The sequence below is a fragment of the Arachis hypogaea genome, chromosome 20, assembly GCF_003086295.3.
Source record: "Arachis hypogaea cultivar Tifrunner chromosome 20, arahy.Tifrunner.gnm2.J5K5, whole genome shotgun sequence".
Classification (NCBI taxonomy): domain Eukaryota; kingdom Viridiplantae; phylum Streptophyta; class Magnoliopsida; order Fabales; family Fabaceae; genus Arachis; species Arachis hypogaea.
Genome location: NC_092055.1, coordinates 20,661,242 through 20,733,330, shown reverse-complemented (window position 1 = coordinate 20,733,330; position 72,089 = coordinate 20,661,242). Strand labels below are relative to the sequence as shown.

The 72,089-nt window shown below is 35.5% G+C and overlaps 2 protein-coding genes and 2 long non-coding RNA genes across 8 annotated transcripts; all 4 read right to left on the bottom strand.

Annotated features, from left to right (window-relative positions):
* Positions 1 to 17,791: 17,791 nt before the first annotated feature.
* Positions 17,792 to 21,646, bottom strand: LOC112783838 (uncharacterized). The gene is made up of 5 exons (XR_003193625.3): positions 20,958 to 21,646; positions 20,794 to 20,885; positions 20,652 to 20,714; positions 20,426 to 20,539; positions 17,792 to 17,929 (listed from the first exon to the last, which is right to left on the bottom strand). It is a non-coding gene; the product is annotated as an uncharacterized lncRNA (long non-coding RNA).
* Positions 21,647 to 25,307: 3,661 nt separating this feature from the next.
* LOC112783748 (uncharacterized) lies at positions 25,308 to 28,375 on the bottom strand. The gene is made up of 3 exons (XR_003193563.2): positions 28,218 to 28,375; positions 27,992 to 28,105; positions 25,308 to 25,495 (listed from the first exon to the last, which is right to left on the bottom strand). It is a non-coding gene; the product is annotated as an uncharacterized lncRNA (long non-coding RNA).
* A 12,970-nt stretch (positions 28,376 to 41,345) lies between these two features.
* On the bottom strand, positions 41,346 to 45,702 carry LOC112784120 (uncharacterized). 3 transcript variants are annotated; one of them, XM_029296115.2, is made up of 12 exons: positions 45,544 to 45,702; positions 45,346 to 45,432; positions 44,549 to 44,653; positions 44,397 to 44,463; positions 44,140 to 44,205; positions 43,839 to 44,012; positions 43,273 to 43,678; positions 43,102 to 43,188; positions 42,823 to 42,954; positions 42,594 to 42,734; positions 42,385 to 42,491; positions 41,346 to 41,725 (listed from the first exon to the last, which is right to left on the bottom strand). In XM_029296115.2, the coding sequence occupies exons 7-12, from the start codon at positions 43,405 to 43,407 to the stop codon at positions 41,668 to 41,670; spliced, it is 660 nt and encodes a 219-aa protein (XP_029151948.1). In that variant the 5' UTR covers positions 43,408 to 43,678; positions 43,839 to 44,012; positions 44,140 to 44,205; positions 44,397 to 44,463; positions 44,549 to 44,653; positions 45,346 to 45,432; positions 45,544 to 45,702; the 3' UTR covers positions 41,346 to 41,667. The 3 variants fall into 3 exon arrangements, with proteins under 3 accessions (XP_029151948.1, XP_072086339.1, XP_072086340.1); XM_072230238.1 differs by having other exon boundaries at positions 43,276 to 43,678; XM_072230239.1 differs by lacking the exons at positions 43,839 to 44,012; positions 44,140 to 44,205; positions 44,397 to 44,463; ... (1 more) ...; positions 45,346 to 45,432; positions 45,544 to 45,702 and having other exon boundaries at positions 43,380 to 43,509.
* Positions 45,646 to 48,948, bottom strand: LOC114926044 (uncharacterized). 3 transcript variants are annotated; one of them, XR_011878948.1, is made up of 7 exons: positions 48,816 to 48,948; positions 47,254 to 47,509; positions 46,665 to 47,155; positions 46,250 to 46,400; positions 46,055 to 46,167; positions 45,780 to 45,866; positions 45,646 to 45,702 (listed from the first exon to the last, which is right to left on the bottom strand). XR_011878948.1 is itself a non-coding variant. In XM_029296118.2 (4 exons), exons 2-4 carry the CDS (start codon positions 47,453 to 47,455, stop codon positions 46,356 to 46,358), a joined length of 738 nt encoding a protein of 245 aa, XP_029151951.2. In that variant the 5' UTR covers positions 47,456 to 47,509; positions 48,816 to 48,948; the 3' UTR covers positions 46,245 to 46,355. The 3 variants fall into 3 exon arrangements, 1 of the variants encoding a protein (XP_029151951.2); XR_011878949.1 differs by lacking the exon at positions 45,780 to 45,866; XM_029296118.2 differs by lacking the exons at positions 45,646 to 45,702; positions 45,780 to 45,866; positions 46,055 to 46,167 and having other exon boundaries at positions 46,245 to 46,400.
* Between the last annotated feature and the right edge of the window lie 23,141 nt (positions 48,949 to 72,089).

Below are 72,089 nucleotides of genomic sequence, written 5' to 3'. Positions count from 1 at the left end.
CCAGTTGCTGCCATTCCTGGCGTTCAACGCCCAGTGGGTGGCCATTTCTGGCGTTGAACGCCCAATTGCTGCCATTACTGGCGTTCAGCGCCCAGTGGATGCCCATTTTGGGCGCTGAACGCCCAAAATGCCCCTTTACTGGCGTTTTCTTGCCATTGAGCTTCCAATCTCTGTTTTGTGTACAAATTTCTTCTGTAACCCTGTAAACTTATGCAATTGATCCTTTACCTTAGTGTTAGTAAACTTTATATAAACAAATAAAAAAGAAAAATAGGGCAAAATGCTTAGAGGATTAATGCCCCATGGCTGGGTTGCCTCCCAGAAAGCGCTTCTTTATTGTCTTTAGCTGGACCTTGCTGAGCTTTTAATCTAGCTTCAGCCTTGAGCATTCTTGCTCAATGTTGCCTTCAAGATAATGCTTGATTCTTTGTCCATTGACAATGAACTTCTTATCAGAATCAATATCTTGAAGCTCCACGTAACCATATGGTGACACACTTGTAATCACGTATGGTCCCCTCCACCGGGATTTCAGTTTCCCGGGGAATAGCCTGAGTCTAGAGTTAAACAACAGGACCTTCTGTCCTGGTTCAAAGATTCTAGATGACAGCTTTCTGTCATGCCATTTTTTTTATTTTTCTTTATAAAGCTTGGCATTTTCGAAAGCTGTGAATCTGAATTCCTCTAGCTCATTTAGATGGAGCAATCGTTTTTCTCCTGCTAATTTGGCATCTAAGTTTAGGAATCTGGTTTCCCAGTAGGCCTTATGTTCCAGTTCCATGGGCAAGTGGCATGCCTTACCATACACGAGTTGGTATGGAGAGGTCCCTATAGGGGTCTTGAATGCTGTTCTGTAAGCCCACAGAGCATCATCCAAGCTCCTTGCCCAATCCTTTCTACGGGTATTTACTGTCCGTTCCAGGATTCTCTTTAATTCTCTGTTAGAGACTTCAGCTTGCCCGTTGGTTTGTGGATGATATGGAGTGGCCACTTTGTGGCGAATTCCATACCGAACCATGGCAGAGTAAAGCTGTTTATTGAAGAAGTGAGTGCCCCCATCACTGATTAACACTCTAGGGTCACCAAACCTGCTAAAGATATGTTTCTGGAGGAACTTCAGCACTGTTTTAGTATCATTGGTGGGTATGGCAATAGCCTCAACCCATTTTGATACATAGTCAACTGCCACCAGAATATAAGTGTTTGAGTATGATGGTGGGAAAGGTCCCATGAAGTCAATTCCCCATACATCAAACAACTCTATTTCCAAGATTCCTTGTTGAGGCATGGCGTAACCATGAGGCAGATTATCAGCTCTTTGTCAACTGTCACAATTACGTACAAACTCTCGGGAATCTTTATAGAGTGTGGGCCAATAGAAGCCACATTGGAGAACCTTGGTGGCTGTTCGCTCACCTCCGAAATGGCCTCCATATTGAGATCCATGGCAATGCCATAGGATTCTCTGTGCTTCCTCTCTGGGAACACACCTACGGATAATTCCGTCTGCACATCTCTTAAAGAGATAGGGCTCATCCCACAAGTAGTACTTTGCATCAGTAATTAGTTTCTTTTTTTGTATTCTATTGTACTCCTTGGGTATGAACCTTGCAGCTTTATAGTTTGCAATATCGGCAAACCATGGTACTTCCTGAATGGCAAATAGATGCTCATCAGGGAACGTCTCAGAGATCTCAAGGAAGGGGAGGGACGTCCCTTCCACTGACTCTATCTGGGACAGATGATCAGCTACTTGGTTCTCTGTCCCTTTTCTGTCTCTTTTTTCTATATCAAACTCTTGCAGAAGCAATACCCATCTGATGAGCCTGGGTTTTGAATCCTGCTTTGTGAGTAGATACTTAAGAGCAGCATGGTCAGTGTACACAATCACCTTTGATCCTACTAAGTAGGATCTGAACTTGTCAATGGCGTAAACCACTGCAAGTAATTCCTTTTCTGTGGTTGTGTAATTTTTCTGGGCATCATTTAAAACGCGATTGGCATAATAAATGACATGCAGAAGCTTGTCATGCCTCTGTCCCAATACTGCACCAATGGCATGATCACTGGCATCACACATTAGCTCAAATGGTAATGTCCAGTCTGGTGCAGAAATGACTGGTGCTGTGACCAGCTTAGCTTTCAGCGTTTCAAACGCCTGCAGGCATGCTGTGTCAAACACAAATGGCGTGTCAGCAGCTAGCAGGTTGCTTAGAGGTTTTGCGATTTTTGAAAAATCCTTTATAAACCTCCTATAGAATCCTGCATGCCCCAGAAAGCTTCTGATTGCCTTAACATTGGCAGGTGGTGGTAATTTTTCAATTACCTCTATTTTTGCTTGATCCACCTCTATTCCCTTGTTTGAGATTTTATGCCCAAGAACAATTCCTTCAGTCACCATGAAGTGACACTTTTCCCAGTTTAAAACTAGGTTGGTTTCTTGGCATCTTTTCAGAACAAGTTTCAGGTGATCAAGACAGGAGCTGAATGAGTCTCCATATACTGAGAAGTCATCCATGAAGACTTCCAGAAATTTTTCCACCATGTCAGAGAAAATAGAGAGCATGCATCTCTGGAAGGTTGCAGGCGCATTACATAGCCCAAATGGCATCCTTCTATAAGCAAACACTCCAGATGGACATGTGAATGCTGTTTTCTCTTGATCCTGGGGATCCACTGCGATCTGGTTATAGCCTGAATAGCCATCCAAAAAGCAGTAATAATCATGACCTGCTAGTCTCTCTAGCATCTGGTCTATGAATGGTAAAGGAAAATGATCCTTTCTGGTGGCTGTATTGAGCCTTCTGTAGTCAATACACATGCGCCACCCTGTAACTGTTCTTGTAGGAACCAGTTCATTTTTTTCATTATGAATCACTGTCATGCCTCCCTTTTTTGGGACGACTTGAACAGGGCTCACCCAGGGGCTATCAGAAATGGGATAAATAATCCCAGCCTCTAGTAATTTGGTGACCTCTTTCTGCACCACTTCCTTCATGGCTGGATTTAGCCTCCTCTGTGGTTGAACCACTGGTTTGGCATTATCCTCCAGTAGGATTTTGTGCATGCATCTAGCTGGGCTTATGCCCTTAAGGTCACCTATGGACCACCCAAGAGCTGTCTTGTGTGTCCTTAGCACTTGAATAAGTGCTTCCTCTTCCTGTGAATTTAAAGCAGAGCTTATGATCACTGGAAAAGTGTCACCTTCTCCCAGAAATGCATATTTCAAGGATGGTGGTAGTGGCTTGAGCTCGGGTTTAGGAGGTTTTTCCTCTTTCAAAAGAAAGTTCAGAGGCTCTTTCATGTCCTCTGAATCCTCCAAATCAGGCTGAACATCTTTAAGGATGTCTTCCAACTCTGATTCGAGACTCTCAGCCATGTTGATCTCTTCTACCAAAGAGTCAATGAGATCAACTTTCATGCAGTCTGTTGATGTGTCTGGATGCTGCATGGCTTTGACAGCGTTCAACTTAAACTCATCATCATTGACTCTCAGGGTTATTTCCCCCTGTTGGACGTCAATGAGGGATCGTCCAGTTGCTAGGAAGGGTCTTCCTAGAATGAGAGTAGCACTCTTGTGCTCCTCCATTTCCAGCACAACAAAGTCAGTGGGAAAGGCGAATGGCCCAACTCTGATAATCATGTCCTCAATCACGCCTGATGGGTATTTAGTGGAACCATCAGCAAGTTGGAGACATATCCGGGTTGGTTTAACTTCTTCAGTTAAGCCAAGCTTCCTGATAGTGGATGCAGGTATCAGGTTGATGCTTGCCCCAAGATCGCATAAAGCTGTCTTGGTGCAATCACCTTCTAATATGCATGGTATCAGAAAACTCCCAGGGTCTTTAAGCTTTTCAGGAAAGCTTTTCAGGATGACTGCACTGCATTCTTCAGTGAGGAGAACTCTTTCTGTTTCTCTCCACTCCTTTTTATGACTCAAGATCTCTTTCATGAACTTGGCATAAGAAGGTATTTGCTCAAGTGCCTCTGCAAATGGAATCTTTATTTCAAGAGTCCTTAGATAATCTGCAAAGCGAGCAAATTGCTTATCCTGCTCCTTTTTCCGGAGTTTTTGAGGATAAGGTATCTTGGCTTTATATTCCTCAACCTTAGTGGTTAAAGAAGCCTTTTTAGAGGGGTTGTTATCAGCACTTGTGTGTGTCTGATCCCTCACTGGCAATTGAGTGCCAGAGTCAGAAGCTGGAGTGACGTTAGACGCCAGCTCACTGTCTGTTCCTGGCGCCTGAACGCCAGAAATGTACCCATTTTGGGCGTTCAACGCTGGATTCTGCCCCATTTGGGCGTTCAACGCCAGATTCTTGCCCATTTCTGGCGTTGAACGCCAATCCTGCCTTGTTTCTGGCGCTGAACGCCAGTTTTGGGCATGGTCTGGGCGTTCAGCGCCAGCCTTCCACCCATTTTCTGGCGTTTTAGTGCCAGAATTATTTTTCCCTGGGCTCTTACTGTCCTCAGGTGAATCTTTGGTGGGTCGCTCATTTCTTGAATTTTTGATGCCTTGAGGTGGGGTATTTAATGTTTTCCCACTTCTTAATTGAACTGCTTGGCATTCTTCTGCTATTTGCCTTGATAGCTGCTTCTTTGTTTGCTTAAACTGTTCGTCCATATGTATATTAGCTATCCTTGTCTCCTGTAGCCTGTCCTTGAATTCAGCTAGCTGCTTTGTTAGAAAATCCAATTGCTGATTGAATTCAGCAGCTTGTTTTACAGTACTGAATTCAGCAGTTACTGTTTTAACCTCTTCATTCATGGAAGGGTTGCTGCTTAGATACAGATGCTGATTCCTGGCAACTGTATCAATGAGCTCTTGAGCCTCTTCAATTGTCTTTCTCATATGGATAGATCCACCAGCTGAGTAATCTAGAGACATCTGAGCTCCTTCTGCAAGCCCATAGTAGAAGATGTCTAACTGAACCCACTCTGAAAACATTTCAGAGGGGCATTTTCGTAGCATCTCTCTGTATCTCTCCCAGGCATCATAAAGAGATTCATTATCTCCTTGCTTAAAGCCTTGGATGTCCAGCCTTAGTTGTGTCATCCTTTTTGGAGGGAAATACTGATTCAGGAATTTTTCTGTCAGCTGTTTCCATGTTCTTATGCTGGCCTTAGGTTGGTTATTTAACCACCTCTTAGCTTGATCTTTTACAGCAAATGGAAACAGTAATAGTCTGTAGACATCCTGATCTATTTCCTTATCATGTACTGTGTCAGCAATTTGTAAAAATTGTGCCAGAAACTCTGTAGGTTCTTCCTGTGGAAGACTGGAATACTGGCAACTTTGCTGCACCATGATAATGAGCTGAGGATTCAACTCAAAGCTACTAACTCCAATGGAGGGTAGGCATATGCTACTCCCATATGAAGCAGTAGAGGGGTTAGAATATGACCCCAGAGTCCTCCTGGACTGTTCATTTCCACTTATGTCCATGATGGATGTATGGATATAACTTGGACTGATTTATCTTTTTATTTATTTTATTTTATAAGAAGTAAACACCTAAATAAAATAAAATAACTAAAAAGAATTTGAATTTTGAAATTAAATTTTTTTTTTCGTAAAAAAAGATAAAAATAATTAGTAAAAAAAATAGAAATTTTTGAAAAAGAGGGAAGATATTTTCGAAAATTAGAGAGAGAGAGAGTTAGTTAGGTAGTTTTGAAAAAGTTAAGAAACAAACAAAAAGTTAGTTAGTTAGTTGAAACAAATTTTGAAAAGATAAGAAGTTAGGAAGTTAGAAGAGATATTTTGAAAAGATATTTTTTTTGAATTTAGTGAGGAGAGAGAAAAACAATAAGATAGTACAAGATTTAAAATTTTTAGATCTAATGCTCCTTGTTTTCGAAAAATTTGGAGGGAAAACACCAAGGAACACCAAACTTAAAAATTTTAAGATCAAGACACAAGGAAAACTCAAGAACACTTTGAAGACTCACAAGAACACAAGAACATGAAGAAAGAACACCAAACTTAAAATTTTTAGAAAACCAAGCCAAAATTTTCGAAAACCAAAGGGAAATCAACAAGAAAACACCAAACTTTAAGTTTGGCACAAAATTTAATAGAGAAAATATTATTTATGAAAAAGAAGGTTTTGAAAAGAATATAAAAGACTCTAACCCAATTACCAAGAACACAGATTAACGCTCTAGCCAAATGAGTTATGGGACTTTCAAAAATTTTAAGAAAGATTATTTTTGAAAACACCAAACTTAAAGTTTGGCACAGGATTTAATAGAAAAATTATTTTTGAAAAAGGTTTTAAAAATATGATAGCCAATTATCATGAACCTAAACACCACGTTCTAAATAACTGAGCTATAAGTTTAAAGTATTTTAACAAGGGATAAATAATAAAAGACTCTAAACCAAAAAAAGAAAGATTTTTCCTAATCTAAGCAACAAAATAATCCGTCAGTTGTTCAAACACGAACAATCCCCGGCAACGGCGCCAAAAACTTGGTGCACGAATTTTGTTACTCTCTTACAATTTCGCACACATGACTAGCAAGTGCACTGGGTCGTCCAAGTAATACCTTACGTGAGTAAGGGTCGAATCCCACGGAGATTGTTGGTTTGAAGCAATCTATGGTTATCTTGTAAATCTTAGTCAGGAAGTCAATTATGTTTATCAATTGAATTGTGAATAACCAGTAGAGCATAAATTAAAAGTTACTTGTTGTGCAGTAATGGAGAATATGTTGGAGTTTTGGAGATGCTTTGTCTTCTGAATCTCTGCTTTCCTCTGTCTTCTTGTTCACGCACGCTCGTCCCCCTATGGCAAGCTGTGTGTTGGTGGATCACCGTTGTCAATGGCTACCTTCCATCCTTCCAGTGAAAACTACGCTCACGTGCTCTGTCACAGCACGGCTAATCACCGGTTGGTTCTCGATCCGGTTGGAATAGGATTTACTATCCTTTTGCATCTGTCACTAACGCCCAGCCTTCAGGAGTTTGAAGCTCGTCACAGTCATTCAATCCTTGAATCCTACTTGGAATACCACAGACAAGGTTTAGACTTTCCGGATTCTCATGAATGCTGCCATCAGTTCTAGCTTATACCACGGAGATTCTGATTAAAGAATCTAAGAGATACTCATTCAATCGGATATAGAACGGAGGTGGTTGTCAGGCACACGTTCATGGTTTGAGGAAGGTGATGAATGTCACTGATCATCACCTTCATCACAGTTAAGCGCGAATGAACATCTTAGATAGGAACAAGCGTGTTTGAATAGAAAGACAGAAATACTTGCATTAATTCATCGAGACACAGCAGAGCTCCTCACCCCCAACAATGGGGTTTAGAGACTCATGCCGTCAGAGAATACAAAGTTTAGATCTGAAATGTCATGAGATACAAAATAAGTCTCTAAAAGTTGTTTAAATACTAAACTAGTAGCCTAGGGTTACAAAATATGAGTGGACTATGATGGATGATGCAGAGGTCCACTTCTGGGGCCCACTTGGTGTGTGTTGGGGCTGAGATTTAAGTGAGTCACGTGCAGAGGCCATTTGTGGAGTTGAACGCCAGTATTTATGCCAGTTTGGGCGTTCAACTCCAGTTTTTGATCCTTTTCTGGCGCTGGACGCCAGAATTGGGCAGAGAACTGGCGTTGAACGCCAGTTTACGTCATCTATCCTTGTGCAAAGTATGGACTATTATATATTTCTGGAAAGCCCTGGATGTCTACTTTCCAACGCAATTGGAAGCGCGCCATTTCGAGTTCTGTAGCTCCAGAAAATCCACTTTGAGTGCAGGGAGGTTAGAATCCAACAGCATCAGCAGTCCTTTTTCAACCTCTGAATCTGATTTCTGCTCAAGTCCCTCAATTTCAGCCAGAAAATACCTGAAATCACAGAAAAATATACAAACTCATAGTAAAGTCCAAAAATGTGAATTTAACATAAAAACTAATAAAAACATCCCTAAAAGTAACTAGATCCTACTAAAAACATACTAAAAACAATGCCAAAAAGCGTATAAATTATCCGCTCATCAGTCATCGGTGCATATGTGGTGTTCCATTGTAGCACTATCACGTGCACTTTACTTACGGATCTTGATGAAGTATTAATCTCTTAATTAGAAGTTTTGAGGAATTAACAAAATCTTAAAAATAAGTTCTTTTAAAATAATGAAATTGGTGAATAAAATCAATCAAGCATCAAACATTGTCACTTTGCACATTTTCTATTGTTGTTTTGAAACTTTTCTATAAGCTTAATACCAAGAACCAAATTTAAAAGTATAAGAAGTTCTAAGAAATCAATTTGATAATTAAATATTTTATCGAATTTCAAAGAATATATTATAAAGAGGATATTAACTCTTTTTATAATGCTTAATAATTTAATTTTATAAGGTTAATTGTTACATTATAACCATCATTCTACTATTAAAGGAGAATGTTACAACCTTGACTATATATAAATTTAAAAGCATCATATATATAAAGAGAGATCACATAAGAGAAGCTCATAACATCATAACCTTATAATATATACACTATTCCAAATACGTGCACTAAGATATGATCTCTAACTTAGTTTCTCTTGTGACCCATGCTAATTAGAGTGTCGGAGTCCTTGCAGGAACACCCTCCACTATCGGGACATTAAGAATTCGGAATAGGAGGATGGCATCAATATCGTTTCTCCAACCTACTCTCTACAATTTTGTTCAGGTAACTCCTAAATTCGGAAGAGCAAACATACTTTTAAATAATGGCACCATATATGGAGACACATCGCTTGTCACATTCTCTTCATTCTAAATTCTACTCCAAGATCAGTTTAACACAACACATGTTCACAAGATGAACAATATAGACAAAAGAATAGAAAATACATGGTCACAATAGACAAGTATTTAATCACGTAATATAAAAGTTTCACAAAAAAGATGAAAAGGTATACAAATTTCAATTTGTGATCATACACTATAAAGAAAACAGGAAATAGCGGCGGTTCTGGAAGTGATTTGCGGCGGTTTTAAGCCGCCGGAAAACGAAATTCCAGCGGTTTGTTAAGCGTCGCCGATTAGGGGGTAGTTATATGATTTTGCGGCGGTTCTCAGGAACTGCTGTCACAACCACCGCAAAACCGAGAAATAGCGTCGCAATGTTTAGCGGCGGTTTGAAACCGCCGCGATTTGGACAACAGTGATCCGCACAAAATGACCGGCGGTTTGAAACCGCTGCTGTTTAATGGTTACGGTTTTGTTCAAATTTAATTACCGGCAGTTTGAAAACGTTGCTGTTTAACGGCCAATGTTTTTTGAAATGTAACTGGCTTAAACCGCCGCTATCTCCTAACCTAAATTTTCAAATTTCTAACGGCTAGTTCACAACCGCCACTATTTTTCGGTTGAATGGCCGCAAAAATACTATATTGTACACTGGCAATCCACTCTGTTTTTTATTTTAATGTACATTCTTTCTTCATTTTTTTAATCCTTCTTAATATTAGTAAGTTAAATTATTTTATATCCCGAAAAATAAATTCAAGGTAAACAGCAATAGCAAAACCATTAATTTAATTAACATAATTATCTGAATATCAACAAAGTGTACTCCTTACTAAGAGTTGCATAATCAACAACATAAAAGTGCATATCTGAAAGAAGAAAAGGTTCCATAATCCTAAGATCTACTTTCTATTCTGTCCCTCCAACGTACTCATCCATGCGGCGACGTCTGATGGTAGCTTCCTACCTTGCCCTTGAAGTAGACAAATCAAAGCACTCTCCATTGCCTGTATCCTGACCTTCCCAGCTGCTACTTCATCCTCCACTGCCTGTCTTTTTGTCTTCTCGGCTGCTACTTCATCCTCCACTTCCTGTCTTTTTGTCTTCCCAGCTGCTTCTATTACTATACGCTTCAAAGACTTATAATTGCTAAACCAATTAAATAGTCGATGATTTGGAGGCTTAGTAACAACTTAAAAGTTGTGAAGAAAAAATTTTTTTTCTCAAATTTACTACAAAAAAAAAATACAACTTGACACCCAAAGATCAAAATTTACAAAGTCGGAAGACGAAAACCCGTTCTCTAGCTACTAATGAAAAAAATGTTGAAAATCCTAATTCAGTTCCTTAAAGCCAAACCACATTCATACTTACACGTAACGATGTAATTTATTTTATTGAAATTTTTAGAGCATATTATTTTAAAAAAATAATATAAAATTTGTGGTAGAAATAAAGGAATAATCCAAATTAAAAATTTTCATCATTCAATTGTTTAAACAATTGCTTTAGATTGAAAAAAAAAATTATTTAGATAGATTGCACTTAAATGAAAAAATTTATCAAGTAATTATTTTAAGAGAAATAATTTCTTTATTTTAAACTCAGCATTTTCATGCATAATAAATTTAATAATTATTGATTTTGACAACTTGAATTTATTTTGATATGTCTTTATTGGAATCTTGAAAATTCGGACACTCAATACTACAAGCTACGAGTTGGGGTATCTACCACGGAAAGTCCATGAAACCGAATAAAAAAATTCAAGAAAAAATTACTTCGACATTCAAGGAATAAAAATGTCGACTCTTGATCCTAAAATCACAATATGAAAACTTTGATTAAAAAATCTAACTCCCAAACTCATAAATCGAGGTGGTAACCTACGATTGATAGAAGTTATAGTCAAAGTTCATATTTTATAAAAAAAATAAGCAAAATTAAAAGTTCCACCGTAAAGGATGAGACACTTGAGTTGAGATCTGAAATTCAAAAAATCTTTCTCGAAAGAAAGATATACCGATTTTGGAGGTCTATTTTGGAATATTTTTATAAGCTCGATACCAAGAACCCATGTTTAAGAGTATAAGAAGTTCTAAGAAACCGATTTGATGATTAAGTATTTTCTCGGATACCAAATAATATGTTACAAAGAGGATACTAACTCCTCGTAACTCATTTTAATTTCTAATAACTCAATTTTATGAGGTTAATTATTACATTATTACCATCATTCTACTATTAAAGGAGAACGTTACAACCTTAACTATATATAGGCCTAAGAGCATCATATGAAAAGAGACCACAATAAGGCATCAAGCATCTTATGATGAGAGTAGCTCATGAAAAGAGCAACCTACATAAGAGAAGCTGATAACCTCATAACCTTATAATATATGCATGCACTATTCCAAATACGTGCACTAAGGTATGATCTCTAACTTAGTTTCTCCTGTGACTCATGCTAACTAGAGCGTCAGAGTCCTTGCACGAACACCCCTCACCATCGGGACATTAGGAACTCGGAATAGGAGGATGGTGACAACATCGTGGCTCCAACCAACTCTCCACCACAAGAAAAACGTTGAGTACTGCCGGTAATTTGTTTATTGTCAGAATGCATTTCACGGTATAAACGGCGCCAAAAAATATTTACCGGCTGATTATTTCGTCCGACGCTAATTACTGGCGGATTTTGCGTCGAATTTTGCAACTAATACGACAAAAATAACTGGTTGGTTATCATCAGATTTTTCCGACAATAATTTTGGCACCAAATTATGTTTTTTGGCACGCATTTATCGTTGGATTATTCCGCCAGTAAATCCGACGGTATGAAATTATTTTTTTGCACAATTAGAAGTCAAATTAAAAAAATTTTCTACAAAATTAGTGCACAAATTCTAAATACCAGAAATCAACTAGGGATTTTATTAAATATCAAGGGTTTGAAAAAAATAAAAAGTCAAAGAAATAAAATACAATGTAATAGGCATAAAATAAATTAAATCCCTAAACCCTACGGATCCCGTTAATCGTCGTTATCGCCGGCTCCCCCCTGTTGTGGCGGCGGACTAGGTGACGATGTCGGTGATCCACTAGCAGCACCGCCACTAGTACCAGTAGCGCTGCTGCCTCCAGCGCACATATGCTCATTGTATACCGCTATCTGGTCTCGCAAACACTCTAACCGCTCCAGCTTCTTCGTCAACTCCACCCTTATGGCAACGGTGTCTCCTACGTGTGCAAGAAGTTTATTGTACCTCTCCTCAGATTGCTGAACTTGTTGGTGAAGCTCCTATGTGAGCTTCTGCACCTCCTCCCTCAAATCGACAACTTCCTCGGGATCGGCAGGACTACTGGCAGAGGCAGAGGCAGATGAAGCAGCCAATATGGAGGTGCAGAGGCTGCTGGCGAAGAACGACCCCAACTTGAAGACACGATTCTTGTAGGGCTCAGAGGCGGTCTCACGTCAAACCCTATCAGGATCTACGACTGAGGCATCTGAGCCGGGATCGTCCCCACTAGGCTGAGATTATTGGGTCGCGGCCTCCAATCCCTGCGTGTAGTCCTCCTATGTAACACACGTTGTTATTAGGATGATAGTTAATTGACTTTAAATCGAATACATTTGAAACTTAAAATTAATTGAAACTCTTATAATGAGTTACAAACTGCTCATCATCAAATTTCTCCTTAGTGGAGGGGCATCTGGTTGAGACACATTAGAGAATCACCCACCGCGGTCTCTGTCACTGGAGTTGGAGGGAGTGTAGTAGAAGGAGCCACATAGTTGGCGTTTAGGACTATGATAAACTACTAATCCGGTGGACCCGCCTGTGACATCACAGGGGTCGATGGGGTACCGGTAGAAATCCTCCCTCAACCACGACCATGAGACTGACTCGTGACACCTCTGTTACCTGTCGTCATGTCTACAAAGAGAATACCAATTAACACTAATCAGCATATATACAACATAAATTCTTCAACATTTATATTATTTCAAAAATATTTGGCATAACTTCCCCTAAAATTGGATACATATCCACTTCTACGGTTCCCACAAATCCAACCAAACTAAATTCACAACATCAGTAAAAACTCAATTAAATTCACAATATTTCTAACAGAATATATTAACTTGTTTTTACTATTGTATAAATTTATAAGGGCATCATATATATTGATATTTAAATCTCAAAGAATGTCATTGTATGTAACGTTAATCATTATACATTTATTTAAAAATATAGGGAATTAAGTTAAATTTCACCAAGATTTAAAAAATGAGTGTTAATTGTTGCCTAAAATAAATTATTTCTTCAATAACTATACATATGAACTAGAATAATCCTAAAAATAATGCACTTACATTGACATAGTAAATGTGTACAACCTACTACTTTAAATATAACCTATCTTAACAACTTAAATCCTCTAGTTAAAACTAAAAATTAAATTTAACTCGAGCATAATACTAATTATCAACTAAAACACACATTAGACATAGAGACATATAATCAAGCACTTGGCGTTCAAAAGCATCAAACAACAAGGCAAGAAGAACTATATATAAACTAACAGCAATTCTAATTTGAGAAGTCCTAATCATAATCTAAATCATCTAACTAGCAAAAAATAATAATAACCAATTTCTCTTACTAACTAGAAATTAACATATCACTAAATCCTAAATTAACTAAAATAGAGAAAAAAAGTGATCATAGAACCTGAGCTTTGAACAGAGCAAGAAGAACTTAGAGAACGGAGATGCAGTGGCAGCTTCTGGTGGAGCTGCTGCACAAGTGGTTACCGTCAGTGTTAAGGTTGCTGACGACGAGACAAACAGAAAAGGAGAGAAGGTTTTGCGAATGACGCTGGGTTGCGAAGGGGAGAGAATGAAAAAAGGGGCTGGAGGGAGGGTTAGAGAGAGAGAGAGAGAGAGAGAGAGTAGAGAGAGAGGGATTCGAAATGAACGGGAAGAGGATTCGCGCTTTGAATTTTAAGGCTAGTTACCATCGGATTTACTCGCGGATAAATTCGACAATAACGTTTTGCGAGTGACCAAAATGCTGCGTCACACTAAATTGAGTTACTGTCGAATTTATCTGCCAATAAATCCGATAATTACTAATCCGCGCCAAGTTTTCTATTTTCCCTCTAATTATTACTAACGATATTATCGTCGGAATAGCGAATCCGACGGTAAAAATTTGACATGGCAAAATAGTTCTCATTTTTGCCTGTAAATCCGACGGTAACACGCAACACTAAATTTGTTGATAAATTTGACAATACTTAATATTTTTTTTGTAGTGTTCTACAATCTTATTCAGATAACTCTTAAATTCAAAAGGGTAAAAATACTTGTGAACACTTGTAAAACTAACTTTGCATAAAAGTTATATAAAGGTACTCTCAAATTGATAACTCTATCTTTTATCTGTTAAAATTTAAATTTTCTTCCTAAAATACTTGTAATTCATAATAACCTTCAACCAAAATAATCTTGAAAATCAAAATACTAGAAACATGAACCAAATATATTTTATACTTGTTCATCTAGAAGGCTTCGTGCAAGCATCGACCCTCACCTTCGACACCAACGAGGCCTAGTCAACAGATCAAGTCAGCCTTTCGAGGCCAGTAACACCATCACGCTTCCTATATATCAAGAGAGACACCGACAATGTTACTTTTATTAATTTCGAGTGATTATAGATATAAAAAAAATATTTATTAATTGTTATTAAAATTAAATAATATTAAATAATATAAGTTTGATTTTTCTTAACATTATCGGATTGATATATATAATTTTTTTTTAAAAAAAAATTCATAGATAATTATATCAATATGTCGGTTACAAGCTTGCAACAGCATGGGCTTTGCAAACAATGTAGATATGTCAAGAGGAGATGACGATAAGCTTGAAGCGAAGAGGAATTGAAGTAGCAAATAGATGGAAAGAAAGAATGATGGGAGAACAGAAGAACGAATAACAATAGTATAAACTGGAACGGAAGGGTAAAAGGGGCTATTTTGGAAAAAAAGATATAATAATAAAAACAAACTTTATCATTTTCATTTACGTCAATAACTTGTTTTATATACCGGTAGGGCTGGCAATGGGTAGAGTAGGGTAGGGTTTGGACTCTACCCTAACCCTACCCGCGGGTTGAAAATTTTATTAAAACTCTACCCTACTCTATTTGCGGATTGAAAATCTCTCAACCTTAACTCTACCCGCATCCTAAAGTTCTAAATCCTACCCTACCCTACCCTACCCGCAGAAATATTAAATTTTTTTAAAGTAAATATAAAATTCAATCATTTCAAATTGTATACATATTAATAACATAAAAAATAAAAAATTAATATTTTAAATTACTAAATTAACTAACTAATTTAGTAGTTGTTCACTTATTGTAAGTCATTACATAAGGGAGGTTGTGGATTTAACTCTCACTTCCTTCACTATATACCTAATTTTTAATAAAATATGTGTTATATATGAGGTGCGAGTGCAAGTAGGGTAGGATAGGGTATACCCTAAATCCATACCCTGCCCTACCCACAGGCATACCCGGACCCTACCCTACCCTATCCGCAGCAAGTCGGGTAGCCTATCCTACCCAAACGGGTTGGACCGGATTAGATACCCGCGGGTAGGATATGAATTGCCAGCCCTATATATCGGTTCCACAAATAACAGTAATTTTAGACTACTAATTACTGAACTTATCATTTAAGTAATTGGGTCTAATTAAATTATGACATATATGCACTTTTAATTTTTTCCCTTAGACTGTTTTTATTCTTTTTAATTTTTTTTCCTTCTCATTTTTTATTCTATTTTTATTTTTTTATTTTTTTTCTTTTTTCATCATCATTATTAACATCATTTCCTTCTTCTTATATATGCTTTTTATTTATTTACTTATTTATTTATGTGTATAATTTTAAAAATTTTATGAAAGATAAAAAAAATAAAAAACAAAACACAAAAAATGATGATGATAATAATAATGAAGAAAAAGAATAACATCAAAAAATTTTATATAAAGCACGAAAATTTGTTATGTAAAATACAAAAAAATTGCCACGATTAATATAGAATTTAAATTAGTCTCTATATCAAATTATAAGATAGTTTGTTATTTAAAACTTAGGAGTATACAAATTCAATTTTAAAATAAATTTGGTTAGATAAAATCTTTTATTTTAAAATAAAACATAGAAGATATAAATTTTTTTTATTAATAACAAAAGATGAAAAAGAAGAATATGTTGGGAGGAAGAAAAAAAAGATAAAATATGAAAAAAAAAAGTAAAAGAAGAAGATATGTTGAAAGAAATTTCGGTGTCAGTTAAAAAATTTTGACATTATTTTATTTTTGATAACTTCAAATTGGTTAAGAAATTTCATATGTCATGGTTAAAAAATTTTGTGTCGCGATTAAGAAATTTTAGTGCTACTTTTGTTTCTGATAACTTTTAATTGGTTAAATTTTTTTTTTATCACAATTAAGAAATTTCTGTGTTAAAATTAAAAAATCGTCTGTGTAACCGTCAAAAAGTTCCAATATCATTTTCCTGATAAATTATGCACAATTCAAAACCTTCTCCTTCTTCTTCTTCTTATTTCACCTTGTTATAATTCTTCTTATTATTTCACCCTCTTATTTAACAAGAACTTGTGTCATAGTTAAAATATTTCGGTGCTATTTTTTAGATAAATTCTGCACAATTAAAAATTTTTCTCTTTTTCTTCTTCTTCTTTATCATTATCTTCTTCTCCTTCTTGTTTTACCTTCTCATCATTCTTCTTATTTCACCTTGCTAATAATAATAAAAATAAAAGAAAAGAAAATAAAAATTACACAAAAAATAAGAAATAAAAAATGTTACAATAATATCCGAACGAGAAGAAAAAGGAGAAGAAATAAAAAAATGCAGTAAAAAAAGCAGTAAAAGATCGACAATAAAAAAAATGCGCAAAAAAAAGTGTGTGATTCACTACAAGAAACAATGTAATTATCGACGCCAAAAATCGACGGTCAAATTTTTCGTCGATATTTTTCGACGGCTTTGTCGTCGATAAAATGAAAAAGAGATGATTAGAAATAAAACATTAAAATCGACGACAATGTCGTCTATTATTTTGGTAACTTTCTAACCTTCCAACTCTATCGTCACACTATCGACAAAGGAGTGGTTGAAAATTTTTTTTCTTTAAAATCAACGGATTAGTTGTCTATTTTAATAATTAAAATATCGACAATTTTTACCGTCGATAAATTTAGATGATAGAGATCTCCTTTCTAATATGGATAAACGGTATAGATTTATTACATAAAATAGACGAATGAAATGTTGATTTTTATTTTACCTAAAATCGACGAAAGAGCCGTCGATTTTTATGAACAAAAATATCACTCCCGCGTTTGCCTTCCCACGTCCCTTATTTCACTCATTTCCCCAAAATTTAACCCTAAACTTTCATAGAATCAGAGTTCAGACTTCAGAGTGAGGCTTCTTCTTCTCCTCCAATGCTTGAGAATAGAGACCAGAGGCGAAATTACAGTCACGTAGAGAGGCAGAGTGAGGCTTCTTCTTCTCCTCGTTTGGTAACTACTTACTTCTGCTTCTTCTTCTTCTTCTTGATTTTCATGTTTCTCTTGAGTTGAATTGTCATTTTGATTTCTTTTCGCTTTTGTAATCGCGGTAGTTTTTCTGTGAGTTTTTGTGAAAATCTGTGTGTTTATGTGTTGCTGTTGTAATACCCTAACTACCAAAGTTCACACTTCCGGCTGCGCGACTCTGATAGCTCGGACATTACGACGACACTTATACTACTTAATACTAAAATATGAGCCTGTTTAAAACTTTAAACCACAATACCGCTCCCAAAAATACTTTCGTTCGATAACGTACCTCCATAAATACCATTCAACTTACAACAACCCATAAAGAGTACATCCATATATATACATAAATATATACAGATAATATTACAAACATAATCCAATACGATTCCTATCCCTCTTACAGATTATATCAAGATAAAGGCGAGGGTGCAGTAAATCATAACTAAAACAATACAGAGCATCACAACAATAATTAAATAAGCTCTTCGTAACTTCTGCGCCCAAATCCTGAAAGGGGAAAAAATGTAGGGGGGTGAGAACATCATCCTCGAAAGGGTTCTCAGTAGAGGGTTTTTGGGAATTACTGTAATAGGACACATGAAGATAACCGCACCAGTGATTCATAACCGTCTTATGCCTCTTTTCAAAAACAACGGTTTACAATAGAAGTAAAGTCGGAAATCTTTTCGGAAAGAAGAACCGTTAAATTCTCAAAGACCCAAAAGCCTTTCAAAACGGTTATCTATACTGAAACAAAATAGCCTTTCATATCTTATTCCAAACCAGCAACACAAAAACGAAATCAACCATCGGTTCATCTCATTCCAACCACGGCCCTAGGCCCAAACAATCCAACCATCAACCAATCACCACAGTCCAACAGAGTCCCAGTAGCAAACACAAATAGGAAGATGCAAGCACAAACAAACAGTTATTACAAGTGGAACGATTAGCAATTAATCACATAGGCAAACCAAGTATAATATGCACACCCAAACAATGTCACATAAATGCACATGATGCATGCCTGTCCCTAGTGGCTGATGATATCATCTGTCGGTTATAGAGCCAACCCGACAAGTCCTGGTAGCTAACCATTGGACTGTCCCTCTGTCGTGCATCCCCAACTCGAGTTATACTCATCATAAACTTGATCATAATCATGATCCATATCCATCACCCTCACTGGTGAATATTTATCCATCACCGTCACTGGTGAATATTTATGGGGGCGAGCTCATCCGGGGCTTTCACAGTGCCCGGCCACACTTACGACATAGGGTCAACAGAGTATCAAGTCTCAACCTGGAGCACGTGGTGGCTAGCCACTGCTACTACCCAGGGAAACTCGTATCTCAGATAGTGGAAGTGCAACATTCACATTTATCAATGATTCAGCATAAACATGCAATCAATCTCATCCATGGATCAACATCCATCTCAGCCATCCGGCTCACGGTTCATTCCAGAACCAACCAATATTCATATCATACACAGCCATTCCGGCTCACGGTTCAATCCAGAACCAATCAATATTGATAATCACACACAGCCATTACGGCTCACGGTTCAATCCAAAACCAGTCAATATTCATAATCATACATAGCCATTCCGGCTCATAATAAAACAGCACTTCCACCATTCAAAATCATCAGATTTATGAAATCAGCATTTAAGCCATAAATCATTTTCTCAATTCATTTCACTTTGAAATCAAGTTTCAACTCTTTTCAGCCTTGGCTTTAGAAATCTCGTTTCTCAAATCATCTCAGGCTCATAAGCCAAATTTACTCAAAGTGAGTTCCCTTTTTAAAACAAAGCCGCTCTCAGCATCCTCATTCCAAGACTTCCAAAACCATGGGAAGTTAAAGATTCAATTTGGGAACAATCAAAATCACCCATCCCACAATGGGATTTTATAACAAGGTTCCTCGGCAGAGTCCCAAGTCTTTAGGGAAGGTCAACTTATATAAATTCCTTAAAATTCATTGAAACCTTTAAAATCATAGATTCCTGGTTCAAGTAAATAAAACTGAATTTATTATGAAACCGATCATACAAAATCACAAGTTCCAACTCGGTCCAAAAATCAACTCATTTGAAACGGAACCGGTTCATTTGAATCAAACCACTTTCAGGTTTCTTTTTGGAACCCATTTTTCTAACTCTTCCAAAATGCCTCAAACTTGATTACTCAATCAAAAGTCTAAATTCCTTTAAAATCACTAAAAGCTCCTTTTTATATTGAAATCAATATTAGAGCATCATTCTTTCCTTCAGTGATTCAAACTGTACAAATAGTTCGTTTCTAAATAAGCTGAACTCAACGCATAAAGTTCATTAAATAGATTAAGCTTGAAAACATAAATATTCTCTTAATAAATCAATTAATACAATTTCTCAAATCCAACCCTTTTTAAATAACTTTACAAACAAGAGTAGGATTTTGTAGAAATTTCGGCAGCACCTCCCCTAAAACTTGGACTTTTGCCACCCGATTCGGGTCCCAACTAAACCGTTTCTCATTCCTTTTCAACAGCTCAAAACCAGAAATCAATTCAAAACAAGCTAAATCCAACAGTCGCCTCAATGGCATACCTCAAGGAAACCATTTCAAAAATCAACTCAATATCAACCGATTTAACTCATTTGTAAAGCTTTAAAGAATCGGTTCAGCAATAAATCATTTATCAAAACCAGAGCAATTAAAGCAACCCAGGCTGAATTTCAAGAGCATTCTATCTTTCACATCATCAAAATAATTGACTCAATTCAAACCAATCCTCAACGGATTAAACTCATTTCAAATATTTAAAGAATCAACTTCAAACATTACATTTCACAAGCCACACAACAATTCAGCCAGGCCAACATCCATAATCATTCGAGTCAATCAAATAATACATAAGGCAGATACAATCACTAATTACACCATATCTCACATCAGTATCCATATGTAATAATTCCAATAATAAACTGTAGTTTTCGGAAAGCGCCCCTACCTTAGAACGCAATTCCATAACCCAAACGCTTCACAGGAACCTCCTCTCTTAAACCGGGATCACCAACAACCGCAACCTCGGCTCTAAGATACTCCCGCGGTAACCATAGCAACACTAATTGCAGCATATAACAATCAGGAATGACCCCACGTTACCAAAACTCATATTCATTAACCAAACACAACCGAATACTAACGTGAGGCTTTTCGAAACATAAATTACTTACTGAGTTAGCGAAACGAAGCAGCCGCGAACACCGAGCACGACACGCAAGCATCGATATACAACCCTGTGACAAATAACGCTACAACGCCTCAGCCGAAATTATCAGAACAGCGACAAAAGGCTCCTCGAATCAAAACGCTTACCAAGACCGAGGGAGAATGGCTGAACCGAATAGCGACGGTCTCCGAACCGGTTCGGCTGCAGCCCGGCAGCCACCTCAAGCGGCAGCAGGGACCTGAACAACATGCAGCGACAATGATGTTCCCAGAAGCTCAACAGAAAGGAGAACCAGCTTAAAAATCCTTACCGACAAAGCCGTCTAGCGACAGCAATGGCGTTTCCGGCAGCTAGGCGCGGCGGCGCGGTTGACTTCTCCTCCGGGAGTGGCTGTAACGGAAACAACTTCTCCTTCCTCCTTTCACGGTCCCCATGGTGGCAGGAGCTCTGGCAGTGCTAACCTATGCTTGGCGGCAACAGGAACGGCGGCGGTCGAAGTCCAGCCGCAACGGGAACCAGGCACGGCGACGATCCCACCCGCGACGGTGACAGCGACAGCTTCACCTCTTCCGCGCGCTCCCCTTTCTTCTTCGTCTGTGGTGGTGTCTTGCACTTCCTTTCATTCGCATTTCTGTTCTGACGCGGTGCAATAACGGTCGGCGACGACGGCGAGATCTCGTGGCTCCATGGGCGCCGGCGGTGAGGTACGAGCTCCCTCTCTCTCTCTCCGACGCGAGCTCTTCCTCTCTCTTCCCTTCTCCGCGGTCCCTTCCCTTGTTTCCCCCTTTCTGCCCGATCGCTTCCTCTGGTGGCACGGCTAGCAACGACGCCAGTGATGGTATCGACGGTGACCAGCTGGCGGCGACAGTAACCCTCCTGGCCGGCGCACTCTCCTCTGTGGGTGTGTGTGTGCGTTTTGGGGGGAGAAAGGGGTTGGAGGCTTCTGCTGCAGCTCGAGTGTGTGTTGCTAGGCTGAGGGAGGATGAGGCTGCTGCCTCATTTGGGGGAATGAGCTGCGGCGGCTAGGTTTGGGGAATTAGGGTTTCATTATTTTGAAAATTTGGGTTAGGGGTAAAATGGTAATTTCAAATGAAATTGGGAATAATCTAGTAATTGAAACCCAAATTAAATCCAACACTAATTATATATAGAAAATACTATTTGCTCATCAATTTCACAAATTATTTTCCATAAAATGCCCAAATCAAAATAATTAGAAATAATATAATTAAACCCCTTTATTTTTCCAAAGTAGCAGTATTAATATTTAAAATATTACTTATCTAGTCCAAATCATATAAAATCTTTATTATTTCATAACTATCAGCCTTATACCTGAAATATAGAAAATAATCCAATAATTATAAAATTGGATAAAAATCATAACTTATCTCAAGTTCAATAAATCAAAACTTGCCTTAATTATCCTTAATAAAATAATCTCTGAAATTAAGGCTATAAATAACCATATGATTTGAGACTTGATCATAATAAGACTTTTTAAAAGTTCTGGGTCTTACATTCTACCCACCTTATAAAAATTTTCGCCCTCGAAAATTGATACAAAATGAAAGAAATTCCATAACAGTTCACCCTTGGACACATTTAAGGAAGAAGCAAAAATATCTCAAAATATAATCATATATACGATTTTTCAAATACTTTGATTGTCATAAGCATAAGGATGTAAAGGTAGGAGTATGGTTGCAAAGCAAACATTACAAGACAGGCTCAAGGCAAAAAGGTGACATGGTTCGACATGTGGTAGAAGAACGAGGCATCGAAGGCTATAAAACAGGATGGAGTTAAACGACGTGCTCAACATCCGCACACTAATCTCACATCAACCTCAAAGCTTCAACTTTCCAACTCCATCAAGCACTTTACGATCCCCATATCCGGTCATAAGCCTAACGACCTGCAAACCCGTTCGCAAGGAATAAAACACCCACAACTTATAACGTCGCACACCTACCGCTTCAACTTCCATATACACATATCACGTCTTAAAGAACTAACGCATCGCACTACTACGTCTACAAGTCGCACGTGATATCAAAATAATTCTCGAGTCTACTCAGAAGGATACCAGATTTAGAACGGAGAAGCAATTGTCAAGGGTAATACTCATAGATTTAAGGGAATGTATCCAATTCCCAGATAACAAAGACGCTCAAGCAATGAAGTTTGCTAAAAATAGATCAATTGACAACTTCAAAGATAACCCTTGGATCAAAGAAGTTCAATAGGGTCAATAGGAAGAAAACTAGCGCATCCGTTTGAAACAAACTCAAGCTGAGTCGAAGAAGTATGAGGTCTACAGAAGAGAATATCTCAGACCCAAGACAAAGCTCACAGAACTCAAGAGCACGATTACAAATACTTTCGAATACATTATCATGAAAGAGTCGAAAACTTGCAGAAAATCACTTTGCAATTTAGAAGAAAAGCTCAATAGCAAACATTCCTCAAGAGGGCAACAAAAGCAATAACGTGGCCTTGCTCTAATTCAACTTCATGTTGAAGTAGATTATGCAGAGTTTTAGAAAAACAAAATGCACACAAGTTTGACTAATAGCTAAAATATTTCCTCAAATATTTTAGAAAGATAGTTAGGTGCACAACCTGACCAAAAGCAATTCATAAAACTCGGAATAAATTAAATGCTTGTTCAAAAATTTCCAAAGTCCATATTCAAACAAGCGTGTATAACATTCATAGTAAGGACGCAAGAGAAAATTAAGCTCTTTTTAGAAAAGAAATTCCGAGATAAAAATTTGCTTACAATTTGGTAAAGAAAATAAGTGGTGCGTTACAAACAAACCGGTTTCCACTAAACAAGGAAACGTTCCAAAACCTCATTTAAAATAGCGCATGTCAACTTTAAAACAATTTTGTCAAAAATTGAACAATGGTTTCAATCTAAATCAAGCAACGGAAAATAAATTCCGTTTAAAACTTCTCACAAGAGAATTCAAAACTTCTTTAAAAAGTTCAGAACAAGATTCCCAAAAGTGTTCTTAAAATCACCATCTCAGAAGAACATTCAACAAGTTTAAGATGTACTAAAAAGGAGTCAAGCCTTGCAAGAAAGGATCTTAAATTAAAGTAGTTCAAACAAGATCCACTAAACATGAAACATCAAACAAGTTTCAAATTGATCCAAAAGAATACAAAAGTCATAGAAAAAGACAACTCAATCATTTGTAATTTCTCAATGATAAATCTTTGACTAAAAACTCTTGTAGAGATAATGAGAGAATAAACAATGCACTAATTTGAAACAAATCAAACAGACTCATACAAGAATGAGATTCACCAGAGAAGAAAAACCAAGATCAATGGAAACCTTTACAAAATGTAAAAGATTAGTTAAAAACAAAGTCAAGTATGACATTCATAGAGATGGAAGGTTTAATAGAGAATTTAATCCATTCATAAGAAAGAAAGCTATGAGTCCAACATTTTCAAAAGAAACAACAATGGAATAAACCATGTAGTGTGCTAAACCAAACTCAATTCAAAATACGTTAAGTAAAGCTTATCAAACGAAACTCAACCGGGATAAAAGCGAAAAATCCTTTCTTTCCAGAATTTCGGAAAATATCCAAATACACAATCAAATAAAGATGTCCATTGGAACTATAGTAAAATTACTAGAATGTCAAATTTACTTTTAAAGTAAGTGCAATTGCGTAAACCAGTAAAAGTACAGGCAATGTATTAGAAAGAAATAGTTGTTAAACTGTATAAAAAAATTTCAAAGTCTCATATATAGAAAAGTATATATCCAATCAATAGCAATTTTTATAAAAATCTCAAAATTAGCTGTAATTACTGTTAAATAAGAGGAAAAATGAATCAACAAGTCCTCTAAGAATGAACTCGGAACCCGGAGTTAAAAGTCACAGCACATTAAGACAAGTTCAGGGCTACATCAAGGAACACGTGAATCAAGAAGAACTCAAACAGAGGAAGATAGATGCAACAAGGATTCCAAACAAGCCTATGCAATTAAGATCAAACAAGAATGGATATGAATAGAGGAATAAAGTTGAAAAATCAAACTACTTTTCAAAAGGATTAACAACCAAGAACTTCAAGTTAGGATACGAAAGAACATATCGACTCGAACAGAATTCAAGACACACAACTGAATAGCCTCGAGAAATAGTTTTTAGCGTTCCCAAAACCCGTGATTCGCTTTACTCAAAACTCGTATAACATCTATGATAACCCATCAGTGCCTTCATATACATAATCCACTAGTATTAAGCTGGCCAAACTTAATATCAGGAATTATGCAATGCAAGACTAACAGCGTTAATCAATAGACCGTCATGTGCATAAAGCTCTAATTCTCGTTATACGACAAGACATAATACATGACAAACGCTCAGAGTATGCAATTGAAGCATAGTCGGTCCGTTCCTCAGGCTCTACAGGAAGGACTGCTCTGATACCATAATGTAATACCCTAACTACCAAAGTTCACACTTCCGGCTGCGCGACTCTGATAGCTCGGACATTACGACGACACTTATACTACTTAATACTAAAATATGAGCCTGTTTAAAACTTTAAACCACAATACCGCTCCCAAAAATACTTTCGTTCGATAACGTACCTCCATAAATACCATTCAACTTACAACAACCCATAAAGAGTACATCCATATATATACATAAATATATATAGATAATATTACAAACATAATCCAATACGATTCCTATCCCTCTTACAGATTATATCAAGATAAAGGCGAGGGTGCAGTAAATCATAACTAAAACAATACAGAGCATCACAACAATAATTAAATAAGCTCTTCGTAACTTCTGCGCCCAAATCCTGAAAGGGGAAAAAATGTAGGGGGGTGAGAACATCATCCTCGAAAGGGTTCTCAGTAGAGGGTTTTTGGGAATTACTGTAATAGGACACATGAAGATAACCGCACCAGTGATTCATAACCGTCTTATGCCTCTTTTCAAAAACAACGGTTTACAATAGAAGTAAAGTCGGAAATCTTTTCGGAAAGAAGAACCGTTAAATTCTCAAAAACCCAAAAGCCTTTCAAAACGGTTATCTATACTGAAACAAAATAGCCTTTCATATCTTATTCCAAACCAGCAACACAAAAACGAAATCAACCATCGGTTCATCTCATTCCAACCACGGCCCTAGGCCCAAACAATCCAACCATCAACCAATCACCACAGTCCAACAGAGTCCCAGTAGCAAACACAAATAGGAAGATGCAAGCACAAACAAACAGTTATTACAAGTGGAACGATTAGCAATTAATCACATAGGCAAACCAAGTATAATATGCACACCCAAACAATGTCACATAAATGCACATGATGCATGCCTGTCCCTAGTGGCTGATGATATCATCTGTCGGTTATAGAGCCAACCCGACAAGTCCTGGTAGCTAACCATTGGACTGTCCCTCTGTCGTGCATCCCCAACTCGAGTTATACTCATCATAAACTTGATCATAATCATGATCCATATCCATCACCCTCACTGGTGAATATTTATCTATCACCGTCACTGGTGAATATTTATGGGGGCGAGCTCATCCGGGGCTTTCACAGTGCCCGGCCACACTTACGACATAGGGTCAACAGAGTATCAAGTCTCAACCTGGAGCACGTGGTGGCTAGCCACTGCTACTACCCAGGGAAACTCGTATCTCAGATAGTGGAAGTGCAACATTCACATTTATCAATGATTCAGCATAAACATGCAATCAATCTCATCCATGGATCAACATCCATCTCAGCCATCCGGCTCACGGTTCATTCCAGAACCAACCAATATTCATATCATACACAGCCATTCCGGCTCACGGTTCAATCCAGAACCAATCAATATTGATAATCACACACAGCCATTACGGCTCACGGTTCAATCCAAAACCAGTCAATATTCATAATCATACATAGCCATTCCGGCTCATAATAAAACAGCACTTCCACCATTCAAAATCATCAGATTTATGAAATCAGCATTTAAGCCATAAATCATTTTCTCAATTCATTTCACTTTGAAATCAAGTTTCAACTCTTTTCAGCCTTGGCTTTAGAAATCTCGTTTCTCAAATCATCTCAGGCTCATAAGCCAAATTTACTCAAAGTGAGTTCCCTTTTTAAAACAAAGCCGCTCTCAGCATCCTCATTCCAAGACTTCCAAAACCATGGGAAGTTAAAGATTCAATTTGGGAACAATCAAAATCACCCATCCCACAATGGGATTTTATAACAAGGTTCCTCGGCAGAGTCCCAAGTCTTTAGGGAATGTCAACTTATATAAATTCCTTAAAATTCATTGAAACCTTTAAAATCATAGATTCCCGGTTCAAGTAAATAAAACTGAATTTATTATGAAACCGATCATACAAAATCACAAGTTCCAACTCGGTCCAAAAATCAACTCATTTGAAACGGAACCGGTTCATTTGAATCAAACCACTTTCAGGTTTCTTTTTGGAACCCATTTTTCTAACTCTTCCAAAATGCCTCAAACTTGATTACTCAATCAAAAGTCTAAATTCCTTTAAAATCACTAAAAGCTCCTTTTTATATTGAAATCAATATTAGAGCATCATTCTTTCCTTCAGTGATTCAAACTGTACAAATAGTTCGTTTCTAAATAAGCTGAACTCAACGCATAAAGTTCATTAAATAGATTAAGCTTGAAAACATAAATATTCTCTTAATAAATCAATTAATACAATTTCTCAAATCCAACCCTTTTTAAATAACTTTACAAACAAGAGTAGGATTTTGTAGAAATTTCGGCAGCACCTCCCCTAAAACTTGGACTTTTGCCACCCGGTTCGGGTCCCAACTAAACCGTTTCTCATTCCTTTTCAACAGCTCAAAACCAGAAATCAATTCAAAACAAGCTAAATCCAACAGTCGCCTCAATGGCATACCTCAAGGAAACCATTTCAAAAATCAACTCAATATCAACCGATTTAACTCATTTGTAAAGCTTTAAAGAATCGGTTCAGCAATAAATCATTTATCAAAACCAGAGCAATTAAAGCAACCCAGGCTGAATTTCAAGAGCATTCTATCTTTCACATCATCAAAATAATTGACTCAATTCAAACCAATCCTCAACGGATTAAACTCATTTCAAATATTTAAAGAATCAACTTCAAACATTACATTTCACAAGCCACACAACAATTCAGCCAGGCCAACATCCATAATCATTCGAGTCAATCAAATAATACATAAGGCAGATACAATCACTAATTACACCATATCTCACATCAGTATCCATATGTAATAATTCCAATAATAAACTGTAGTTTTCGGAAAGCGCCCCTACCTTAGAACGCAATTCCATAACCCAAACGCTTCACAGGAACCTCCTCTCTTAAACCGGGATCACCAACAACCGCAACCTCGGCTCTAAGATACTCCCGCGGTAACCATAGCAACACTAATTGCAGCATATAACAATCAGGAATGACCCCACGTTACCAAAACTCATATTCATTAACCAAACACAACCGAATACTAACGCGAGGCTTTTCGAAACATAAATTACTTACTGAGTTAGCGAAACGAAGCAGCCGCGAACACCGAGCACGACACGCAAGCATCGATATACAACCCTGTGACAAATAACGCTACAACGCCTCAGCCGAAATTATCAGAACAGCGACAAAAGGCTCCTCGAACCAAAACGCTTACCAAGACCGAGGGAGAATGGCTGAACTGAATAGCGACGGTCTCCGAACCGGTTCGGCTGCAGCCCGGCAGCCACCTCAAGCGGCAGCAGGGACCTGAACAACATGCAGCGACAATGAAGTTCCCAGAAGCTCAACAGAAAGGAGAACCAGCTTAAAAATCCTTACCGACAAAGCCGTCTAGCGACAGCAATGGCGTTTCCGGCAGCTAGGCGCGGCGGCGCGGTTGACTTCTCCTCCGGGAGTGGCTGTAACGGAAACAACTTCTCCTTCCTCCTTTCACGGTCCCCATGGTGGCAGGAGCTCTGGCAGTGCTAACCTATGCTTGGCGGCAACAGGAACGGCGGCGGTCGAAGTCCAGCCGCAACGGGAACCAGGCACGGCGACGATCCCACCCGCGACGGTGACAGCGACAGCTTCACCTCTTCCGCGCGCGCCCCTTTCTTCTTCGTCTGTGGTGGTGTCTTGCACTTCCTTTCATTCGCATTTCTGTTCTGACGCGGTGCAATAACGGTCGGCGACGACGGCGAGATCTCGTGGCTCCATGGGCGCCGGCGGTGAGGTACGAGCTCCCTCTCTCTCTCTCCGACGCGAGCTCTTCCTCTCTCTTCCCTTCTCCGCGGTCCCTTCCCTTGTTTCCCCCTTTCTGCCCGATCGCTTCCTCTGGTGGCACGGCTGGCAACGACGCCAGTGATGGTATCGACGGTGACCAGCTGGCGGCGACAGTAACCCTCCTGGCCGGCGCACTCTCCTCTGTGGGTGTGTGTGTGCGTTTTGGGGGGAGAAAGGGGTTGGAGGCTTCTGCTGCAGCTCGAGTGTGTGTTGCTAGGCTGAGGGAGGATGAGGCTGCTGCCTCATTTGGGGGAATGGGCTGCGGCGGCTAGGTTTGGGGAATTAGGGTTTCATTATTTTGAAAATTTGGGTTAGGGGTAAAATGGTAATTTCAAATGAAATTGGGAATAATCTAGTAATTGAAACCCAAATTAAATCCAACACTAATTATATATAGAAAATACTATTTGCTCATCAATTTCACAAATTATTTTCCATAAAATGCCCAAATCAAAATAATTAGAAATAATATAATTAAACCCCTTTATTTTTCCAAAGTAGCAGTATTAATATTTAAAATATTACTTATCTAGTCCAAATCATATAAAATCTTTATTATTTCATAACTATCAGCCTTATACCTGAAATATAGAAAATAATCCAATAATTATAAAATTGGATAAAAATCATAACTTATCTCAAGTTCAATAAATCAAAACTTGCCTTAATTATCCTTAATAAAATAATCTCTGAAATTAAGGCTATAAATAACCATATGATTTGAGACTTGATCATAATAAGACTTTTCAAAAGTTCTGGGTCTTACAGCTGTTCAAATCAGAGCTGAATTGTTCGAAGATGATGATTGCGAGAATTTTGACTTCGATTTTTTTTTTTAAGGTTTTGGTTAGTTTTGTTTTTGTAGTATATTAAGACACTGATTAAGCTGAATTTTGTGTTTGTTGTGATTTTTGAAGCTCGGTGTTGAATACTGAGACTAATGAGCTGGTTGCTGTTAAGAAGATAGCGAACGCGTTCGATAATCACATGGATGCAAAGCGCACACTCCGTGAGATTAAACTCCTGAGGCATCTGGATCATGAAAACGTGAGTCGGCTGTCCTTTCTCAAGTTTAATATAGTTTAGATATCATATACAGTGACGCTTATCTCTCTGAATTTTGTAGCCAGTTGTTATATATACATTTTTTTTCCAGAGTGATAGCTTATGATTTTTAGAGAAAAGTTACAAAGACACTTAGCAGTGTGAATTTTGTAGCGATTTTTTTTGGCGTGATATTATTTTTAGAGCATTTGGTTTGTCTCCTTGTTTGCACTGTTCCCACTAATGTTTCTTATAATTATGTTATCTTTAGGTGTGAGGATTATGCAATTTGCTTTTTGCTTTCAACCAGAATGGAATCACACAATTACATGGCAAGTGCCAAATCTGTATCTCTTTATTGTATAAGTTCAGGAGTTTCTCAATCTGCCATTGCTGCACTCTTTTGTAAATTCAATTTCGGCCAGAAGCAATTCTCTACTTGCTGTTTTGGTTTCACTCAACCTTGTTTGATTGACAAGTTCAGGTAAGTCAGTGGTGGCATTTCGATTATCCTTATGCTTGTTGATCATATGGATAATCTGGGAATATATGTGACAACTTTGTTATGCCATTTTTTATTTCTGTACCTGAATGAGCTTCTTTTAATCTATTTGGTTAAAGGAAAAAGGTGCAATTCTTTTGGAGAATTCCGGTAGTTTGTACAAGGTGAAATCCGAGATGAAGTATGCCATGAAAAGTTACTACATGGAATACTATTTTGAGACCAACCCTGATGATATTTGACATTTTCCCATTTCTTTTGGCTGTGAGTTGTTTGTAAATTTAGGTTGCAGCTCAGGAGATAGTTGTTGTTTAATGTATTTTGGTTTCTTGTTGTTACAGTAAAAGATGGGGACTGGAATTTTGATTTGCATGATCTGCAGTTATGTTTCGATGTAAAAGAATTCTTGGTATGGTTTAATCCTTATGTTTTATTTTTTCCCCAAAGGATAAGGAATCACCTATTTCTAGGTTATCACTAGGTTATTGCTCCTCAAAGTGCAAGTGGTGTGCTTCTTGATGCACCTGAAGCTAGCAAGCTCTTGAGTGCTGTCGCAATTGCTTTGTCAAATTGTTCAAGGTAACTCTTCTTACTTGTTGTGTAGTGTTTAGTAAGCAATGAAAATCACAATAACTTATGTTCATTGGCATTTTATCTTGGTCTAATTGTAAATGATAACTAGTAACTTCTTGTTCACTGTGATATTTGTTTTTATGGCATGCTTGTTATTTTCACTGGAGAACTTTAAAAAGGGAGCATTTGTTTAAAAAAAATGCTTTTAGTGAGGGACTTTTTCAGCTTTTTTTTTCCTTCAGAAGTTACTCTTTCTAGCTTATAGGAAAGCACTAATTGCCTCTTCTTTCTTTTCATTTTGGAAAGCACTAATAGATTCGGATGTATGCTTTAATTTGTTTAATCTATGGATATATCTGTACAAAACGCTGCCAAACATGCAGATGGTGGCTGAGTAATCCTATTCTACCCAAGCCTGCTTGCAAAAGGGGTTTTAACAAATTAAAAGTACCGGTAGTGCTGCTGTTTAATTTTCTCTATTGCAGGTTTTGATTTGCGTCTGCTTTTCTCATGTCATACACTTTGGCTTATTGAAAAAGAAACACAAAAGCATAAAGCAAAACGAAAATCAGATTCTCATTACATGAAGGCCCAAAGTGCTGGTCGATTTATGATTTATGTGCATTCCAAGATGATGATAGATAAGTTTGGAACTAATTCAGAATATTTTCTTTATATAATCTAATCTTTTAAATGAAGTTGAGAAGGAAATCCATTGACCAACTTTTTATCTGCCCTCAGCTCTCTTTAAATTTTATTTTTATCTCACAATAACTTTAAAGTTGTAATATATGTTTGAAATTGAAGATAGATTTTAATATGCCCTGCTACGACCAAGTGATAAGTATTATTCTTTTGTTTTTGGGCAGTGGATGATGAATACATAATCATTGGATCTGCTAATATCAACGAGAGATCAATGAATGGTGGAAGAGACACTGAAATTGCTATTGGAGCTTATCAACCCTCCTATTTGGCAACCAATAAAAATAGTGCAAGGGGCCAGATCCATCGCTTTCACTTGTCCTTGTGGTACGAGCATCTTGGCATATATAAAGAAACTTTCCTCAACCCTGAACTTGAAGGTTGTATTAGGAGGGTCCATCAACTTGCTCAAAACAATTGGAACAGATATACAGGACAACCATTATGCACTTGTGGCCACCTCCTGCGTTATCCCATTAACATTTCTCTTGATGGAAGTATCACACATGATCCTGAAATATTCCCCGACACCTATGCAAGAATTCGAGGTAGTCAACACTTAGATAGTTGGGTGGTTCGTAATATAAGGTGGGCGGGCACAAAAGCTGAGTTTAGTATTTTGTATTAGATAGTGGTTGAATATTTTGTATTATTAGTGGATTGCAATTTTAACGAATATAAGTCTAAGTTTAGTTATTTATTTTGTCTAGAGTCTTTTATGTTAGAGAATTATTTATTATTTTGATAAGTTTGTAAACTCATTATCTAATATTTAGTATAAATTTTATTTTTATATTTAAAAGTTTATTTGTTTTGTTATTTATACTCTATATAAATTTTATTTCTATATTTATTTGCATTAATTGTTTACTATTTTTCAAATAAAAAAAATAATTAAAACATGTCTATTAAAATCGACGGAATGGTTGTCGCTTTTTAATTTTAAAATAGACAAGAAAAACCAAATATAGACAAAAGAATTGTCGGTATCTAAATAATAAAATCGACGGCAATTGTGTCGATTTTATTGGATCCAATATCGACGGTAATCTTGTCGATTTTAGTAAGCATATTATAAACGAAAACGTTGTCGATTTTATTAAATCAAATATCGATAAAAGTGGCGTCGATTTTATATAATAATATCGACGGCAACATTGTCGATTTTAGTAAGAAGGTAAAATTCTCAAACTCATATTACAGACAGTAAAGCCGTCGATTTTATTAAATTATTATCGACGGCCAGGCAAGCCGTCGATTTTAATAGAATTTTAAAAAATCGACAAGCTTTATAGCGACCACCTCCGCTGTTTATTTTGCCGTCGAAATTTAATATTATCGACGGCTAAGCCGTCGATTTTGCCGTCGATTTTAACGATGTTTCTTGTAGTGATTTATGTGCATGCTGCATGCTTTAATTTTTATCTCTAATATTTTTGAATTTTTTTAAAGTTATTCCTAACGTTTAATTTAATTCAATTTTATTCTTAATATTTGAAATATTAAAATTTTATCTCTATTGTCAATTTTTTATAGTCAACTACTACTCAACTTTTCCTTTTCAATTTTATCATTGATTATTTTCATTCTCTTTAACACACTCTATCTTCATCTTAAATCGTATCTCTAATTTTCTAATTGTAAAACACACAACAGTAATTATAAACCAAAATAAAAAATAGAAAGAAAAAGAAGGGGGAGAATGAAAAAATGAAAGAAGAGAGGAAGCAGAGATGTATACGAAAAAGAAAGAGATGTAAAGTAAGAAGGAGAAAAGAGGATGAGTCGCCGATTAGACAAAGAACTATCGTCGACGCTGTAAATGAGGCAACAGAATGGAGAGAGAGAGAGAGAGAGAGAGAGAGAGAGAGAGAGAGAGAGAGAGAGAGAGAGAGAGAGAGAAAGGTTTATTGGAGAGAAGAAGGGGAAGGAGACGATGCCGATTGAGCAAGTGAAAGCCGCTGCTATTGCCATTTCTGGTCAGATCGAAAGAGAGGAAGAAAGGGTCAGGCGAGAGAGAGAGAGAGAGAGAGAAAGAATATATATATACCACACGCGATACGGACACAACAAGACACGGATACGACGATACGTTATTTTGATAAAAATATAAGATATGATACGATATGATACGTCATGTAATATAGTAGAATGTATAAATAATAATTAATATTTTATCATTATAGATAATAAATAATAAATTATAATAAAAAATAACATTTAGAAATGTGTGTACATACACGTATCAAAAAATAAAAGAATAGATCAACATGGATATAAACATTCTACACTTATGTATCTAACTTATTGCAAGAGTATCCGTGTCGTATTCGTTATGAACACAGATACATTAAGATTTCAGATGTGTCCCTATTTATTAGATGAGAGTAGTGCTGTTGATGATGTTGCTACTACTTGGAGTCGTCGCCAGAGCCAATGTTGTCACTGTGGCCGAGCTACATTGCCGCCAAGCTCTGCCTCTATTCTACCACCAAGCTCTATACCTCTATTCTACTTGTGATACTCATGTCGTGGTTGTTGTTATCGTCCTTGTATAGCCGTAACCTCTGCCATTTTTTAAGCTATCATGAGTTACTATTGCTACCACTTCTCTCTTTCTCTCTCTCCCCTTCTCTCTCTCTCCCTTAATTTCTAATTCAATCTCTGTTTTGTATTTTTTCTTTTAAAAAAATCTATACGACGTGGATATTGTTTTTTATGATGGCAATGATTTTAGATTTGAAAGATACAGTGTTGATTAGGTTTTGTAGGTGGTGACAGTAGCAATGGAGATGTGTGAATGGTTGTTACTGTTGTTTGTTGGGGAAAGTAATAATAGAGGGGTGATCGTAACGGTGGCAACATAAGAGGGAGAGAGTTTGAGATTTTTAGGATATGAAAAAAAATAAAGAATGATAAAAGTTAAAATTAAAAAAAAATTAACTAACAGTTAACTGTCAAAAAAAATTAACAGTAGAGATAAAATTAAAACTATTTTAAATATCGAAAAAGCTCTACATCCATGTAAAAATTACATGGATGTTATCCAAGTTCTTTTCACTCCACGCCCCACACAGTGGTTTGTGTGACACGCACCTAAAACAAACGTATATAACCTAATCCTTATTTTGCATCACTAACCTTTCTCAACGTAAACCTTTCGATACAACGTCAACCTTCTTCTTCTTCTTCTGTTCTCCTTCTTCTTCTTCAACGTAATTAAATTTGTTGCTTTAATGTATTCGCGTTATTCTTCTCTGCATTATGGATTTGGATTGACTTCAACGTAATTAGCTTCGTCGTTCATCTTCTTCTTCGTTTTCTTCTTCGATCTACACTTCAGAATTGAAACAATGAATGAATCAACTTCAAATCAGTTGAATGAGTGCAATTTGGACAATTCTTCCAAAACGTATCAATTTGATGAGGTTTGGATTATTGAATTTTGAATCTAATTCAATGGAATAAAATTGCTAATTTTATTTGATGACAATTGAATGGACTGAGGTGATCTTTATCTGAATTGAATTGATAATATGTAACTGTGAGTGTGAGTAACTGTGACTAACTATGAGTAATTGTGAGTAACTTTTCGGTTCGGTGAGTACTAAAGAGTTGGTTCACCATGTTCATGTTTTCGGTTTGGTAAGCAGAAATGAGTCTACAAAAAAATTGGACGAATATATTCTGCTTTGTTCGCTAAGCACTATATAATTGTTTCACCATAATTAAGATTTCGGTTCACCATAATTAAGATTTCGGTTCACTATGCAGACCAGCTGTGTTGTGGATGAAATATTGTTCCAAGGGTGGGAATGATTTTCAAGACATTAGAAGAAGCTGGAAAGTTCTACAAACATTATTCCAAACTTACCAGTTTTTCTAACAAAATAAAGAACACGACTCGGGACGGAGACAAGATTAAAAATCAACTAATTGTATGCTCGAGATAGGGGAGGTGGAAATCAAAGATATCTCCAACTTTGAAGACAAACCCTTCAGCTGGGTTAAATTGTCCGGCCAGAATTTACGTACACATAATGAAGGATGTTGATCTTTGGATAATTTTCAAAGTTATTTTGAATCACTCACATCCTTGTTGTCCAAACCAAGCTGAGATGCTCAAACAACACAGGGAGCTTAGCATGTTCGTGCGTCGCACCATCAAAACCCACGAAGAAGCCAAAATCAGACCGAGCAAAACTTACCAATCATTTGTGGCAGCAGCTAGCAGCCACCGTGAACTAGGTTTTATAGAAAAAGACGTAAGGAATTACATTACAAGGGAAGTACATAATATTTCCAAAGAAGACGATGCCAAAGAATTTGGGAAGTACCTAGTTAGAATGAAAGAGAAGAACCAAAATTTCTTCTTTGAGCTCAACCTTGAAGGCGATCACTGCAATAAACATGCATTCTGGGTTGATGCAAGAAGCAGGGCTGCATTTGATTATTTCAGAGACGTGGTCTCATTTGACACCACCTATAACACAAATAGGTATTCGGTTCATTCAAACATATTTTTGATGTTCAGTGAGTGTATATATTTTGGTTCACCATCTTGTGGTTGTTATTTATGCAGGTACAATTTGGTTTTAGGTTCTTTTGTTAGCGTGAATCACCACGGCCAGTCGACACTCTTGGATGCACGCTGATAAAAAATGAGGACATCTAATCATTCAAATGGCTATTTGAGTGTTGGTTACGTTGCATGGGAGGGAAGGCACCAAAAGGTATTCTTACCGATCAATGCGCATCGATTTAAAGGGAAATTGAGCTGTGCATGCCAACAACAATTCACCGCTGGTGCATCTGGCACATTATGAAGAAGATTCCAAGCAAATTAAATGGCTACAAAGGGCACATCGATATTGAATAAGAGATGAGCCATGTTGTTTGGAACTCTTACATAAAGGACGCATTTGACAAAAACTGGAACGATTTTCTTACAAAGTATGGCCTCGTAGGCGACAAGTGGCTTTCAGGTAATTGAGGTTTAAATTCGAATTATTTTTATGCTCATATTTATTTTTCCCAAAGGATGCACTGTTTTTGGTTCACTAGACCTTATACTTTCGGTTTGGTATGTAGAGCTGTACGAGGATCGCCATATATGGATTCCGGTTTACTTGGATCACCACTTTTGGGCCGAGACGAGAAGCACGCAAAGGAGCGAGAGTATGCATTCATTTTTCAACAAGTTTATCACACGGAATAGCTCCTTGAGACAATTCGTGAAGCAATACGACAATTGCCTAGCAAGCAGAGAGTAAGCAGAGAGAGAATTTGATGCTGCAGATTTTCACACCGTGATACCGTGTGCAACAAAATTAGCAATAGAGGCATAGTTTCAGCATGTATATACCCATGAGAAGTTCAAGGAAGTTCAAGCTCAATTCAGAGGTAAAGTGAAATGTATCACAAGATCAATACATTCCACCTTAGGTTTCACAACATATGAAGTAATAGAGTAGGTTTCCAACTCTAAATTCAATAAGTTTGTCGTCACCTACGACGCAGTATCACGAGATGTAAAGTGCCATTGCTTGCTGTTTGAGTCTAGGGGCATATTGTGCCGCCGTTCCCTAAGTGTCCTAAGCTTTGAGCGAGTGGATAACGTATCACCGAAATACATATTAGAACGTTAGAGCAAGAACATAAAAAGGAGGCATACACACATTAAGAGCAGCCAAGATGAACCTCTACTAGAGCCAAGAAGTAAGAGATTTGACGAATTGGTGTTTCGGTCACACAATATATGTGAATTTCCATCTGAGTCTGAAGAGTTGACCAGAATTTTGCACCGAGCATTTGACAAGGTCATGGCGGAGATGGAAGAATATCAAGGGAGAAGCAAAGGAAAAAGTTTGTTAAACCACGAAGAAGCGACATTAAGCAATGTGAATGACCTTCAAAGCCCACCACGTGTCAAAATAAGAGGTCAGCCCAAGAACAGACTTGGATCAAACCTGGAAAAAAAGATCTCAAATGCCATGAAGAAAATGAAAAAGATAGCTCCAAGTGAGGTAAAATTGACTTGCTTTTGATAAGTTAAAAATTCAAATGTTCATTTTGCTAATACACAATTATGTCTTTTGTAGTTGAACCTTTTAGACTCCAGATCATCGATTCAGTTAAGCTCCACTCTTTACAATACACCAGATATGAATTATCCAAGAGAGGATTTTACAAGTTTTAGCTTTTATTAATGTAAATTTTTGTTCACCCATGAGCAAATTTCGGTTCACCATGGTTATAGCAGGTTTAATTTCTGAATGTTGATAGTCTTTAATGAATAATCCCTTTTTTTGTGAAATTCTATATTGATATATGCAGTTTCTCGATTCATCTAGTGTATTAATTTCTAAGTTGAATAATTAGAATTTGTTTTTTTGTTCAAGGTTCAGAGTTCAGATTTAAGGGTTTAGGGATTAGGGTTTAGGGTTTAAGGTTTAGGGATTAGGGATTAAGGTTTAGGATTTTAGAGTTTAGGGTTTCTGGGTTCAGGGTTCAGTGTACAGGGGTTCAGTGTGTTTCAAACTTTCGGTTCACCCCATGTATTAGTTTCGGTTCACCGTGTACATGGTTGAGGGTTTAGGGTTTAGGTGTCTTGGGTTTAAGGTTCAGGGTTTTAGGGGTTTAGGGTTTACGGTAGGGTTCAGGGTTTAGGGTTTAGCATTCAGGGTTCAGAGTTTAGTGTTCAGGGTTCAGGTTCAGAGTTTAGGGTTTGGGTTCAGGGTTTAGGGTTTAGGGTTTATGTTTTAGGGTTTTAGGGATTTAGGGTTTATGAGTTCAGGGTTCAGTGTTCAGGGTTCTGGTTTTAGTGTTTAGGGTTTAGGGTTCAGCGTTTAGGGGTTCAGTGTGTTTCTACCTTTCGGTTCGGCCGGTGTATTAATTTCGGTTCATTGTGTTTTTGGGGTTCATAATTTTTTGGTAAACACCCTGATTTCTTTCACTGTGAACCTGCGACAAAATAGCAGCTAGGCAGTTCCAACAAGTATATAACAAGACAAGGAGTAATCCATCTTAAATCAGTATATACATTAACATTAGATCTATACATTAATATTACCATTTACATTAATGTTGACATATATACATTCAAAAGAAACAGTGTCTGCTTTTTTAAACAAGTTAAACAAAATATTGTTAATTAGAACCATTCAAACTGTACTGAAAACAAGTTATAAGAAAATATTGTTAATCAGATTCACTTGATGTTTCTGAATCCGTTGAAACAACTTTTTCTTTTTCATGAGCCTCTTTTGTCTTGTTCTTTCTGCCAACGTTATATTGTCGAATTCTGATTCTGATTTGGATTCTGAAAAAGATTCTTCTTCCGAAGAAGAATCCACAACAACAACTTTCTTTTCTTCTTTCTCCCTTTTTATTTTCTCTTTTCCCTCTTTTTGCTTTCTATACAGAAGTCCCTAAAACACAAAATAATTTAGTTAGCAGAGTATTCGAAATGAGGAAATACAAAAACAATCAGGTGAATCAAAACGACCACAAACACTGAACCGAATGCAATTCATGTGATGAATAATACGTGATAAACATTCAATTATCAAGAAAAATATTTCTGCATGCACAATGATTCAAATCAACACATTACCATTGTGTCTGTTGCTTCCTCATAAATCCAGTCGAGCATTATATTCTTTGTCCAATAGGCCACCCACGGTGCCGGGGGAGCATCAAGTCCATCCAAGCGAGGGAACTTGGTTTCATGGAAGTATATCAGCATCAAAACAAAAACACAGCCCTCAATGGATTGTTTTTTCCCCTTTCTCTTGTTTTCGATTCCATTCCTCAAGAAGCTTAGCATATGACTTGCTTAATCCCACTGTCGGATGTTGTCCACACAAAAGATAGGCGGCTTATGGATTGCGGAGGCCATGCTTACCGCCATCCGCAGCAAGAAGCACTTCTGTACGAAGACGACAAAAGTCCTGCGGAATTTTTGCCGGTTCTCCTCCCCTTCAACACTCATATTTAGGACAAACTTTGTCAAAGTCGCCAATGTAACACAATTGAGGCTGTCAAATATTGCCTTGTCTTCCTCATTCAGTTTGCGATAGTCAACTTTTTTAGGAAAACGATCCCCTACAATATTTTAATAGCAACAAATGAGCCAAAAAGGTTCAGTTTAAATTTTTATATACCAAGGAACCGAAATTAAAGGAAGCAATGAACCGAAGTTAAAGGAAGCAATGAACCAAAATTTAAGGGAGCAATGAACCGAAAATAAGCAAGAAGTGGAATGTGTATTACCGCCGTGGCTTATCCCCAGCGCAGCTTCTACCTTGGCAGGTGTTATGTATATTTTTCCATGGAGAGTTTTCAGGCAACCATGATACTCATCATAGCAATCAATCAATTCTCTTAAGAGGGCGTGAGATACCTTCATTTCTGGGACATGTGCCAGGGCACCGAATCATATTTCTTCAACTATATCTTTCTTTTCTTGACTCATATTCTTGAACACTGTTGCTAAATGATAGTATTTCTCCGTGCGAAAGAAGTACTGAACAGTGAAACGACCAATTTCAAAGCCCTAGTTACACTATCCACTGAACTGATTGAAAACAACAACAAATTTCATTCCAAGCCCTAGTTATACTGTAAAAATGCATTCACAATAGTTCAATCTTCTAAACGAAACAAATCAATCAAGTAAACCTAAAATGCAACTAGGAGAAATGCGATATTGCAAGATTTCAAGTGAACAGTAGTTTTCTCATACTTTGGTAGTCTCTGTTGCTGTTTTTGTTCATTTGTGGTTGTTCGTTGCCAAATCTTCTAGCTATTCTTCTGCAATAGTGGTTTTCGCAGAGAACGTGACTGAAATTTCAGTGATTTTGAGAGAGATTCGAAGAGAAGGATTGGTTTTGTGCATTTGAAGAAGAAGGAATGTTTTATTATAATGAAGCGCGTGGAAGTCACGTTTATTTTAGTGACATTGGAGGCGGTTAAATTGATTTGGGCTTGGGTCAACTTGTGATTTAGGGTTTATGGGTTCAGCGTTCAGTGTTCAGGGGTTCAGTGTGTTTCAAAATTTTGGTTCGCCCCATTTATTAATTTCGGTTCACCGTGTTCATGGTTGAGGGTTTAGGGTTCAGGATCTAGGGGTCTAGGATTTAGGGTTCAGGGTTCAGGGTTTTGGGGGTTTAGGGTTTACGGTAGGGTTCAGGGTTCAGGGTTTAGGGTTCAAAGTTCAGTGTTCAGGGTTCAGGTTCAAAGTTCAGGGTCGGGTTCAAGGTTTAGGGTTTAGGCTTTAGGCTTTAGGGTTTATGTTTTAGGGTTTTAGAGATTTACGGTTTATGGGTTCAAGGTTCAGTGTTTAGGGCTCTCGTTTTAGTGTTTAGGGTTTAGGGTGGGTTCAGTGTGTTTCTAAATTTCGGTTCGCCCAGTGTATTAATTTCAGTTCACTGTTTTTTTTTGGAGTTCTAATGTATTGGTAAATACAGTGATTGTAATCACTGAGAACCTGGAATAAAACAGCAGCCAGACAGTTCTAACAAATATATAAATGTTAACATTTGATACATACATTGATATTAAGAATGATATATACATCAACATTGACATATATACATTTGAAAGAAGCATTGTTTGCTTTTTTAACAAGTTATACAAAATATGTACAACTACTATATGCATTGTTTGATACATACATTGACATATATACATTTGAATTATGCATTTTTTGCTTTTTAAACAAGTTAAACAAAATATTATTAATTACAACTAGTATATGCTATTTGCTATCTAAATTTCCAGATGTGTATTTACAATAAGGGCTAGAGAGGAAAGCAGATGGCTTGGTGAGTCTTATTGCTTCAGATTCCGAAATCACTTTGTCTCTGATTTTGTTCATTTTATGCAACAGAAAATTTGGACCATGTTGGTATCTGAAGTCATCAATGTGTTTCTGCATTTCAATTGAAATGAATTAGTTACATAAGAAAAGAACCCAAATGAAATAAGAACAATATCATTCAAAGCCCTAATCATAATGTAAAAATACAATCACAATAACCCTAAACCCTGAACACATTAAATATCAAGTAAATTAAAATCACATTAAATAACAACAAATTTTATTCAAAGCCCTAGTCATACTGTAAAAATACAATCACAATTACCCTAAACCCTGAACAAATTAAAAGGAGTCCACCAAACCAAAAAAAATTCACTTGGTGAATCAAAATTATATGAGCTACCAAACCGAAAATTGTTTATGTGGTAAATTTTGTTGATGAAATTTCAATCAACAATAATAGTATTTATGCATGGAAAAAAAGTATTGAACAGAGTAACAACCAACTTCAAAGCTCTAGTTACAATATCAACTTAACTGAATGAAATAAGAAAAGAAAGAAGTTTATTAATTTAGAAAGTACTTATTTGTGTCCAAGCTTTATATTTATATCCCTTCTTGCTTTCTATTTTTTGTGGATCTATTGTTTCGAGCCATTTCACCACGAATATTCCACAATCATAGCTAAGCAAGAATTGAGTATAATACGATCAATAGTATATAAAATAAAATACATTAAAAATAGCACTATAGAAGAGAAAGATTCTTACTTTGTACATTGACCATTCAATTGGATATACTCTGCTTCCTCTCCCAGTCCATCCTCCATTAAGGGTTCTGCCCCAGCGTACACCCTCATCTGGAAAATTTTTAAACCCTGAAAGAGACAAAAAAAACTAAATAAATAGAACCAACAACAGTCAACCAAACTCCTCTCATGTACAGAATAATTTGAATAATTTACAAGAAAATAACTTACAACAAATTTGTTTAGTTCCTTTCTCGAATCAGGTATATCTTCTGGCTTCTTGTTGATAGGGTCAAGGACATAGAACTTCTTGTTGTTTACATCAGCAATCCACAACCACCAATGCCCTCCATTGCAAATTGGGACAAATAGCTGAAGTTTTGGAAAATTATAGAATATTTCAGTCGAAACAATAGCAAACAAGAGAATTATCAAAGAATTTTTAGAAATTACAACTTACAAATGGATGCGATACAAGTTTCCTTTTGTCAAGAAACTGGCGGTGGTGGGCATACTGGTCAATATCAAACCTGTAGGATTTGTTTGTCCTCTCATCAATGTACTCCACGCCATATCTTCCCAACATAAAATTCTGCAAACTGAACATCAGTTAAATCACATTTCCACTGAACCGAACAGAAATCATATGAATAGGGAAGACATAAAAATCAGGTGAACCAATATTTACATTCTGACCGAACCGAAAAGTAATCAGCAGTGAATAGGAAATTTAGCTTACCACAATATCCTGTGGCACAATGTATATTTGTTTCTCATACCGCTTAGTTTTTATTTCGTTGAGAATCATGCTGTGTATACTAACCACCTACAAGATGAAAATTTATGAGATATACTATATAAGAGTGTTTAAAAAAATCATTAATGTTAATGCAATTGGAAAAGAATTTACTACAGCATGCACATCTTCTTTGGGCATTAGAGACATGAAATATTCTCTTAATCCCTTGTAGAGTCCCTCATGTTTCAAGACAAATACAAGTTCATATTCATTGGTACCATCTTTTGTCTTTTTCACATGTGTCATTCAATGATAACACTTTTCGATAAGCTCATTTGTGATTTTTGTCTTTTTCTACGGGGTTTTGTAAACTTGAGCCGCTGTTAAGGTTGGTTCTGAAGATGTTCCTTTAGCAAATTTTAATGCTGCTGCCACTCCAGCATTTACCACCGCCTCTACCAGGATTTCAAACTGTGAATTACTCTCTTGAGAGGGCTGAGTTGGTTGAGATGCTGGTGGACTTATCCCACGGCTAAAGGAAGGCCTTTCATCTTCCCTTTCCTTAGGTTGAGCAGCACTGCAGGATGATAGATATTTAAAAATGATATTAAAAAAAAGTGATATTTAATCACTATAGTGAACCGAAATCCAAACAAATAGTGAACCCAAATCCAAACGTACAGTGAACCGAAATTATATTAAACAAAAATGATATTAAAGAAAAGCAAGTAACATACCTGTCAAATGATGACAAGATTAGAGTTTTGTTTTCTGATTGTCGTGCCACTTGAGGTTCTTGTGATTGTTCTTCATCAAAAACTTGATAGACATCGGCATTCTTGAAAAACTCTTCAATAACAGAGCTTGTAAGAGACCCTGTAACAGCCTACTTTTTGGGTTCTAGAGGGCATCTATAAGAAACAGAAGAGAGTCCAAAGACAACAACACATTGAATTCATTCTAGTTTCAACCGAACCATAATTAAACCATGTATAAGCAGTAAACATTATCGATATTTATATAAGAAGTAAAACTTACACATGAACAGGTTCTTCTTGTTTGGATTGTTGCGCTGTTGGTTCTTCGCAGGGCTGTTCCAGAGATCTGCTTCATTAAACAGTAAACATTTCTATAATTATCCCAAACTATTATCATATTTAACAATGATATTTAACAGAAATTACACTAATCATAATAGTGAACCAAAAACCAAAGTTATACTGAACCAAAATCCAAACTTACAGTGAACCGAAATTATATTAAACAAAAGTGATATTAAAGAATTTAATGCTTACACATTAACAGGTGCTTCTTGTTCTGATTGTTGTTGCATCGGTGGTTCTTGGGCTTGTTGCTGTTGTTCTTTTGCAGGGTTGTTGCATTAAATAGAAAACAGTTCAATAACAACCATTAAAATTAATAAAAAGATTTTTTTTGTGAAACTTACTCTTTATTAGAAATTTCATACACATAGTCATCTTTGAATAAGTCTTCAATTACAGAACTCATAAGAGATACTGTAATACCCTGCTTTTCAGCTTCTTGAGGGCAGCTATAATAATCAGAAGAGAGTCCAAAGATAAGAACATATTGAATTTATTTCTGGTTTCAACTGAACCATAATTAAACCATTTATAAGCAGTAAACATTGAACAAGATTCATGTGGTGAATAAATATTTATTAACTTACTTATTATTAGAAGTTTGTTGTTTTTCCTCTTGTGGAGGGACATAGATAAAGTCATCCTTCATCAACTCTTCCTAAACTGAACTTGGAAGAGCCAATGCAAGAGGAGGTCTAAGGAATGTAAATAAAAATAAAGTTAATGTTGGATAATTAGAATTTGTTTTGAAAAATAGGAATTTGCACATTGAAAAACTCACACTTCCAAAGATTCCAAACGAGTTTGTTGTTGAAACTCAATGATTTGTACTTCAGATTCAGGTGTAGCTCTAGTGACATTTAAACACAATTTTCTTGTGATTAATTAAACAAAAATTATTAACTAAATCTAAAAGAGTAACATAAATATTTTTAACTTACACTCGTGGAGTTTTAGACGTCTTTCTTGGAAGATTTTATTTTTTCTAAAATATTTGACCGGACTTTCCGGGGTATTTTTTCTAAAAAAATAAGAAATTAAAATTAGAAACCAAGATTAAAAGCAGAGGTCTAGAAAGACATTAAATTCATTTTTGGGCAACCACCGAACCGAAAATACAATATGCAGTGTACCAATTTACCTGATATTGCTCGCAGCATTTACAGAAGGTGTAGAACTTCCTTGAGTCTGTAAGACTTGTTCACTATCCATATTTATAGTCGGCACCCTAAGCAATATAAATAAATATTAGTAATTGTATCTAGAGGAATTAGAAAAGGTGGTAGCAAAAGTAAGCAAAGTAAGAAAAAGAATTCGGAAATAATAAACTTAATCTTACGTTTGAGAGAAATTATTTTGTGCCTGTGGAGAGTCAAACTGATCCAGAGCAATGTTTGTTGACTGAGCTCCATCATTTCTTTTCTTTGATCTTTTTTCCCTTATCATCTCCAATGCTCGTTTTCTTTTTTTGGTAGCATTGTCTTTTGCTTGTTCAATTCTGAAAGTTCATAAAATAAGTATCAAGGAACCTAAAATATAAGTATCAGTAAAAAATATATGATTCGAGAAACTTACTCCTTGTCAGGTTGGGTTGGTATTTTTGCCACCCTTTCGGGTTGTTTTTTTCTTTTTATTATGGGTGTTTTCTCAATTTCATTTTCTCTGTAAAATAGATAAACACGTTGAATTTATACCGGAGACACAACACTAACAATGAAGTCAACCAAACCCACAGATACCACCGAACTGAAATAAATTAAATTGCTAAACCGAAACTTAGAAGCCCACCGAACCGAAAATAAATATATATGCAATCAACAAAACGTCTCACAAAATTATGCAATACTTACCCGTTTTCAGATTTGCTTGTGCTCTCTGAATCTATAGGCAGAGGCTTTTTTTTTTTAACCACCTTCAATGGTTGTTTTCTTTTTTTGTGGTGGTTTTTTTTATTTCTTCTTCCCTGCAATACATAAGAACAAGCACATAAGAACAAATTTAAGCAAATACAAATTAAATAAAATTGATATGAAAATTAAACTTACTGGCTTTCATATTCAGATTGGGAAAGTCTTTCCTCTTCTGAAGAAGAATCTGTCTCAACAGTTTTCTTTTTTATTTTCTTTCCTTTTTCTTTTTCGTCCAAGTTACTTATTTTTGTTTTTTATTTCTTTTTTTCTTTCTATACAGAAGTCCCTAAAACAGAAACAAGGTCTCAATTATTTAATCATCAAAAGAACAAATTAACAACACGGTGAACCAAATGAAGTAATCCTACCAAATCGAAAAACATTCATTTGGTGAATAGTACATGATAACTATTTATTCATAAAAAAATATTTCTTAATGCAGAAACATTCAAATGAACAAACTAACAATTGCAAGTAGGACAAATAATTTAATTATAACCTAAAAGCATTTCAAAGCAATTTTTTTGGAAAATTTTAGTATAGTACTTACCAATGGTTGTGTTGTTTTGGATGAAATCCGTTCAATGATCTTTTCCCTTGTCCAATAGGCCACCCATGATGCAAGGGGAGCATCAGGTGCAAACAGGCGGGGGAACTTTGTTTCACGGAAGTATATCAACATTAATACAAAAACACAGCCATCAACAGACTGTTTCTTCCCATCTCTCTTATTTTCAACTCTTTTCATTAAGAAGTTGAGAACATGCTTTGCCCAATCCCATTCCCTAATGTTGTCCACATGAAAGATCGGTGGCTTGTGGATTGGGGAGGCCACACTTACTGTTGTGGGGAGCAAGAAGCACTTTTGTATGAAGACAACAAAAGTCCTCTTGAATTTTTTCCAGTTCTCCTCCCCTTCTATACTCATATCCAGCACATTCCTTGCCAAAGTCACCAAGGAAATATTTTTGACGCTGTCAAATATTTCCTTGTCTGCTGGATTCAACTTGTTGTAATCAACCTTTTTAGGAAAAAGATTCCCTACAATATTTTAATAGCAAAAATCAGACAAAAACGGTCATTTTAATTTTCCAGACACCAATGAACTGAAAATAAGCAGTAAGTAAAAAATGTATTACCTCTGTTGGTTATGCCGATGGCAGCTGCTACTTTCTGAGGAGTTATGTATATTGTCCCCTGTAGAGTTTTCAGGCATCCTCTCTCCACATCAAACCGATCAAGCAATTCTATCAACAGTGTATTATAGACGTTCATTTCTGGCACATGTGCCAGGGCACCAAATCCCATTTCTTCCGCAATATCTTTCTTTTCTTGACTCATTTCCCTGTACACTGTTGCTATTGCCTTTGTTTGGCATTTGCAATAGTGAGTTTTCTGCAAGTTTTGAAACAGAATGTGAGGATATATTTATAATACAAAATAGATATTATTCAAATGAAAGTGGATAAATATATTTAATCTACTTATGTTATAAGGTGCCTTCTCCTTCATTGTTGCCATTTTCTTCTTGTGTTTTGGTGTAATAAAAAATTTTGGTCAACATTTCATTCAATATATCAACAAGCACAAGCATGTATATGTTAAACAAGTCAATTAAAATGTCACAACCCACCGAACCGAAAATTGTTCACTCACAGAACCAAAATTACAAAGGCTACTGAACCGAAAAATGTTCATGTGGTTAATAAATGATGATCGACTTTCAATCAACAAGAATACTATTACAGTAGTATGGCTTATCAAAGTTAAAGAGTTGTCTCTAATGTGAATTGTCCTAAACAAAACTTATTCAATACATCAACAACCACAAGCATGTGTATGTTAAACAAGTCAATTAAAATGCGACAACTCATCGAACCGAAAATCCTTCATGCACAGAACTAAAATCACAAAGGCTACCGAACCGAAAATGTTCATATTGTTAATAAATGATGATCAACTTTCAATCAACAAGAATACTATTACAGTAGTATGGCTTATCAAAGTGAAAAAGTTTTCTGTAATGTGAATTGTCCTAAACAAAACTCATTCAATACATCAACAACCATAAGCATGTGTATGTTAAACAAGTCAATTAAAATGTCACAACCCATCGAATCGAAAATCTTTCATGCACAGAACCAAAATCACAAAGGGTACTGAACCGAAAAATGTATATAATTATTCATACAAATAAGAACAACCACATATATCTTAATCAAATATAATGAGACAATTTTACAGTAGTATGGCTTATCAAAGTGAAAGAGTTGTCTCTAATGTCAATTGTCCTAAACAAAACTCATTCAATACATCAATAACCACAAGCATGTATATCCTAATCAAGTTAATTAATATGCCACAATCCACCGAACCAAAATTCTTCATGCATAGAACCAAAATCACAAAGGCCACCGAACCGAAAAATATTCATGTGGTTAATAAATCATTATCAATTTTCAATCAACAAGAATAGTATTCTTCAATGAAAAAGAAGTACTGAAGATATTAACAGAGCTCTAGTTAAACTATCCAAACCAATAAGAACAAGCAACTATATTTTAAAACCCTAGTTATACTGTAAAAATCATTCACAATAGTTCAATCCATTAAACGAAACAAATCAAACCAGTAAAAATAAAATGAAACTAGGCGAAACGCGACATTGCAAGATTTTAAATGAACAGTAGTTTTCTCATACCTTTTGTAGTCTTTGTTGCTCTTTTAGTTTGTTTCTGGTTGTTGCTTGCGAAATCTTCTTCCGATTCGTTTGTAGTAGTGGTTTCCGCAAAAAATGTGATTGAAGTTTGAGTGATGTTCAGAGAGATTCGAAGAGAATGAGTGTTTTGGTGTATTGGTTTCGTGTTAAAGATGTAACGTTCGTTCATAATGAAGCGCGAATGGAAAATGAGACGTTTTTTAGTCTGGCGCTTGTTTCTCACTCTGCATTTAATGCGCTTGAATCAATTTGGGCTTGGGCCAACTTGGTTATATGGTTATATGAATGTGTAGCAGACCTGTTTAAATATTAAGGACAAAATTAAATTGAATTAAAATATTAAAAATAAAAAATATACTTTATCTTTTTAAAAATTAAAAACATTATTAGAGAACCTCTATAATGACAAACAATAATGTTATCAATGAGTTTGATGTGAAAAAGAAAGAAAGCATATATGCACTGTAATATATAGGTCCAAAAAATGATTTGATGAATGAATTTTGTTCCCTTAACACAACCACATTCGGAACTACATTCTTATAATGCATAACTTCATAAAGAAGTGAAACAAATTATAGAATAAGGAATCAAACATTATGACTTGTCGTTCATGTGATTCATGAAATTTGCAGTTATCTGGTGGTGAGGAATTTTGCTAAAAATCGAATCATCATCTTATTAAAAAATTTGGAATAAAGTTTTAACTCACATAAATGCATAAATGTTGAAGAAAAATGGAATACGGTTATCAGTATAATCATGCAATACCCAACAACTGAAAAGGACAAGGGGTGAACCCAAAAAGAGGGTTACACATAAAACCCAGGGAAAAAGGAATAGAACAATGTTTCTTGTTCATTGTTCGTATGGAAATTCTGTGGGAGCATGTAGAATCAATTTTGGTGGAGGAAAATTGATTTTAAAAAAATAATTATATAATTCTTTTTATGGCATCTAGAGAATTGATGCTATTTGTAAAAAAAGATATAATTATTTTATCTAAATTATTTGCAGAAAAATTGTCAAAAAATAAATTAAATTACTTTACCTTAAAAAAAACAAGCACACTAATAAATAATAATTATTATGGCATGTGCATGCTGTAGAGCAAATATATAACTGAACAGTGGGAGGCCCCATGCATTGCCATGGGAAGAAAAAGGTGTTTTTAAAGTTTGAATAGTCCAACTTTCTCAATAATGATTTTCTTTGTTTTTTTACATGGAAACTTATAATTGCTTAATAATTTTTAAAAAAAATTCAATTTTTAAAAGCAATAATTTCTTTTTATCATAAATAACCTTCAGTAATTTTTATTAATTTTTCTAAAAATTAATTCTTAATACATTTATTTATACGACTATTTTATTTTATTTTATTTTTTGACAAAATGAAGTTATTATATACCATTTATACGATAACATAAAATAAAATTAGATAAAATAAAATTACAGAATTCTATGTAACTCACCACATTTGATTGTCAAAAAAATTATACAATATACTTTTTGTATTAAAGTATTAAATCATATATTATTGGATTTAGTATTATATTTAACTTTATTATTCTATGAGAGATACCAAATAGAACGTAGAAACAATGTAATTATCACTACAAGAAAATGTTGAATACTATCGGATTTACCGTTGAATTTAGCGACGATAATAACCATCAGACTTAGCGTTGGATTTAGCGATAGGTTTGATGTGAAATTTGTCATGTCAAATAATTACTGGAAGATAGTCTCCTCCGACGGTAAATCTACCGGTAACTTTCGGCCGAAAACCACGACAAATTGACGACAAACTTTAGCATTGGAGTTACAGTCGGATAGATCTGACGGTAGAGACGTTTAATGAAATGTAACACTGCATTTTGGTGATCCGCACCGCATTACCGTTAGAAATATCCGCCGGTAAATCTGACGGTAATCGTGCCCTAAATTAGAACCACGAACCCTTCCCCCCCCTCTCTCTCTCTCTCTCTCTCTCTCTCTCTCTCTCTCTCTCTCTCTCTCTCTCTCCTCTCACCCTCCCACTCTCTCTCTAACTTCTCCCCTCCCCACAACCTCCTCTGCCGCCGCAGTTGCTTCCAGCGCTGCCACCGCTGCCTCAGACGTTGTTCTGCTGCTGAAGATGTTGCTGCCGCTCCTGAATGTCCCTGTCGCCACTGCTGCAACGCTCCCATCGCTTCTGCTTCTGCTGCTACTGCACCTCCACTCCTCTTCAACTTTTTTTGTTTGAACTCTAGTTATTTCAAATTCTGTTATATCAAGTTAATTAATTAGTTAGTAGAGATTAGTTAGTTTAATTTTCTGTTTTAGTGAATTTAGGTGGTTAGGATAGGTTAGAATATGTTAGATTAGACTCTGAGATTGTTGAAAAATGTTAGATTATTGAGCTGTTTACTGATTCTTGCTGTTGAAATTATTAGAAAAATGCTTGATTGTGTTAATAATGATTGAGCCGTTTGTATGTTACCTTAATAATGATTGAAAAAATAAACCAGTTGAGAGGGGTTGATGGATATTTGGTTTGGATCAAACATTTGAAGGGTGGAAAAATCCAAAGGTTAGGGGAAACTCTGTCAAAATATTTATAAGATTTTCAGCGAAATCGGAAAAACTAAAATTATGTTTTCGAAATTGTTATAATTAATTGTTAGGTTGCTGTATTTTTGTACAATTTTTAATTTGAATAATTATTTCGATCTTAGTTTACGTTTTTTATTTTGGTAAGTTGGTGAAATGATAAACATTTATGACATTTTCAAGAGAACTATATATGTATATATTCATTTTGGTTCTTATGAAAGAAATTTTTCTCCTTTGCAATTAGTGTTTTAGTGCTTTATAGGCACTTGTTAGTTTGATAAACTAACCAAAACACTTATTCATTCTAATTTAATTATTTTGAAACTAAAACATTATGTAATTTCTTTTTTTTTAAATTTACTAAACTAAAACATTTTTAGAATTATTTATTACTTCTTTAGTTTATTCTTATGTTATTATTTATTGGTATTTGTTATGTTATTAATATGTTACTAATATATTCGCTGTACAGATATGACGACAGGTAGCAGAGGTAGGTCGAGTGGGTCACGTGGTCGTGGTAGAAGGCGGACTTCCACCGAATCCCCCAGGGCTGCCCAGTCATCACCCTCTACCCTGGCTACCCCTTCAACCTTGTGATGTCACAGGCGGGTCCATCAGACCAGCAATTCATCATGGTCCTAAACTCGAACTGGATGCCTCCTTCTGCTACACCCACTGCAGATGCAGCGATGACGTCGACAGAGTCCGCGGTGGGTGATTCCTCCCATGCCTCAGAGCAAGATACCCCTCCACCACCGTTTGTCATCCGGCTGCGGATTTGGCCCGATGGCATGCAGTCGTGAGTTCAATCTTTTAATATTAAATTTGTTTATTTTAAGTTTGTTTATCTTATGTGTTTGTTAATGTGATATTTTTTCTCTAATAGGTTTGAACGAAACCCCCAATGCGTGAACACAGGAGATATTTGAGGTCATTAAGTTCATGTATGACTGCCCGTGGCCGACCTACACACAGATTCCGGCTGATGTAAGAGAGCAGTGATTTCAGAAGTGGGCGGTAAGAACCCAATTTTGTTTGAATTACTTAACTGTATAGGAACTATATTTCATTCTGACTAACTAATCCTGGAAAAATTCATATGGGATGCAGAGCACAATGCATGATCAGGAAGACCTATGACCATCGCGCCGCCAAGCGGTTTCAGCAAATGATGAGCGACGTTCGTCAGGGGAAAGACCACCTGACATCGTGGATCCCTCTGAACATCAAGCGTGACTTGGAGGCTTATTTTAGAGATAACGAGGGGTTCAAGCGTCGCCATCTAACAAACGTCGCTAGCAGGGCTTCGCCCAGGTCGATGAGGTATACGAGTGGGTTGGCGACCTTCATGAAGACGAAGACCAGACTGGTAAGAATTTTATCATTCTTTAATGTTTTAGTAGTTACTTGAATTAGTTTTTTACTTTCCTTTTTTATTATCAATTTATTTATTAGTTAGTAGAGTAAATGTTAGTTGAATTTTCTATTTTAGTGGATTTAGGTAGTTAGGATTGGTCAGAATATGTTAGATTAGGCTCTGAGATTGTTGGAAAATGTTGGATAGAACCCTTCAAGGGTGGCTAAATTCGAGTTTTAGGGGAGTCTCTGTCGAAATTTTCATAGCATTTTCAGTGAAATTAAAAAAAATTAAAATTATGTTTTCATAGCATTTTATTTTATTGGTTGGTTGATATATTAATTTGTAGTCTAAGTCGTTAGATCGTAAGGCGACACTGGCGAAGACCTTCAAGTATACCCATACTTTGAAGGCAAACAATAAGGGATTTGCTAACAAGCGGTCTGCGGCCCATTATGTGAGTTTAAATTAGGTTTAATTACTCTGTTGGTCCCTATTATTTCTTGAAATTTTCAATTAGGTCCCTATACTTTTTTTCTTTTAATTGGGTCCCTATACCAATTTTCTTTTTCAATTAAGTCCCTCTTAGTAGTAATTAGCTTAATTTTGTAGGGACCCAACTAAAAAAAAAGAATTGGAACAGGGACCTAAATAAAAGGAAAAAAAAAGTGTAGGGACCCAATTAAAAAAAATTGGTGCAAGGACTCAATTAAAAGAAAAAAAAGTATAGGGACCTAATTGAAAATTTTACAAAACTATAGGGAACAGCAGAGTAATTAAACCTTTAAATTAATCTTATGTTTCAACTTTATTCGGTTTAAAGTTAATTATTTAACTATTATCCTAATCACAGCTAACGTGTGTGACATTGGAGGAGTACACGCAGAGGTTGGAGGTCGCGACCCAGCAATCTCAACCACTTAGTGGGGCCGATGAAGCCGGCTACGAGACCTTCGTGGTGGATCCCGATAGGATTTGGCGCGACACCGCCTCTGAACCCACAAGAATCGCCACTTCGGGTTGGGCTCGTTCTTCACTAGTGGCATCCGCTCCTCCGCGTTGGCGGCTTCGTCTGATTTTGCCTCTGCCACTAGCCCTACTGAAAGTTGTCGACCTGAGGAAGGAAGTGAAAAAACTAACACAGAAGCTTCAGCAACAGGCGGAGCAATCTGAGCAGAGGTATCGAGAGATTCTTGCACCTATTGTCGTCAGCTCCGACCTGACAGAGAAGCTGGAGCATCTTGATCAGTGGTGACGCTGCCGGTGGGGCACCGACAATAGTATCTCCTCTGTCGCTGCAGCATGGGACCACGACGCCGACGACAACGACAACATTAAAAATTACCAGGATTTATAGGATTTAGGGTTGTTTGTATATTTGTTTGTCTACTTCATTGTATTCTATATTTGTGACATTTTATTTCATTGAGACCATTTATTTTTTAATAAAATAATTTCTTAATTTCTGGAGACGTTAAATTTCTGCTAATAATTTTGTTAACAAGAGTCTCCTAATTGTGGCTTAACTGTGCCAAAAAATTTAGGGTTTATAAAATTAACATTACCATCGGATAAATTCGACAGTAACATGGCGCCTAAATACGTGAAACGGACAAATCCATTGAAAAGACCGACCAAAAATCCGTTGGTAATTAGCGTTGGAAAAATAAATCCGACGGTAAGCAGTTTTCGGCAACGTTTATACCTTCAACCCAAGGACAACGGTAATCTATTTTGCGGTGGATTTATTTTATAGATCCGACGGTAAATCTAACGGTACTCAGTATTTTTCTTGTAGCATATCTTAATCAAATTGACGAGTGACTAAACGACGACACAAACACCGTTGCAATATATACTTAGTAATAACCATCATAAAATTACTCATTCCAAAAGTTTAAATTAATAAGAGAAGATAATACTTTTTCACAAACAAGAGTTTTTTTTTTATTGAGTTTGCTTGATTTTTTTCATAAACCTTCTTTTTTTTTGTTATTTGCTTTATATGTTTTTTAAGGTTTAATAAGGATCAAATTCTCGATCTTTTAGATATAAAACTCTGATACCATATTATGAAATCGAATAAATTCTTATAATAGTTCCTGAAATTCAGGTCATTACCCAATGTGTTCTTCGAGATCCCAATTTTACCATTGTAATTACTCAGATACAGCTCCGGATACCATAGTGGTCCTTTGGTATCTTTTCGGTAATGAGTCAGCTATTGTCGCACTAACCTGGCATCACATTGATTTTGATTTTTTTTTTTTTTGTTGTAGATGGAAGAAATGTTGGACATACATCATGTTTTATCATAAGGTGACTTAAAAAAATAAAGGGATAATGGTATATTCTCCAAATAACAAGGCTTGTTTAGGTGATCTACTACTGTCTTGGTACATTCCATGAACAAACACAAATACATTCAATTCATAATTAACCAGATTTTTATTCCATCATCAAACACCAGTCATCATTTTTTTTATTTCTATAATCACATTTTCATTTTTTCATTCATCATTCATTCAATGAATACAGGGTAGGCACCATCAACTTTTTTCACTCATGATTTATAATACAAAATCATAATCAGGGCTATTAATATCGACACAATTAGTATTAACAACTAGAAAATTAATTTTTGATATCGGACATCTTTCTCTAATCTCCCAAGTCTCCAATCAAAGTTCATTTTCACTTCATGATTGTCTCCATAAGATTGTGGTTCTCAACCATTTCATCTTGCCTGTTATTCGCCCGAACAAAAAGTTCATACCATCTCTTTCCACTTATCTGTAATCAAGTAAAGATATAACATGTTCAAGTCTCAGAAAAGAACAACAAAAGAAAAACAGTGAGAGAAGAACAATGATAAAGAGACAGGTAATAATGATGACTCACATTATAATTGGAATAACCAAAAAATATTTTGTTTGGATTTGAATCTATCCCAAACTATTTAAAAACTAGATGACAGCTACAACTATACCATTCCGATACCTGTGATTTTTTGCTCCTAAATATAGAGAGAGACTGAATTGATTACAAATTGAAATCTTGTCAACTAAACCAGTTGTTGCACTATTCAACGTGGCAACGTGATATTAGGTCAGTGCGGTAATAACTAACTCATCACTTAAAAAAATGTCCAAGGACTATTATGGTGTCTGCAGCTGTATCTAGAGAACTACAATAATAAAATTAAAATTTTGATGATCATATTGAATAATGACCTAAATCTCAGATATCATTATAAAAAATTATTCTATAAAATCACCTATCTTAAAAATTTAAATTGATAAAAAAATAACAAATAATTATATCTCCATCAATAATAAATTTTTTAGGCTTTGTGCTCTATCATTCTCCTTTTATCATACACAACTGTGAAAATTAGTAATTCATAACTTCATATATCTTTAATTCTTAGAGAGTTAAAATAAATAAAAAATAAAATCCCAAATCGTATCAATCCTTATCCACTAACATATATACAGTATTGGGTAGGATCTTTGTTGGAGTCCTCATATATATATATATATGTTACAATGGTTCCTATTAGTGCCCTATGAGTCTATTGTTACCTATTCGTTAATCCCTTAAGTCATTGTTTGCTTCCAACACGGTTAAACTTTATTTAATTTCACTTGATTTTGAACTTAATAATTTATGGAAAATAAAAAGCATATGTACCTCCCAGTTTGGAAGACTGTAGAAATAGCAGCACTTCTACTTGACATAATTGCTTCTAGGATGATAAGAATTTATTATTTTCAATTTTGATCCTCTTGACTTTACTCTCCACTTGTCCCTTAGCTTATAATATCACGCTTTTACAATTATATGGTATTATTTATATTTATATATTAATTTTGACGTACAGTGTTCTGAAAAGTTTACATTATTATTCAGGGGTTTTTTTATTTAAATAAAAAATTCTTTATTTAATAAGGATATATAAATTTACCAATGTGTATCTTTAGTTGTATTTTCACTGTCTTAGACTATGAAAACAAAATTTACAAAGATTTTGGTGGCTATACAAGCAAAAATTATGAGAAATTATTCTAAATATCTATCTTGGCATATTTTCATAGTTTAAAAAAAAATAAATATGGGTTCATTTTCACAGCTTCAACATGTGAAAATAGAAGGAGAGATGTGGTTCATATATATATTTGCAGTCTATATCTGGTACATTTTTTGCAACTTTCAAATAGTCAATACAAAAATAGCTTAAATTTTGAAGTTTTTTTTTTTCATTTTTGCAGCCATAAGTAACAAAAATGCAATGTATAATTTTTGCATCCTATGATTATTGCAGAAATATAATTAAATATATAAATTCATAATTTTTATATTCTAATTTAAATTAATAAATAAAAAATATTTAAATAAAAAAAGCCTATTATCTAGTGATATATTTTTATTTATATTTTTTTAAAATATTTGATAATTGAACCATAACCATTATTTGAATTTTTGTCGTTAAAGTAATAATTGTGTTGTAATTTCTAAGTTAAACTATATAAAATCAGAAAACCAAATAAAACTATATATATTATAATAATAAAAATAGAATTATTAAATCTATGCTGTCGTTATTAATAATTGCGCAAATTTTATACGTAAAGATCTATTAATTCGTCTCTAAAAGTTGTTGGTACATCACACATAAAATTAAAATGTAATATCAAATGTATTCATTCCAAGAGATATTAGAAATGGTTTTATCTTATTCTTTTATTAGTTTAAGTTTTTAGAATAAATAATTTTATAATATAATATTAAAATTTTTATAACTTAAAGGTTTAAACTTTGATTTTTATTGATCCAAAAAAAAAAAAAGAATGTCAACATAAAGCAAATAACAAAGAAAAAAAAGACCTATACAAAATATTTACACAAATTAAAAAAAAAATATATTCTCATATAAAGAGATATATTAAAAATATAATAATAATTTAAATATCTCTTTTTATCTGCATAAATTTTTGGAAGAAGTTGTTTTGTACGACAGAAATCAATATAGGAAGAACTTTGTAAAAGATAAAAATGAGAATCAAATAGTTTTTAATTTTTTGAAATAAAATAATTAAAATTTTATACTCTATCGAAAAAAAAGGACTAGATAATCTTGTTAAAGGATTAAAATAATGTTAAATTTTTCAACAATATTGCCATCAGTTAACATTTGAAAGACATGCATATATTAGGTGTTAAAAAAAGTTTAAGCATTAAATTTATATCCTATGAATGAATCTTTTATAATTTATAGAGTAAAAGATATCTGCTTAATTAATTATCAGTTTTATGGGATTTGTATACTTATTAATTTCTTTTATTATTATTATTATTATTATTATTATTATTATTATTGTAGTTTTAGAAGAATTCTCATAGGATATAACCATTAAGTTGTTTTCTATGTGATTCAAAGATTAAGAGTTAAAAAAAATGAAATCAACTGTCATAAAATAATTTATCTTAAAATCTTAAATTATTAAAAAATACATAAATAATTATATATTTAATATCAACCATTAATATTTGTATGAGATTATATTATTCACATTATACCATTTAAGTTTTTTCTCTAAATTCTACATCATGTGAGATACTTTACACTGAGCTGTCTTTTTTATTATTGAGGTTGTACTTTCGGTGGGAATTGACCATAATTATTTACCATCTTATAAGTATAAAAACATATATATAGGGGAAACTCTCTAGTCCATTCTCCGACCAAGTTCCATGAACGAAAAATTTGAGTCAAAAATTAGACTGTCCTGTTTGATAAGTCACTTTTCTTCTGCTTCTTGTTTGGTTTGGTGAAGTCTTTTTTGGATGCAAAGAATAAACCTCGAAAGGCATAATAAGGACAATAATATCTATATCTAAATAATGCATAATACACACTCACACACTTGTCAAGGTTGTGCAGGACTCATAATAATGGTAATAATTTTTCTATTTTTAAATAAAGATGGACTTTAAAACAAAATTTTAGCCGGTGACTTTTAAGAAAGTGAAGGCACAAAAGTCTTGATCTATGGGAAGTAGATCTAACCTTTTGTGATTATAATTATCGGATTTGAATTATTCTTCACATAAAATGCCAAATTGCCAGGTCAGTTGGACTTCATATATGCCCTATTATGTGTGTTTGGCAGCCAATATTTTTCCTTTTTCAGGATTAAATTTTTATCACTTTTATTATTGTTTTGGTCTAGAACTACCAATCAATGGTCACTTCGGAGCCGATGGGGTATAACAAGAATTTTAACAATTAAATTAGTCTAAAATTTAAGAGATATTAGAATTAGGGTTAAAAAATATACATGAGAGAGATCTTGTCACTAGTATTTATAATTTTTGGTGGTTGAGAATTTAACTAATTCTGTTCTATTATACGGGATACAACCCTAATTTGGGCTCGTATCTTGACCTAGCATGAGAGTTGAAGCATAACGGTTATAAAATTAAAATATTTAGTCAATGTTACAATTTATGCAGAATACTTTTTAATTTTAAATATGACATATCTCTGTTACTCTTTTCAAGAACTAGGTTAGAATTTTTAGAGTTTCTTGCGGCGGTTTTTTAAAGATTTTGTGGCAGTTTCAAACTTTATTGTTCTAGTTTAAGAGTAAATGAGAAAAAAAAAACACACACACACTTTCAAACACACACAATTTAAATTTGTAATAAAAAAGTTAAAATACTTATCTTCTCAATTTTATATATAAGTGATTAAATTTGTATCACTAAGTTAATTACTAATTAATATTATTATATGTCATTTGTCAACTTCAACCTTATTCTATACGCTAGCTTGATTTAATTTGGAGAAACCGAATAGAGATTTGAACATGCGTAGTTTGGTTTCGCAATGACCAATTAATATAACAAAATGGTCAATTTGAATAATGGGTCAATTGCATTATCCACTTTGTATAGAATGTTCGTCAAGCAAGAGTCTTTTTCATTTACCAACTTCTTATAACTAAACAGTTTCTCACTTTAATTTCTTGGGGTTGCGGCTTGTTTGTTTCAAGATGATATTTTATTTTATTTTATATTATAAAAATTTGACTAACTCGTGATTTATGCCATTTATGCCATCTTATCGAAGTCCTGTAAAAGAAATAGGAATTTTCTGTTCTTTTCATTTTCAAGAATCAAAGTCATCATTATACTAATTAAAAAGATTAAAACACTTATCATATTGACTTATTTTATCTAGGTGAGAAATATAAATATTACTAAAAGAATTCAGATAATTATGCCCCAAAATTATTGGTTAATTAAGACTTTAATGATAGAAATTGTTATACCTATTACTAATCTAAAATTTTTAGTTATAAATTTTTATTTTAAAAATCTTGTAATGTTGTAATATTGATTTAATATTTTGTTTCTTTGGGTAATGAATATTGAATATAGACTTAACTTAATCCTTATCATTTTCATATCTATATTGATTAGGAATTATATCTGAATGTGGGCCTATATTTTATATAATGAAATTTACTTGAAGAAAAAAAAAAATCCTCATCTATCTCTTAAAATTTACTGTGCTCTTATTACTTAAGTAAAAATTAGGATTACAATCTCACATTGTGTATATAATAATTTATTAATAGACTCTTAAATAGAGTTTAAATTTATAATAGATTAATCCTTAGCCTAATTAGGATATATTGTAGGAAAAAAAATTCACCCAAAGAAAACAAGTGTCCATGTTAATTAGCAGAAACCCACACGTTATAAACTTTTGATACGTCCAAAATAAATTAAATGTAAACGGTTAAAATAGGACACAAATTCTACAAAGGCTGCTAAATAATATAACAAATGGAGCTCAAATAATCGTTAATAAAGTTGATAGTTACAGTAGCCGTATCCAGTGAACATTAAAATATTGGCGCTATAGAATCCTAACATTATTTTTATTATTTAAAGAAACGGCCAATTTTTTTTTTTTTTAAAAAAGAGAAACGGCCAAATTAAAATTTAGTCTATGGGCATGCAGACAAGGAAGGAGAACCATATGTCAAAGGTTTCGGTAATTTCGTAGGAAAAAGTTTTACTGTTACCGTGGAGTGGTTTGAAGTTTTCAATTAGGGGTAACAATCAAGCAGGAATATGCTGTAGGCTTATACCCACACCACAAGCTTTGTTAGAAATTAGAATAATGCAATAATATGTAACTGTTACATGGCATGCTATCATATATGTAGTTTTCATAAAATCGTTTAATCTAGATGTTGTGTCTCAATATCACTAGCTAATCAATTAATATACAGTTTTTTACCCTAAAGAGGGAAAGAGAGACAACTGTCTCCATGTAAAATAAATGACTCAAGTTTCTATTTAGTTCTCTCTTTCCTTCATTGTTTTCTTATTTTAAGGAGAGTTATAAGCATCATTATTATGTTTTTATGATTTGCTTCATTAACCCCCTCTTCTTATATCCTTTTTTTTTTTTTTTGTCATACACACTCATACACTAAAGGTTTCATCACTACCCAGCCATAGCTGGGATTGGAACCTGGGATGCGGCTTCTATGAGGCCAACATATTGGCCATTGGTGCAATGCCTCTGCCACGTTCACCCTTGTTTATCATCATCTTCACTCTTTTTTTTTTTTTGGTGTTTTTGGGTTTTCTCCTCTTTTTTGAAGGTAGAGAAGCCCAACAGACGCTACTGGAAGCACTATGTGATAAAAATTGATAATGATTGGAGACAACAATGTTTGCCCTTTGTTTAGGCCCACTCCTTCATATTCTTCTACTTCTAGGCTGGCAACCTAAAGGCCCAGTATCACGAAATAGTTTAGCTAAGCTAATATACAAGATTTTTACATGGATAAAATAAAATATGCCCAAGAAGAAAATAGATAATAATAAAATAATAATAAATGAACTAGCTCTTAGCCAGACTTATCTTTATTAATTTAGTTTAGTTTAAAAAGAATCAATAGCCCAACGCCAATAGCTTAAAAGACAGTATACTATAGGGTCTAGAAGTGAGTCGAGATGAGTCGAGTTAGACCAAACTCAAGTTTGTCTCACAAAAATTGAGCTTAACTCACGGCTCGATTTATTAACAATCAAACTTATTTTTTAAGCTCAAACTCGGCTCACCGAAAGCTCACGAGCTGGCTCAAATAATAGAAATATAATCTATAATTCTATAACAGTGTGCAAAACTATTCTCTAAATGTGGGAAGATTCAAGGGGCTAGTGATCACCATTGCGGAACCAAACTCCTTCATTTTGAACTTCAAAAGTTAAGATGAAGCAAGAAGAGCGCATCATAGAGGACCATAGAGAATAGAAGGTCATATGTTGAGCCTTTAATAGTGGAGTCCTAACCTACCCATTGATGAGGTAAATTATAATTAGCTTCCTATTTGGGTTCAAATATATGGGTTACCTTATGATAAAAGTAATATAAACAATGCAGATAAAATAGGAGCCATAGTTGAAAGAGTGATAAGTGTTGAAAATGATCCTTGATGCATGAGCATCATAAGTGCCTTTTCTTCATGATTTATATGGTGATTGTTGATTTTCTAGAGAAATTAGGTGTTTTATGCCTTGATCGATGCTACTTTGAGTTTTGTGGCCTTTTTATTATTTCAGGTAGCATTAGATGAAGATTTAGCAAAGATGAAGAAGGAGAAAAGCAAGAGGGGAGATCTCACAACCCTCTCTAGCATTGTGGTGCTAAACGCCATTCTCCCGGTGTTTAGTGCCGGACTTAGAGCCCTCTCATCCCCCTCTGCCATGTTGGCGCTAAACGCTACATCTTCGGCGTTTAGCGCCGGACCAAGGAAACTTCTCATTCCTCTCGGGCATGTTGGCACTAAACGCCACACCACCGGTGTTTAGCACCGGACCAGGAACGCACACAAATCGTCTCGAGAAGGGTGGCGCTAAACGCCACATCATCGGCATTTAGCGACGGTAGTGCTTCAAACCCTAGGTCCCACGCCGTCATGCAATCAACATGGAAGTTATTATATTTTATTTATATTCAAATAGAAAATAAGAAAAGATATGATTAAAGAGAAGGTGAACATTAAAGTGATTTTATGAATGACAACATGGGACATACTAGGTAAATACTTAGGACTACCAGCTATATGGGAAAGACCTCAAAACAGAGATCTAACATGGATTGAAGAGAAAATTATGAACAAATTAGAGGAATGGAAGGAAAAGCTTTTAAATCATGTAGGCAAGAAAACACTCATTAAATCAATAATTCAAGCAATGTCTTCATATGTCATGAACATTATAAAGTTTTCTAAGAGTTTTTGCAAGAAGATTTGTGCAAAGGTTGCTTGGTTCTGGTGGGCAACACCAAGGATTGAACAAGGCATTCATTGGAGTAACTGGGACACCATTACAAGAAGTAAGATCGATGGAGGTTATGGTTTAAGGACCTTGAAACACAGAGTACTGCCTATCTTGCCAAACAAGCTTGAAAGGCTATGAAACACCCAAACTCAATTTGTGTGTAGATCTTAAGAAAAAGAGGCAAGCGGATAATAGGCTATGGTTCTAAAGTCAGTATTTGAAGAGATAACTGAACTAGTAGGAGTAAGGCTCTCGATGCAGAAAATATGGACACAACAAAGGTTAGGGAGCTTATTGTAAATGAGGAAGGCTGGGACAAAAGAAAAATTGAAAGCATGTTCTCCTATGAGATCAATAAAGTGATTCTAAGCACCCATATTAGTGTTGTAAACGAAGAAGACTACTTGCATTGGCTATGGAGATAGGATAAAATTTATACAACCAAAAATGGGTATTATATTGCCAAAGTGGCTAGGTAGGATAAGAATCATGAAAATTCATCAACAAGTGAAGATAAAAGAGAGTTATGGAAGAAAATATGGAGAATGAAAGTTCCACAAAAAATAACAACGATTTTATAAAAGCATGCCATGATATATTTCAATAGGTTATAATTTGCACAATAGAAAAATGGTACAAGACCCAATTTGCTAAATATGATTAGAAAAAATGGAGACAGTAGAGTGCACTTTATTGCTATGTGACTAGGTGAGAGCAACATGATTTGAGATTGAATGTTAGTGCATTCCAAAAACAGAGACAGTTAATTCAATTGAGAGTTAGATATTGAAAAGCATAAGAAAAATCAGAGTAGTAGGTGGAGAGGACCAAGAGAAAAGGTAGCAAGCTTGGATTTCTTATGTGGGAGACGTGGAAAATTAGAAATGACAAGCTCTTTCAACAACAAGAAGCAAGTCCAAATTGGACAATCAGTAGAGCAAAAATACTAGAAAATATTTGATGGAACTTAGCAGGAACACAAAAGACAAAGGAACTAAAAGATAATAGAAACAAAACTACCTGTTGAGATTGAGACCTCCTCCCGAAGATTACCTGAAAGCAAATGTTGATGCAACTTTTAAAAAGGAGAATAGAATGGGTGCAATAGCTGTGGTGATCAGGGATAACAAAGGAAGAATTGTTCTAGGATTTTCAAGAAAAAAATCAAGCCAACTCAAGTATTGGAGCATAAGTTCAAGCAATCAGCCAAGTATTAATCATAATGAATAATTTACAAATGTAAAAAACTCTTGAGACCATATGAACTTATTCAAGCAATTTAATCAAAATCTGCAATAGGAGAAGTTTGGGCTATCCTACAAGATATTTAGATACTAATAGAGCCGTTGCTTGAAAAAATAGTGACTTGAACTCCCAGGTACAGAAATCATCTAATTCAGTGGCTAAGGTAGTGGAAATAAGGAGAGTAAATACCCATAGTCGTCCCTGAGATTCGCACAAATACTCAATCTAATCCTCAAGATCCCGATTTTTTCATTGTAGTCCTCCAGATAGAGCTCCGAGCACTCAAAGTGGTCCCTGGCCATATTTCTGGTGATGAGTCATCACCGGAGCACTGATGTGGCCTCAGTTTGCCACGTGGGAGGGCTCCAAAACGTCATCGTTTTGGTTTGGCGCCCTTGATAGCCAAAAAAGACGCCATTTAGATGAATGAGTTGGTGGTTTAGGGTTCCCTGTTGGCAGCAGATGTAAAAAAACTGCTTGTTGATGGAATAAAAATGTTGTTAACTATGAAACTATTGTTATTTATGTTTGTGCATGAAATGAACAGTAATCAGTAAAGGCCGAATAAGGAAAGAAAAGTGATTGGTAAACCACAAAGCATAGTGTATTAAGATAAATTCTATTGTTTATAAAAAAAAAACAAAAGACAAAGATAAAAGGCAGCCAAGGAACATGAATGCTGCTATCTGTAGTTTCATCAAAAACAAGGCATCTCAAAAAGGCCTTTGGATCACAATTCACCATATAGTTATTGTATGATGGAAAAGACTAATTACACAAAACAGAAACTCCTAAGTAGATTTATCTAAAGTATTCAGTTCTTCTTTGTTGATGGCTTAAATCCTGGCGTTGGGATGAACTTCATCAAGTTCGCAAACTTTGTAGCTGTTGCTGAAGATGTACCCTGCAAGGGGTTCATTGTTGGTGAGGTTGGCGACAGAGAGGATCTTCTTCTTGGTGACAGCTTCGAAGGTCTTTTCAGTCCAGGATCCTATATGAAAAAAAGTTGGCATTAAGTATAATTGATCGACGGAAATAATAAAAGCCTAAAGATATAAAATTTTAGTTACATTTTGAGAATCCTCTTGCTCAGAAGCAATAGGCTGAGTTATCTCGATCTCCATGGGATTGCTTTGCACATCTGCTTGGCCACAATTGTCTTCCAGCTGCTCAACAGGCTGCTCAGACGCAGGATCCTTTTTCTTCTTCTTAGCCACCTCGGCAGCAGCGGCAGCATCAGCATCCCTCTTCTTTTTGCAACCTCTCTTCGTATGCCCCTTTTCACCACAGAAACTGCATGTAAAGGCCCCTAGCTGTCTTTTCAGGTGTATACCATCTCCAGTGTTGCCCAACAGTTTTGGGTCAACTTTAGGTTTCTTAGTTCCAAAATCACTCTTCTCATCTACATCCATCCTCCTCTTCATCTTTAATTTTCCAGGTTTTGTCTTGATTTTAGGGGCATGTGGCCTGTTACAGTCCTCTGTTTGCTCCCATAGTGGTTTCCCCTGAATTGGATTAATGTGGTGGTTATAAGTTTCCATGTATGATTCCATGGTCAGCCATCTGTGACAGAAGTCCTCTAGCTGCTTATTCACACGAGAGAGGGCAGCACAAGCGTGCACACACAGAATACCTGTAGGTGCCAAACAGTGGCATGAACCATGTTATACACAAGCAACTTGAAGTAACTAATATGCATAAAGACAATTGTTATACACAAGCAGCTTACTCGTTAGCATCCAAAATTGGCAGGTGCACAATCTTTTTCCTATGTCAACAACATGGTTAGTTGGATGTCCGTGCACCTCAAATTTCTCGTATCCGTTATCCCAATCCAAATGGGCTTCCAATGCTTAGATTCTTTCCTAACCTTTTCCATCCTGCTCTTTATAACCAGTGTGAGCTTCCCAGTGTGATTCTTCAGTTTTTCCTTGTTCTTCGCTATGGTGCGCATGATAAACATTCTTACTTCCTCCAGCAATGTTATGATGGGTTTGGCTCTTGCATCTTTGATCTTAGCATTGAACACCTCGCATGCGTTGTTACATATGCTATCCAACTTTGTCTTATGTGTTGCTACCCGTCGTTTTCATGCAATATCTTCTCCTTCCCTTTACCTAGTGGATTAATATTTCTAGATCTCACCTCTGTATGTACCATGTTTCCCCTAATCCTACTCCTAGTTTCAGGATCATTCCCTGCAGTCTCAGACTCAGAAGAACTACCTTTATCCGGACCTGGCTTAAACAGGCTATCCTCTTCACTGTCAGAGGAATCAGAAGATACATCAAATGGAACTTCAAACACTTTGCTTCTGAATCCTCTAGCAGCAGACCATGTACAGGGTCTCCTAGAAATACTTGATCTCTTGGATAGTTTCTACTTGTTGCTCTTATCTGATTTAGTGCTCTGACTGGGCTTCATGGGCTGGCTGATTTTGGTGGGCTTGGTGGGCTGGATGAATCTACTGGGCTTCGTTGCCTTTGGGGGGTTGGTCTTCTTGGAAGGGTTGGTTGTCTTGGGAGGATTAGTGTTTTTTGTAGGCATCTTGGTTTTGGAGTGTGATGGTTGTGATTGCCGTGGAGATGTTTTATTTTTTTTTTTTTTTGGGACTGGATTTGCAAGAACTATTGGGTACAACCTTCGGGATAGGAGCAACTATGAGTGCATGAGTCTCATTGAGTGGGGGACTCACATCAGCATCTGTACTTGCATTCCACCCCTCTCCACCATCGTCATCCAAGTACACAAATGTGTTATCTCCCTCTAACACCTCCGGCACTAACACTCCATGCTTGAAATATACATCAATCAATCCCTCATTTGTCCTAGTACAATTTACCATCTCTCTTATTTCTTTGTCACTGTTTACATTTCTCAACCCATTATCCAAGCCTTTTCCAAGAACATGCCACCAGCACTGTTTTATGTCATTGTACCTAAGCTCCTTGTGGTAGTTCCATATATAGAAGACATCTAGAGTATCAGTGTCTAGATCACCTAAACAGGCCTTGTTGTCTGGAGAATATACTATAATTCCTTTTGCATTTTTTTTTTGAAGTCACCCCCATGATGAAACATGATGTCCGACTTCTCTTCCATCTGCAAGAAATTTTAAATTTTCACTTAATACAGGCAGAATTTGAAAGCCTACTAATGCATTAAAAAAATCACCACAAGAACACATTTTTTTTCCAATCCTGCATACATCTCCCTGTTTCAATTGGGTTAAATAGAGCAACCCCACAAACCCCAGCCAACCTTTAAACCCTAGACACTACAATGACACCAAAACTCCAGAACCTCAACTACACTAACAATTTGCATATCATCAACCAACACTGTATTGAAAATGCAAAGTAAAAAAAAAGGAAGGTTACCTTGAGTCCGATCACAAAGTCAGAACCTCGTGCTTCTCGTGAAGGAGGGGAAGAACAAAAACAACTTTCGGATTACTTCTTCTCTCAACTTTTTCAATCCAGCGAATAGAACCCTACGGCTACGCCATTGATGAGGAAATGAAGATGAAGTCAGAGGGTGGAAGAAGAGACGAGTGAAGTAAAGTGTTTGTGTTGGAGAAAAAACTGTTTTTCATACTAAATAACATCTAAATGGCATCGTTTTTGGCTATCAAGGGCGCCAAACCAAAATGACGACTTTTTAGAGGCTTCCCACATGGCAAACCAAGGCCACGTCAGCGCTCCGGTGATGACTCATCACCAGAAATATGGCCAGGGACCACTTTGAGTGCTCGAAGCTCTATCTGGAGGACTACAATGGGAAAATTGGGATCTTGAGGATTAGATTGAGTATTTGTGCGAATCTCAGGGATGATTATGGGTATTTACTCGAAATAGAGACGTTATGTTCGAATTAGATCACTCAACTACCTGCAGATATTTAAAGAATTATCAAAAGTGAGGTTCATATGTGAATTTGGAATATTACGGGATTATAATTGAAGATATGAATGTAGAGAAAAGGGGAAGAGGATTATAACTTTATCAATATCACTGGCAGCAGAAAGCACAGTAGTGTTAAAAGTATGGATATTCATCTCTGCAATAATAGTGGAGGGAGGTTTTGTCAATTTAGAAGGGTCAAAATCCTATGTCCATCATCTGACATATGCAACCTATGAAGTACGGACACTTCTTTAAGTTGTCGTATCTGCATGTCAAACACATTTTGAACATGACATTCATCTGACACACGTGTCTTCCGTTTCTTAATAAAAAAATACAAAATGCCTCACCAAACATGATTAGGCACACCTAAATACCATCGCATGTCAGCTGTGTCCAACTTTATTCTTAATCTATATTCTTGAAATGAAATTAGAAATAATATATATTTTTATTAACGCAGAAGATTATTTTAAATACTTTATATGATTAAAAAAATATTAAAAATAATTAAAATATTATTATGGCTACGAATTCATTACTCCTATTTTTATGTGTGAGTAACATTAATCATCCTAAAAATATTTATAAATAGCACCTCGTTTTTTGGTTTTTGGAAGAATTTATAATTAAACATTTACTCCTGTATTTTTTCTTTTTACACATTCTTCCTTTTTCTTTTAATCATAGTTTCAAAAGAGATGAGACATTTGTTTCTGTTAGGGTTCTTGCCTCCTTCTACCACCGTCACTTGTTCTCTATTCCTTTCTCTCTGCGGTCGCTTGTCCACTATTCCTCTCTCTCTATGGTTCCTCGTTCTCTTATCATCGTGCGCCGTCGTTGGCTCTCTGCTCCTCACCGTGCGTCGTCACTACTGCTCTGCTCCTCCCCGTGTCTCGCGGTCGTTGGTGGGTGGTCTCGCCGTGTCTTGCTTCCGTGTATGCTCGAAATCGAAGCAACATTTCTTCTCTTGTCTGGACTCACTCCAACTCTCTGTTTTAGTTCGGTAGTTCAATTCAGGTATCTCTCTCAATTTAGTTTCTTCTCAAAGTTTCAATTTTTCAATTAAGAAATGGAAATAATATGAAAGAGTCTGCTGATATTGTTTTTTGACATGTGTGGAACTATAATATTGGTTAGTTTTAGCAATTTTGGTTAGTTATGTTTTTGTTAGTGGAAGATAAAAATTTTGCAAAACCGTTTGCATTTATCGTTGAGAAGCATTGCTATGTCATTATTATGCATGGACTAGGGTTCAAGTTCGGAAGATATTGTAGTGGATTCTTAGAATTATTACATGTCAATTCGATCGATTGTGTCCATATTTTATTTTATTACTGTCAAGCGAGTACTTGGCTAGGGAGTGTGCTGTTCTTAATTCTTGTATCTGACATTGTCCTGCCAATTGGGTGTATCATTAATTCATTATGTTTAAAACACAATTTTTAGCCTTTTCACGTGTTTATGCAGATCAGATTATTAACATTGTGATTCAGTATCTATTTTCTTTTGCTTGGCCTGGAGTTGAAATTGTCCCGTCTTCGTTGGCCCAATTTCATACTTGTTGCTCTCCAAGTCTACAAAAGGTGTTGAGAAGACCTCCTCTCATTTCTCTCTAAGATCCTCGTTGTATACAAGAACTTAAACTTTTGTATCGTGACTATTGTTTTTATGTGAGATTTATATGCGTGCATATCTCGAACTTGCTCGTATTTGTAAAATCAGGGAATTCATTGCTCTTGAAGGCATTGTTGGCAAAGGTAGTCATTGGTGCACATTCTATATGAAATTTTGGGAGGCCTTTGCTTCTAATATAGCCACTTAATATGTCTATTTTCAAACTGAAACTCAAACTTCAAGAAACTCATCCCCAAGAGTGACTATTGAAGCTGTTTAAAAGACTGTAAGTGCCTGACATTTTATTATGTTCATTGCTCACTGGGTTCAATTCGATATGTTGTATAAATTATTATGCTTGTACTCATTGCTCTCATTATTTTTCTCTCAGGCTGCATTGAAGGGTTTTGAGACTGATGCACTAGAAGAACCAAATTAATTTCATGTTTCGATTTTGATTGTTTGTTATATAACAAAAGAGTGCTTTGATGTTTCTTAGAAAAATAAATAAATAAATGGAGCCTATTTTCCTTGTTAGACTATTTTCTTTTTTTACTGTTATATTATCATCATAAGGAGATTTTTTAGACATTTCTTAAGAAGTTTTGTAGAATAAATATTAAATAACATGAAATAAAAAGAAATTTAGTCATATTACAAGTTATTTTGTAATATTAATTTTATCCTAATTTTAATTTTTACATTTTAACAATTTTATCTAAATATCTTTTTTAAAGTAGCTGGTGGTGGACGAAATCATGAAACAGATAACAGAGAAAAGGATTAAAAGAATACGTTACAAATTATTTTTTATAAAGACCATTTAATATTCTGGTTCTTTATTGAAGTTAGCTCCCAGTCTCCCACAAAACTTTACCTAGAAAAGAACTAGCTCAATAACCATTTAGACCCAAACAAATTTTGTGAAAGATAGATATGTAAACAATCAAATTAGGTAATTACTTAAAAGCACATTTTTGTTTCTCAACCATAATGTAATTACTGCAATTCTCACCAATGCTTTAAAGCAACTTTATAAACTAGTATGATTTCTACAATAATTACTCTTATATCAACACTATTTGGTTACATTGCACAAAATAGTAGTTTATATTCATTAGACAGATCAACATGCTATGAATTGTGTGACACAAATTCTGTTTTATCATTATATTCTTTCGTCATCATTTCATGCGATATTATGAGTACAGATAGTTCAGTTTCTTGATTGAATTGGATTTTTTGGTGATTTAACACAACCTTATATGGTCATGTTGTACATAATTACAATAGCATCTATTAGATATATCTAAGCATAAAAATAAGGCAGTATTGCTTCACCATTTACCATCACCAAGCTAATGAGGGTAAACAACAAATATAAATAAAAATTACATATGTCCACCAATACAGCCAAAATATTATTTATTTAAGACAATCATATGCTACAATAGTGCAATCAATGCAATATTGCTGAAACTAGACCAAAAATGTCACAAGTTAAAGAATGCTTTCCATTTCTTAGGGAGAGACTATCTATTTTCAGAAAGGAAGCAACAATGATGTAAATATAGAGTGAAATATAATAGTCAACCGTTGTTAATGATATGTAAACACCAAGAAGGAAGGGCAAGAACTTGAGTAGAGGCGACTGTCCCATCTCTTTGAATTTGTGATTAAAAGGAAGGGATTGTGTGTAAAAAAGCCAAAATAGAGGGGCAAATTTTTAGTTATTAAGTTTTTTAAAAACAAAAAAACAAAGTTCTATACATAAATTTTAGGATGGTTAATGTTACTCCCACATAAAAGTAGGAGTAACAAATTCGTAGCCTATTATTATAATTTATCTAAAAAATATTTTATATTTTATAGATGTCCAATGTTGTGTCCTGTTCTTTGCCTGTATCCATGCTTCATAGGGTACAACCCAGGCATTGGAATTAACCAACTTAACGGTGGGTTGAAATTGAAACCAAGGGCAGATCAACAATACATGGAGCAACGTTAAAAAGGAGAAAGCAACGAGATGGTCAAAATTGTAGGGCAAAGCACCATATCGAGAAGAGGCATGAAGGAATCGCTGCGGGGAGCAAGAGGGGAGGCGCTCATTCGTCCCGGGAAAGGGCAGTGTCGTCTTCACCTTATGCGGCGTAGCTTCTTC

Excerpts from the sequence above, each read along its gene's own strand:
- LOC114926044 (XM_029296118.2), bottom strand. The coding sequence starts at position 47,455 with ATGAGTCAAGAAAAGAAAGATATTGCGGAAGAAATGGGATTTGGTGCC. Across the intron at positions 47,156-47,253 it reads CATCGGCATAACCAACAGAG|GGAATCTTTTTCCTAAAAAG; the intron begins GTAATACATTTT and ends AAAATATTGTAG. Across the intron at positions 46,401-46,664 it reads CCAAAACAACACAACCATTG|GGACTTCTGTATAGAAAGAA; the intron begins GTAAGTACTATA and ends TTTCTGTTTTAG.
- LOC112784120 (XM_029296115.2), bottom strand. The coding sequence starts at position 43,407 with ATGACACATGTGAAAAAGACAAAAGATGGTACCAATGAATATGAACTT. Across the intron at positions 42,735-42,822 it reads AACTTGTATCGCATCCATTT|CTATTTGTCCCAATTTGCAA; the intron begins GTAAGTTGTAAT and ends CCAAAACTTCAG. Across the intron at positions 42,492-42,593 it reads AGGAACTAAACAAATTTGTT|GGTTTAAAAATTTTCCAGAT; the intron begins GTAAGTTATTTT and ends TGTCTCTTTCAG.